The 72,089-nt window shown below is 44.9% G+C and overlaps 1 long non-coding RNA gene across 1 annotated transcript; it reads left to right on the top strand.

Annotated features, from left to right (window-relative positions):
* The first annotated feature begins 8,325 nt into the window (after positions 1-8,325).
* On the top strand, positions 8,326-44,500 carry LOC137430260 (uncharacterized). The gene is made up of 2 exons (XR_010985026.2): positions 8,326-9,128; positions 43,447-44,500. It is a non-coding gene; the product is annotated as an uncharacterized LOC137430260 (long non-coding RNA).
* The last annotated feature ends 27,589 nt before the right edge of the window (positions 44,501-72,089 follow it).

Consider the following 72,089-nt stretch of genomic DNA (forward strand, 5'->3'; position numbering starts at 1 on the left):
GAATAATGAAAATACGTGAAAATAGAACATGTGTCACCGTGAAAATAGAACATGTGTCACCGTGAAAAAAAACATCTTCAAAGATTCAACCGGTCGGGTGCTTTTCTCTCACGCATTGAGCGTCGCGGTGTACCAGTGGATACAGAGTCAGAGGTGATTCCTTTGGGTCGTGGTGTACTAGTGGATACAGAGTCTGAGGTGATTCCTTTGGTCTCCACGAAGGGTGTAGCGTTTGCAGAGGTTTTCGGGGCATCCGAGCCGGCTGGAGCGGCCACGACGATCTCCCGCAGTGGTGGGTCGAACTCTTGTCCTGACTGTGACGATGCTGCAGGCTCTATCGACTCACAGTGACGGTAGGTTATGTGGTCCTGATGTCGACGAATTTCGCGGCCGTCCTGCAGGCGAATCACGCAGGACAGTGGACCTGGCTCCTCGATGATGTCCCCCGGTAGCCACGTCGCACCTGCACCAAAATTTCGGGCAAACACTGGATCTCCAATGTTGATACATCGACTGTTGGACGTCTTATCATGCACCAACTTTTGATTAAGCTGGCTCTGATAAACATTTGATGATATGTCTGGTTTGAGATTGTCAAGTGTCGATCTCACGTGTCGTTTCATCAATAACTCAGACGGAGCTGCATCGGTTGTTGATTGTGGCGTGATGCGGTATTTGAACAGGAGACGAGACAGCTTTGTTTCCAGGGTTCTCTCCTGAAGTTTCTGCAATCCGGATTTGACGATTCCCACAGATCGTTCAGCCAAGCCATTTGAAGCCTGGTGACGTGGGCTGACAAACTTATGTTTGATGCCGTTCCGACGTGTGAACTCGGCAAACTCGGACGTGGAAATACACGAACCGTTATCATTCACGATCATCCTGGGCAGACCATGAGTGGTGAAACAGCGTCTGAGTCTTTCGATGACAATGGCTGACGTAGTACCACGCGTCACATAGGCATCAATCCATTTTGTGTGCGCGTCCGTAATTATTAGAATCATGCTGCCGTTAATAGGCCCGGCATAATCGAGATGTAGGCGATGCCACGGTTGGCTGGGCCATTCCCAGGGATGCAGTGGCGCTTTCGCAGGTGTATTCCGGGTGCTCTGGCAGGGGTAACAATGTCGAACATGATGTTCGATATCAGCATCAAGATTCGGCCACCACACATAGTTTCTGGCGAGTGACTTCATCTTCACAATCCCGGGGTGACAGTCATGGATTTCATCCATGACCCTGGAACGCAGATTTTTCGGGATCACGACACGACATCCCCAGAGTAGGCAACCATTTTCCAAGCTGAGTTTGTTTTTACGTGCTTTAAAAGCCGCAAAATCTGGGTCACCCTCAGGTAGCAAATGCCATCCAAGCTGTACAGCCTGGACAGTTCTGGACAGAACGGGGTCTCGTCGAGTATGACTGCAGATCTGGCCGGAATCGACAGCACAATCTTCCAGATGATCCATCAGTGCGATAATGGATCCTGGTGTAGGCGAATCATCAACGGATTCTGGAAGGGGTAACCGACTCATGGCATCTGCATTTGTGATAGACGAACCGGGCTTATAACATATGGTGTAGTCATAAGCAGCGAGAAACAGGGACCAGCGGATGATCCTGGGCGGTAGTGTGTCAGATGTCGCCTTAGTTGGACCAAACAGACTGATCAGCGGCTTGTGATCAGTGTGAATCGTGAAATGATGTCCAAGAAGGTACTGGCGAAATTTGCTGATGCCGAAAACGATTCCCAATCCTTCCTTGTCAAGTTGGGAATAGTTCTTCTCTGCCGGGGACAACGTTCTGGATGCAAATGCAACCGGTCTTTCCGTACCATCAGGCATCACGTGTGATAATACACTCCCCACTCCATACCGACAGGCATCGCATGTCAGCACAAGATCCTTCTCTGGATCAAAATGAACGAGAACATTGGACGATTTGAGCAGATCCTTCGAGGTCTGGAATGCTGATTGTTCAGTAGACCCCCAGCTCCAGGAGACTCCTTTCCTCAAAAGCCGATAAAGGGGGCCCAAAACGTCGGTCACATTCGGAATGTAACGACCATAGAACTGAAGCAAACCGAGGTATGACTTCAATTCGGTCACGTCTTGTGGAGCAGGAGCATCCTTGATAGCTCGGACTTTCTCATCTGTCGGGTGTAGACCCTCGGCATCAATCGTATGACCCAGGTACGTGACTGATGGCACCATAAACTTGCACTTGTCTCGACGCAAACGTAGGCCGGAGTCCGAAATCTTCTTCAGAACTCTATCCAGGTTTTGTAGATGTTCCGCGTCCGTACGACCAGTAACCAGAATATCATCCTGGTAACAAACGACGTTGCGTTCGGCGGCAAACAAACTGTCCATGACACGCTGATAAATTCCAGGTGCAGATTTCACTCCAAAACTGAGTCGGTGGTACCTGTACAACCCACGATGCGTGTTGATGGTAAGATACTGTTTCGAATTCTCGTCCAAGCAGAGCTGTAGATAGGCGGATTTGAGATCGAGTTTCGTAAACGTCTTGCCTCCCGTGAGACGAGCATAGAGGTCTTCGATCCTCGGGATTGGATATTTATCCAATGAAGAACACTTGTTCACGGTCATTTTATAATCTCCACATATGCGGATGGACTGGTCCGATTTTATGACCCGAACGATGGGCGCCGCCCATTCGGCATACTGGATTTGCTCGATGATCCCCAGATTTTCAAGATGATCCAGTTCCTTGTCAATCCACTCCCGCAGGGCGAAAGGGACTGGGCGAGCTCTGCAAAATATAGGATTGGCATCCCGGTCAACCCTGAGTTTAGCCGTATGTCCTTTCAAGGTTCCAAGCTCATCCTTGAAGACATCCGGGTACGTATCCAGCACATTTTTGAGTGTGTATGCTGCGGTAAGAGAAACGTTGGCTGCCCGGAGTTGATGAATGCTTTTCCACTTCAGTCGAATTATGCTCAACCAGTTCCCTGCCAAGTAAGGAAGGGCCCTTTCCAGGAATGACGATCAGGGGTAGGTGAAACTCACGGTTATCGTAGCCCACCGTGACGTCACATGTACCGCAGGGAACAATCTTCTCACCTGTATAGGTGGAGAGTCCATAGGTAGTAGGTTTCAGATGGGGTCGGTCAGCATCACTCCACAGGTTTGTGAAAACAGCATGGCTGATGAGCGAGACGGCCGCACCAGTGTCGACCTCCATTTGCAATGGTCGATTGTTGACGACAACAGTGGCAAGAAGAGGGTCCTGCCTATCGTGAGAATCAATATGAAACAGGTCATACGATTCTGAGTTGTCAGAAACAGAGCTCAGCTGGTCAAGCTCAGGTTCCTCCGAACCGATAAACTGATGAATCTTGTCAGCAGCTTTTCCTTTTCCCGATTTGCGAGTGATGCAAGCTGGAGCGATATGGCCAGTTTTCGAACAGAAATGGCAGGTGGCATCTTTGAACCGACACATCTCCGGAGGGTGCTTTCCGTTGCACCGAAAACATTTGTTGTGGGTTTGAGACTGCACTGGCTTCTGACGAGGAGCCTTGTTCCAACGTTTTGGCTGAACATGATCCAACCGATTCACAGCAGGACTGGTACCAGATGAGCGAGTGGCACCGATGCTTGAGCGTTGCGTTCAGCACTTTCCATGGAAATGGCGGTGTCTCTGGCATTTTGGAACGTCAGTCTTCTCTCAGCAAGCAGGCGTCTACAAGTGCGGTCATCGGACATGCCACCACCAGCAAATCACGGAGCATGTCATCCATCATGTCCCCAAACTCACACAGATGTGACAGTTTTTTGAGGTGTGCAATGAAGTCTGCGATCGACTGACCTTGCTGATGTCTGCACATGTAAAAATTAAACCGACACAGGATGACTGAAGGAGATGGATTACAATGTTCCTTCAAAGCGGCCTTGAACTCTGCATACGTGAGCTCCTGGATTGTCCGAGGCCGATCAGGTTTTTAATGAGTGTGAACGTCTCACCTCCGCAAACGGACAGGAAGACGGCCTTCATCCGGGCTTCGGTCGCGATGCCGTTCGCCTCGAAGTAAAAAGACAACCGCTCAGAATATGTGTCAAAATCCCCCTCATGAGGGTCGAATTCATCGATATGGCCGAAAGAAGTCATGGTCTAGATGTTTATCCTCGTCGCCATGTAAGGTATCTCGATCGTCGTACACGTTTATTCACTCTGCTGATACAGGCCCGATTCACCTCAGCGCCATCCGAGCTGGGGCGTAGGGATACAATGCGGTCACGGTGTAGGGATACAACGGTGAATATTTGCACTTCATACATGACACATATTGAGTTCTCAGTTTCTGTGAAGCCCCAGCTCAGGGACTTGGCAGTGTGTTTGTACTTCTTATCAGATACTAGCAGGAGTACCTGGCCTGGCGTTGCGGGGGGGGGGGGGGGGGGAGGGATGGGGGTAGGGGTAAGGAGGAGGCATGAGATGGAGGGGTGAGGAAGGGAGTGGGGAGAGTGGAATGTGGAGACAGAGTGAGGGGAGAGAGAGGGAAAAGATGTATTACATTTACATATTTGGGGGTGGGAGGGTGACTTTCACAATCCCCTCTGTTTTGGGGGAGGGGGAGGTGAGGGAAGGAAGAAAAAATTTCCCAGGCAAACAGTGCTTTAACCTCAGTGTTGCCCAGGTAAAAAAAAAAGGAAATTGTAATACCCTCTGCCACCACCAACAGGTGGCACTACACGGTACACATTTACATAGAGAATTTATGCCCCTCTCCCAGTCCCCTACACCCCCGAAGGAGGCCGCGACCACATAGCCTATGTTATCCCCAGACAAAGTTGTATTTGTATTTGTACCCCGAGTAAAGTATATGTGTTTATAGCTGGAGTACCCGGCGTTGCTCAAGCAAAAAAGAAACATTAACATATTTGAAATGAGGGCAAATATAATGTAAAAGCAGTTACATCAAAATCAGAATCCATCACAAATGCCAAAACATCATTTTACCTTTTTGTTGAATATATGCTGGTGAATGTGCCGTTGATCACGTTTCTGAGTTAAGTATGATGACTTTCAGGAAGAAGAAGTCTTACTAGTACTACCAACTTCGTACTCTTCCGGAATTGTTTTATTTATTTGTGTTCCAATGTTTGCAAATCGTTTTGTATTTATTTATGTGAATGTGTACTTGTATATAATTATAACTGTCATTAATCAAAAAGGTTTAGGCACTATAGAGCGAGTTTTTTGTTTAAAAATCCCCCAAAAAACAAACTTTTTTCAACATATTTATTTTGCCTAAAACACTCCCAGGTACTCACTGATGAACCTCTGAAGGTTTGACGAAGATCCGTTCAGCCATCTCTGAGAAAAATGGCGACAGACAGACCAACGGCTCTTATTATATACAGTAGATGTGAAAAGTTTGCTAGAATGTTTTTTTCCTGCAGTTCTGGGAGGATTCCATTGACACTTGCTACTCCTCCCTCAGTTTCCATTTTTTTAGGTCAGCATCCATAGAAAAGAAGTGATCTTTGTCCATGAAATCTCGTTCATAGTTCAGTCATTTCCTCTTTGCTGCCAGAAAATAGCTTGATCACAGTGAGTCTGTCCTTTTCCATTTGTCCTTTGTTGGTTCGTAGGTAATTGGTTCAGCTTTTCATGAATCATTTCACTTTGTACTGAAGAATCAAACAATCTCTTCTGACAATACCAGTATTTTTATTCCTATTAATTCAGCATGCAATGTGTCCATTGTGTGTTCTCTTATGATTCGTTTTCGTGCTGATACTAAATCTTGTAATCAAGCAATGTATAGAATCCATCATCATGAATCGTAATGCTATTTCTTTAGTGTTGTTCAGTCTATTACTGTGTCATTACTATACGTTCATATAACCCAGAATTAATGTCCCAACTAGTCTTGAATAATTGCTTCGGTGGCAAAATCTCTCAGAGTTGAAATATAAGTTATTGGTCAGAAATTGCCAAGAAACGTGCATTGGCCTCCAAAATATGCATCCCCAAAACACCACACCAGTCGCTTTGAGCCTTCGGCGCTTGCAGTGTCAGGCCAGGCCACTCATGTGTCCGCGGCCCATGAGTGGGTTGGTCCTGGGTGCTGGCCAGGGCTGGTTTATGTACCCAATCCACCCCTTCGAGGGTCTGAGGACAGAGAGAGAGAGAGAGCAAAAGGAGCAATATTGGAGAATAGAAGGTCGGAGTTTTACAGACCTGTCTGTGATGTGAGAGCAACAGACTTTACACTTTGGCCTCATCATAGGGAGAGTCCAATACTTTTGAGAACTTTAGATTCTACAGAATGCAGGAGGAACATTTGCGAGGCTGGAGTTCCAGTCCATAGCAGAGATCAGTACTCCATCGATCTACAGATAAAGGCCTTTCCCCAAAAAGAACTTGGATCGATAAAGGATGGCCAGTCTGCAGCAGGTTTTGGAGGCCAGCTTTGCAATGGGGTCAGCCCAGGAAAGGTCAAAGTTGATGGTGGTGCCTACAAATTCAAGAGACTGAGCCTCTCCAGTGAATAACCAAGGCAATAGATAGATGGGTTGGTTTAATAATCATTTCGGAGTGATTTTAGACTGTAAAACATTTCCAGGATTAAATGATGTGCTCCATTTATGTATCAGACTAGAGTCTAATGATTTCTAGATCAGCAGAGAGAAGCACTGCTGTTGTATGCCTAGCAGAAAGATGGGGGTACTGCACGACATAATATGGAGTCATCTGCAAAAAGTAAGAGAGGGTTTTCCAGAGCATCTGAGCTCATTAATATAGAAATCATCAGCACCTATCTTTACCAAAACCATCAAAAAATCATCAGGTAGAATTACCAGCAATTCAGTGAACATTTTCGAATTGGATATCAGGGTTAAACAATAATGTTCAAGTAATTTGCCCTAACATTCTCCATCCCCTTGACCAGTTCTATTGTAAATGGATAGTTTACCAGAAACAAAGCTCATCTCACGATTCTATCATTGAGAAACTTTGCTTAATCCAGGTACATTTACACCATTGGCTGATGATCAGTTTGCAAAACAAACTAGAACGAGCAATCAAAGATCGCATACCCTCACCCAGACTTGTTTTGTGTGGTTATATGGTACGTATTTTGTAGACATACTAAGACTAAGCCTAAGAAAAATATTCTAATTGAAAAAATAACAAAAACGAAGAAAAAAAAGACTAAGAAAAATATTCTACAGAATTTTTTTTTCTAATTGTACCGTACATACTTTATAGACATAGTCACATTCTAATTATAATTCTTGGGAAAAATTCAAGGGGCATAGAAAAGGCCCCTTTATATGGTATGTGCCATGTGGCTAAGTATAGAAAAGAAGGGACATTCCATAGCTTGGGGAAAATGCCAAACAATACAAAACAAGAGGGCGTCATGCAGAGCACGATACTTGCAAAATACGCCCCCCCCCCCCTCCCCAAGAAAAAAAATTCCATTGCTACAGCAAATTGTCCATTTCATCAAGATTAAAATTGACAATCTTGATCAAAGCTCGGGTCAATAGGAGGAAAATTGACGATTTTTCAGATGAAAATGATGATTTTGGAATGTTGACCTTGAGTTGGCCTTTGACCTTTTGACCTCAAAAATAGTTGGTTTCCCTATTTAGTGACTCAATGTGCAAATGCTGTTCAATTTTCAAGTCAATCGGATGAAAATTGACGGGTTTTTTTCAGATAAAAAGTGATGATTTTGGAAGTTTGACCTTGAATTGACCTTTGACTTTTTGAACTAAAAAAATAGTATGTTTCCCAATTTAGTGACTCGATATGCAAATGTTGTTCAATTTCAAGTCAATCGGTTGAGAATTGACGGCTTTTTAGATGAAAATTGATGATTTTAAAAATTTGACCTTAAGTTGAACTTTGACATTTTGACCTCAAAAATAGTTAATTTTCCAATTTAGTGACTTGATATACAAACGCTATTCAATTTTCAAGTCAATCGGATTTAAAATGGCGATTTTAGAAATTTGACCTCCAGATGACCTTTGACCTCAAAATCAATAGGCTTCTCAATTGGGACGACTTATACAACTTGGTGAAGTTTCGTGACGATCGGTTTGGAATTGTGACCTGTAGGCCGGTGACAAACAGACAAACAGACAGACAGACAGACAGAACCACAAACGCACCCGACCAATATACTTGAAAAAATTTCTATTTTGCAAGTAATAAGGGGCATTCAAAAAAATCTCGTGTTTTTAGGAGAAAATTAGGAGAAACCAAGTAATGCTCTGGAAATATTCATCTAAAGGGGCACCCTGCATATATGGGTTAAAACCCATCAGTACGTAAAGTTTTTTGAACTGTATGGATCAGATTGGTGCCACTTCTTCTCACAATTGTGTTTCTTCTCTCAATTCATCAGCCTCTTACTCGAGAAGCTTAAAAGGAAGAGTCTGCCCTGATGTTGCTGCAAAAGAAGAGCTCCAATACCACTATCAGAAGAATTGCTGCTGAGCACAAATGGCTTACTTGAGTCTGGGCGTTGCAAGATGGGTTTATGCAAGATGCAAGATGTTTATGCAAGTTTATGATGGTTGCAAGATGCAAGAATGGCTTACCCGATGTCCCTGCTCTCCATCTTGTTCTCCCGCTCCCTTTATCATATGTTTCATGTTTTATGTGTCAGTTTGTCTTTTTGTGATCAATGTTAGCTCTTACACGAGCCTCGATCTTGAATACAAAATTTTTTTTTTTGCTGAGGAGTAACTTCAGTGTTATGTAAGCCGACTCCCATGTGCTCTCTCCCCCAACCACCTCTCCATACCGTGCCATACCACCTTACTTGGGTTTACCTTTCCTGATCAAATCTGTGATTGGCACAGCGATGGCTGCACAATTGGAGATGTAATCCCGTGAATATTCAGCCATCTCCATAGACTGTCAACCTTTTCCTTCGGCATGAGTTGTGGTGCAACCCTGATGTTTTTGATGTTGTAGGTGTGAGGCCTAACAAGCTATCTGGTGACCCACAAAGCCCTTTCTGGTGACCCATGCTGTCTATCCTGATCACACACTTGGATGGTCTAGCCATGAGACAGGCTATGGACATCAAGCAGAGTAACTCCCTGAAGGTGGAACCATGCATGCTTATCCAAAGTGTGAGTATGGATCAAAATGTCCTCAACATAACTATCAACATTTTCCATCCCAACCAGCAACCTCATGTCCTACACAAGTGTGAGTTCACATTTACTAGCCTTTGCTTGCTAATTACAAGACATCATTTTGATCTGAATGAAATGCAAATCATCCAAACATTTGCCTTGATCATTGTTTTCAGTTTCATCTTGGATACACAATTCTTTCCCTTCAACATCCATCTCAAATCCCTCACTCCTACTCATTTCACCCATTTCCTTGTTTGATCCACCCATTTTTGCAAAGTAGTTGAAGAAGTTTAAGGAATAAGATACCATGGGTGGTTTGCTGATGCTTCCCGATGGTAAGGGCAGTTATTTATAATTTTGTGCAGACACACAATGGCATACAATTCCTAAAAGGCATTCATCGATATTTCAAAAGTTAGCAGATAGGACAACCACTTTAACAACTCTTTGAAGAAAGGCCTTAATCTATAATGCAATGCTCTGCCTGGAAAACACCAGGATGAAAGTGTAAATTTGCACCAACCTATTCCACCCTGAATCTAATTCAGATTTTACCAGGGAGAGAACATTATACATCTCTGAACTATGGACTGCATAGTGAATTATTGAAATCTATCGGAATTTTGAGAAGGGTACAAGAACAGCATACGTAAATATTATATAATACTAACTGTTTCCTCACTCTATGGGTTGGTATAGAATGCAAATTTCAGAGTGGATTAAAATCTTTGCTGAATCTAAATAACAGACTAAATTGATCCAATCATAATTTCGGGTTATAAGTGTTTTTCCATGTCTATGTGACACCATTGCTCTTCCACAGGGCTTGACTTTGGAAACAAAGTATACAAAAATATACAATATCTATATATACAAAGTCTACAAAAATAGATATACACAGGGTGTTTATAAAGTCCCGATCTTTTTAGTTACCCGTTATTTCTCTGAAATCGATAGAAACTTTATAAACACTGCGTATATATATATATATATATATATATATATATATATATATATATATATATATATATATATATATATATAAATCAAAAAGAGCACCTTCACAGTTATAACTGTTCTAATTGTACATACTTAATAGACATAATCAGATGGTAATAGTACTTAGTTTATAAACGTACTCACGTTCCCCATTAATACGTACTTTATAGATGGAGAGACGTTTTAATTATAGTACATATATTATAGACATAGTCGCGTTCAAATAATACGTATTTTATAGACATACTCACATTGTAATTGTATGTACCTTAGATATTTTATCGGGTTTTTTCCAATAATGAAATTGGAACAAAGTTGACCAATTTAAACGATGATTTTCTGCAGAATCCATGGCCAAAGCAAATTGTGTTTCAAGATAGCATCAGCAGCATTTATTTCAGGCCTTGAAATGCAGCTCAGATCAGTGGCTTGACTTGCAGGCCAGGGCGGCCTTCGTCAACTTTCAAGTCGGCTCGTCTTGCTTGTGGTCTGAGGTGTGCCACAAGGTCTCATAAGGGCTTTACGAGCATACCCAGGCAGCCTTAGGCACAATGCAACAAAGTTGTCTAAAGTAAAGACAGCAGTTTTATGTCTAGTTCAACGCTATATTTTGATACTTTTCATGTGAATTGTGTCCAAGTTATCTATGCATGTTCCTGAGCATGACTTGTACACAGTTCGATCTGCTGTAGTCTATAATCTATATCATTTAATAAGTTATTTTCCAAACACACAGTATATTGTACCAATACACAGTACACACTCCCAAAAAAATGCTCATTTCAGGTGAGACATCTATGAACCCACGTGACTGGTACCCTGCTGGTATAGGGTGTTCAAATGTCTTCACCCCTATTTGAAATGTCATCATCACCCCAGCGCAATGTAGGGGGGGCATTTGTTGACATCATTTTCAGAACATAATTCTGTGAAATTAATGAAAGAAATTCTTTTTTGCAATTACTATAGTTTGTGATTTTTTATTGGTTCAAAGGTTATAAGCAAAACAAATGGGGTGATGACATTTGGAACACCCTGCATATATATATATATATATATATATATATATATATATATATATATATAGTTACGTTTGTAGGGGGTAGGCAGTGATTACTTTAGTCCAGGTAGATTTGCATAGATTAGTGTGGTCTGACTGTCACGAAGAAGAATAACCACCTCGATGTACTATAAGTATGGACTTTGTATTAGACTGGACTGTCGGGTTACGTTTGTATCTTCGTCCCCATTAGGAGGAGTGGGGTATGTTAATTAGCTCAGGGAGTATGGGTAATTATCCCTTGTACGTCGTTACCTCTGTATTTTATTTCCTATGTCCCTTTTGGCACCACACCATAGACACGTAGCCACACAATCGCCCACATTTAAAGGCCCTAATAAAATAATAACATACCGGAAGCCATGACATTGAGCGCTTTTGGGTCTTCGGGGTCTTTTTGGTCTTCGGGGTCTTCTGGGTGTTTTGGGTTTTCCGGGTGTTTTGGGTCTTCGGGGTGTTTTCGGTTTTCTGGGTGTTTTGGGTTTTCTGGGGGTTTTGGGTCTTCTGGGAGTTTTGGGTCTTCGGGGTGTTTTGGGTCTTCAGAGTGTTTTGAGTCTTCGGGGTGTTTTGGGTGTTCTGGGTGTTTTGGGTCTTCGGGGTGTTTTGGGTCTTCGGGGTGTTTTGGGTTTTCTGGGTGTTTTGGTTCTTCAGGGAGTTTTGGGCCTTCGGAGTGTTTTGGGTCCATGGGGGGTTTTGGGTCTTCGGGGTGTTTTGGGTCACCGGGGTGTTTTGGGTCTTCGGGGTATTTTGGGTCTTTGGGGTGTTTTGGGTCTTTGGTGTGTTTTGGGTCCTCAGGGTGTTTTGGGTCTTTGGGGTGTTTTGGGTCTTCGGGGTGTTTTGGGTCTTCTGGGTGTTTTGGGTCTTCGGGGTGTTTTGGGTCTTCATGGTGTTACAAATTTATGTGAATTACTATTCAGGTCTTTGCTTATCAATGTGTAGTCGATTAAAGGTTGTTGTGATTAAAGGGTCAGGAGCCCTTCTGGGAAAAAGGAGACCGGAAACGGAAGAAGAAAAGACACGAGGTCCTGGAGAAGCGACGATTCTTCTTCTTCCTCGCCGAGCTCGGACGCGAGCGGTATCGATTGAGCAACATAAGAGAATCGGCGTTTAAAAGCCCGTCTGGCGAGAGGAGTTACCGGGACGTGTAACTACCCTTTGACACGTCAAGTCACTGTGGGTTCTTGCACGGAACCAAGCAGCTGGCACAGTTCGCCTCCCCGTCTACAAGGCCGCGTACGGGTCGCACCTTGGGCCGCGCGCACTGGGCAAGCCGCGTGTTGCTTTGCCTGCTTTGCTTTACCCGCTTGGCTTGGCCAGGAGGTGCGTGCTGCAGCCGTTGTTCCCGGTACGGGACGTGCCCGGTGAAAGCACGTCAGGAAGGGTCCGTTCAACCGCCCACGTGCGGAGATCGACCCACAGGCGTACGGAGACATTGAGAGAGACATTGACCATGGAGGGAGTCGGGAGTGGGGCTCACGTGAGGAAGGTATAAGATGGCCATCTTAGAGTTATTATCGATGAGTTTACATCTTTGTACTATTGATTGCTGATTGTGAATGGTTGTTGATTGCTCGGGGAATATATCATTGATTATTCCGGAGCCTTGGTGTGGGGTTTCTTATTGATTGGAATTCATATTGATTGCGTTACGAAAGCGCAGAAATAATAGATCTTTCTGGCGGAGTTCCTCTCACGGTCCGGGGGTCACCGAGACCAGGTAGTCACCGGGAGGACCACGTAACAGAATTGGGGGCTCGTCCAAATTACGATTTGCGGATTCGCAATTGGGTCTACGTCCGGGATCTAAAATTGTATAAAATAATAAAATAATATTTTTATTAATAAAAATTTATTAATTAAGTATTAATGGGTAAATTTTTGGGGAAATTGGGGTAAAGTCTTGGGTGAAGGTTAACAGGTGTTAACGATAGGCACCATGGCGTTTGTGGCACAGAACTTTGCGGTAACCCCGAGTGAGGCACAGTTCCGAGCGTTACTAAAGTCGGACCTCTTGAAATTGGCCAAACATTTTAACTTGGAGGTCCGAACTAATTTGAGGAAGGCAGAGTTGCAGACCACGGTGATACAGTCTATGGTGGGATTAGGAACATGGGACGAGTTAGCCTGGCAGTGGCTACCCGAAGAACCAGAAGACGTTGAGCTCCGGAAACTGGAGTTGCAATTACGGAGCCAGGAACGGATCAAAGAAGAAGAAAGGAAAGCAGAAGAGAGGAGAGAAGAGAAACAAGCAGAGGAAAGGAGAGTGGAACGAGAACTCCAGGAAAGGTTAAAAGAAGAGGAAAGGAAAGCAGAAGAGAGGAGAGAAAAGAAACAAGCAGAGGAAAGGAGAGTGGAACGAGAACTCCAGGAAAGGTTAGCAGAAGAAGAAAGGAAAGCAGAAAAGGAAAGAGCAGAAGAAGAAAGGAAAGCAGAAAAGGAAAGAGCAGAAGAAGAAAGGAAAGCAGAAAAGGAAAGAGCAGAAGAAGAAAGGAAAGCAGAAGAGAGGAGAGAAGAGAAACAAGCAGAGGAAAGGAGAGTGGCACGAGAACTCCAGGAAAGGTTAGAAGGAAGAAAAGCAGAGGAGAGGAGAGCTGCAAGGGACCTCGAAGCAGAGGAGAGAAAAGCGGAAAGGGAATTAAAGGAACGTGACATGGAGCTTCAGCAAGAAATTAAATTCAAGGAGCTGGAGTTAATGAGAGAACGGGGAGAGGGACCACCCTTGCTGACGGGGTCGACACCTAGCCAGAACACCTGGGATGTGGGCAGACATGTGAGGCTGGTTCCACCCTTCAGTGAAAAGGAAGTCGCTAAATTTTTTCCACACTTTGAGAAAGTGACTCGACAGTTAAACTGGCCGGAGGAGGCCTGGACCATACTCGTGCAAAGTGTGCTGGTGGGTAAAGCTCAAGAGATTTATTCGGCGCTACCAATGGACCAATGTGCAGATTATGAGGTATTGAAGAAGCACATCCTCAAAGCCTATGAGTTGGTTCCGGAAGCTTACCGGCAAAAATTCAGGAATGCCAGGAAGAGGGAGAGTGAGACCCATGTGGAGTTTGCTAGAGTGAAAGAAAATATGTTTGATCGGTGGTGTGAGTCAAAAGGAGTCGGGAACGACTTCGAAGCATTGCGTGACCTGATGCTGGTGGAGGAATTTCAACAGTGTGTCCACGAGGACATCAAAGTGTACCTGCAGGAAAAGAAAGTACCGAAGTTGTGGGACGCAGCCACCATGGCAGATGATTATGCCTTAACACACCGGATAGGGGTCCACGAACCTAACTCCTCGCCTAGATCTCCGCAGGGGAGGTGTGGAACAGCAGGTGCGGAGAACGACAATACATGGCGGCGGCCTCGAGATGAATATGGGGACAATGCTGATACCCGAACTGTTCGAAATCAGGGGGCTACGGGCCCAAGACAAACTTATTTTTCAGGGGGCCCGAGGCAGACTACGAGTTTTTCCTCCGGGCCTACTTGCGCTTTTTGCAAGAAACCTGGACACTTGATGTCCAGTTGTTACCTCATGAAAAGGGAAAACCCAGAGCGGAGTCTGACTATTACCACTCCGAATGCGATGGCAAGCGTAAGAAATCGCCCACAGAAGAGTTACCAACCATTTATTTATGAGGGCTTGGTCTCACTCAAGGGAGACTTGACTAACCCAAGACCGGTTAGGATTTTGAGGGACACAGGAGCCCATCAATCCTTAATGCTTGAAGGCATTTTGCCATTGTCAAAGAGTACCGCAACTGGTGATAGTGTTCGGTTACAAGGGATCGGTGGCTGTGTTAGTGCCCCACTTCATGTCATCCATTTGGAATCCGATTTGGTGTCAGGACCAGTCACCGTCGGTTTACAAGACCACGCTTCCTGTAGAGGGAGTATCTGTGATTATCGGGAATGATTTGGCCGGGGGGCAAATTTATGGTAACCCGAGGGTTGGTAAAGAGCACAGCAGGGAAAATAACACCACACCAGCTCGGGATGGCGACAAAAGTTCCAAGTTATTTGTAGGGGGACTGAACTTCAACACAGAGGAAGAAGTTCTGACCTCTGTCTTCAACAGATATGGGCCGCTGGTGGAAGTGCGGGTGGTAAAAGACAGGGAAACGCAACGGTCAAGAGGGTTCGGCTTTGTCACATTTGCAAGCACAAGAGACGCCAGGGAGGCAGAGAAGAATTGGAATGGTAAGGATTTGGAAGGTCGGACCATAACAGTAGGGAAGGCATTTCGTAGGCGTCGAGAGGTCTACAGAAGAGGACCACTTGGCGGTAGTTTTGGGGTGGGCAGCAGCCGATATTACTATGGAGGCTCCCAGAGTTACGGCACCTCCCGAAAGAATGAATGTCAGAGCACTGGCCGAGAAGGAGACCGCCAGTCAGGTAACGGCTGGGACAAGGGGTCCCACCGTAACTGTTAGGAGTCTGGAGAAGTTGAAGCCCTATATACGGTGGAGCCGCCGAGCCGGGGCTCCTACACGGACTCACCGTGAACGCCACGTTCTTAAAGGCGTCCAGGTAGTGAACTTTCCTGCACGGACTAACCGTGAACTCCACGTTCTTAAAGGCGTCCATGTAATGAACTTTCCTCCCCGGACTAACCATGAACTCCACATTCCTTAAGGCGTCCATGTAGGGAATACTCCGCTGGGCCTCCCGAAAAAGTGCTATAGAGAGGTTTAAATTTGGGGGCTTTGGTCACCACCTCTTAACCGTCATTCAAGAGAAACTAGAAGTGGTTGACGCTTGGTCCAGAGGGAATTAATCTAGGGGATTGTGCGAAATTTTGTTGCTTTATTTTTAAGTGATGACTGTGCCCGGGGGGAACTGATGATTTGGGGGGGGGTGAGTTATCTGGTTTGTTTATCCAAGTTGGCCGGCAAAGAAAGTTTTCGCTGGGTTCAAACTTTCTTTCTTGAAGGGGGGGAGTGTTACGAATTTATGTGAATTACTATTCAGGTCTTTGCTTATCAATGTGTAGTCGATTAAAGGTTGTTGTGATTAAAGGGTCAGGAGCCCTTCTGGGAAAAAGGAGACCGGAAACGGAAGAAGAAAAGACACGAGGTCCTGGAGAAGCGACGATTCTTCTTCTTCCTCGCCGAGCTCGGACGCGAGCGGTATCGATTGAGCAACGTAAGAGAATCGGCGTTTAAAAGCCCGTCTGGCGAGAGGAGTTACCGGGACGTGTAACTACCCTTTGACACGTCAAGTCACTGTGGGTTCGTGCACGGAACCAAGCAGCTGGCACAGTTCACCTCCCCTGTCTACAAGGCCGCGTACGGGTCGCACCTTGGGCCGCGCGTGCTGGGCAAGCCGCGTGTTGCTTTGCCTACTTTGCTTTACCCGCTTGGCTTGGCCAGGAGGTGCGCGCTGCAGCCGTTGTTCCCGGTACGGGACGTGCCCGGTGAAAGCACGTCAGGAAGGGTCTGTTCAACCGCCCATGTGCGGAGATCGACCCACAGGCGTACGGAGACATTGAGAGAGACATTGACCATGGAGGGAGTCGGGAGTGGGGCTCACGTGAGGAAGGTATAAGATGGCCATCTTAGAGTTATTATAGATGAGTTTACATCTTTGTACTATTGATTGCTGATTGTGAATGGTTGTTGATTGCTCGGGGAATATATCATTGATTATTCCGGATCCTTGGTGTGGGGTTTCTTATTGATTGGAATTCATATTGATTGCGTTACAAAAGCGCAGAAATAATAGATCTTTCTGGCGGAGTTCCTCTCACGGTCCGGGGGTCACCGAGACCAGGTAGTCACCGGGAGGACCACGTAACAATGGTGTTTAGGGTCTTCGGTGTGTTTTGGGTCTTCGGGGTGTTTTGGGTCTTCGGGGTGTTTTGGGTCTTCGGGGTGTTTTGGGTCTTTAGGGTGTTTTGGGTCTTCGGGGTGTTTTGGGTCTTCGGGGTGTTTTGAGTCTTTGGGGTATTTTTTGTCTTCAGGGGTCTTGGTGGTCTGAAGGGTCTTGGGGGAATTAAAGGGTGGCAAAGGTCTGAGGTGTCTCAGCAGTCTTAACGCAATTAAGAGGGTTAATTAAGAGGGTGGTAATTCTTTTTGAAGAAGAAGAAGACGTTTTAGTCGCATATAAACATAGCGACATACATAACCATATAAATGTTTGCTCTATTATCATAAGATATGGAGAAGGCAAATTAATAATTTGGTCAAAAGGTCATAGGTCAGCATCACATAAAATTATCAATTTTCATCTGATCGACTTGAAATTTAAAGAATTTGCATATTGGTTCACTGATTTGGTTTACCAATCAAATGTTGCAAGCCAATTTTTTTTTTTCGATCAAAAGTTCAAAGGTCAATGTTGTATAAAATCATCAATTTTCATTTTGTATTCTTATTTTTAATGTTTTCGTTATTTTGAGGGACAGAAGAAGAGGACATCTGAATACAAATGGACGTGGACGGGCTTTGCATTTTTCAGATGCTTTCTAGTTTATTCCTGTATTTTCCCTGCTTTATGTGGTCTGAGCAGCTCAACTTAATGTCCACTACCCACACTCTACACTACATTCATTTACTCCAGCAGGGATTTTTGTCCTTATTCAGATGGTAATGTGATCTTGAACAAGTATTAAGGGACTCCTTGTAAAGCTACTGGATCTCCCCTCCTTGTTTAGCATCCAACACGTTACACGATTCTCCACCCAGTGCTCGTGTCAGGACGTTCGGCTGACATTTCTCACCATTATTATGCTAATAGGCACAGAGGACGATTGTAAAACGTATAATAAATCGACTAATGGGAAATTTTCTCCTCCATCTTGATGAATAGTACATGCCAATATTATGTGAAAATTGTGTTTATTTCATTTGAAATTACATTTCTCTTCTAAAACTCGTAACAGAATCATGAAGCAGGTCCAATCACATAACATTGCTGCTTCAAACAGAATGCAAAATGCCAGAAGCAATAACTTGTTTAGGGACATCTTACGTACTACACAGAAAGTTCAACATAATATCCACAGCTCCACGAGCAACCACAAAGACCTGACATTTTTATAGCCACGCTTTTTGAAAAAAAATCTGTCCATCTGTCACACTATCTCCTCCTAAACAGTGATGCAGAAATTCACCAAACTTGCTAGTTTGGATCACCACATGTAAAGAGTGAGAGCAGTTGCCATGTTTGGCTCCGCCTCCAGGGGCTCTGGAGTGAGGTCAAAATGTCAAATCTTTAAAAATGCAACTACAGGCACATTTTCCAACATTTTAAATGAAACGTTGCATATGCAATCAACATTGGGGGTCAACAATCATCAACAACCATCAACAATCATCAACAATCAACAGGGTGTCGCATAAGTCAATAACCCCCTTTTGCCGAGCTGTAGATTGTGGAATATTTGATGAATTTGCACGTTTCTGGCATCAAACTGTAGCTTAAGTAGCAGAATAGATGTGGTGCTGCTGAGTCCGTGCATTTGGCCCTTTAAAAAAAAAAAAAACCTTTTTTTTTTTTTTCGTATACAAGATCGATGCTCGTGTAAGAGCGAGCACATGAAACACACATTAGCACATTAAACACACATTAGCACATTAAACACACATTAGCACATTAAACACAAAAAACAAGGACACAAAACAATAAAGGGAGGGGCGAGACAAGATGGAGAGAGAGGGAGGGTAGCACACAAGCACAACAGTAGAGAACAGCGACATCGGGAGATCTGTGGGAGGGAGAGGGCTTGGAGGGGATGGGGAGGGAAGGGGTACACGGTATAAAACAAATTGACACTACTCGGAATTTCAGGAATGAAGTCGGAGATTGAAAGAGGTGGATTTGGGGTGTATTAACGGGGGTAGAAAAGATCAAGGTATTGGATGGGGGAAGATAAGAGATGGTGGAGAACAGCTGTTTTAAAGACCTGGAGGGACGAGTGGGATTGAAGAGAGTGTGGGAGTTTGTTCCAGAGGCGGGAGAAAAGAGGAATGAAAGAGTGAAGGTGAGCAGAGAGTCCTCATTTTGGCAGTTTCACCACAAAAGGGTTTCTGGCAGGTCTTGTGCGACCTGTAGGAATATTTGGGGGACACAGCACAGACAGAGCTGGGAGAACTAGGCCAGAGAGGAGTCGGTATAAGACAGAAAGACCACCAACCTGCCTGTGGTGAGTGAGAGAAAGGCCCTCAGAATGAGTTTCATCGCGGGAGATTCCAATGATTCTGAAAGCTTTGGTTTCGACTGCGTGAAGCCGAGCTAGGTGTGAGGCAGGAGCACCAGCCCAGAGGGGGAGAGCAGTGCTTGTATGTATGTAACGTATGTAACATATGTATGTATGTAACGATGTTTTTTATTTGATCCCCTTTCATGCCCCAGAGAGTGGGGATTTAGGGTCACAGGGATCAAAATAGAAAATTTTTAAACTCCAAATTAAAAATTGGGTCATTCCTGGAGCAACTTTTTGCCATCTTTCACCTTTGCTTTAGGTGGGAAGTGTGGGGTCTTTCGATGGCGCGCCATTGACTTCGCTCTAGTTGTGCTTTGAGAAGCCAAACAATTTTTAAAAGGATAAATCATTACCCTCGCCATAGGAGAGGGTATTGCATTTGAGTCCGTTTGTTATCTGGCAAAAAAAAAAAATTTGACAAGTATGTTGATCACTCCGGTTTGTGTGTGTGTGTGTGTGTGTTTGTGTGTGTATTTGTGTGTTTGTCTGTCCGCTCACTTATACTTGCCTACAGGTCACAATTTTAAGCCAATCTTCACGAAACTTCAACAAATGGTAGTGTTGGTGGTCCAACTGAATCATATTTATTTTGAAGTCAAAAGGTCAACATAGTCCAAAGGTCAACCACTTTTCTTCGAATTTCTAAAATCCTCAATTTTCATCCGATTGACTTGAAATTTGAATAAGATTTTCATATCAGCTTACTGAATTCAACCACCAATTATATTTGAGGTCAACATAGGTCATAAGGTCAACATGGGCCAATTTTCTAAAATTGTCAGTTTTCATCCGATTAACATAAAATTTGAAGACGATTTGCGTATCAGGTAATGAATTCAACCACCAATTATATTATTTTTGAGGTCAAAAGGTTGCTCTACTGAGTGCCATTCTACTTTGTTCTCTTTTGTCAAGTGTCACTCTGTGAGTGATTTTTCATGTTTGTTTGTTTGTGACCAGGATATCTCAAAAAGTTATGGGCGGATGCCCAGAAATTTGGTGGACAGGTTGGATGTGTGACAAGGATAAAATGATTAGATTTTGGGGAAGATATGGATTTAGATACTATAATTTTTAAAGTGATTCTTCACCATTGAGAGATGGGGCAATAATGAAATATGTCATGATATCTCAAAAAGTTGTGGACGACATATGACCAAACTTGGTGGACGAGTTGGTTTGGTCACAAGAACAAGCCGTTAGATTTTGGTTCAGGCCCGAAGCCAAATCTGGCCTATCAGTGGGATACAAAACGTAAACTGTACAGCTGGTGGCGGTATGCTCACTACCGAGCGCTGTTGTAGTTGATATAATGAAACCAAGGATTAACACAAAAGAAGAGGAAGTCTCTGAGAGCTGTCTCTCGCTCTCTCACTCCCTCTCGCTCTCTCTCGCTCTCGCTGTCTCTCTCGCTCTCTCACTCCCTCTCGCTCTCTCTCGCTCTCGCTCTCTCTCGCTCTCGCTCTCTCTCTCGCTCTCTCTCGCTCTCACTCTCTCTCGCTCTCACTCTCTCTCGCTCTCTCGCTCTCGCTCTATCACTCTCTCTCGCTTTCGCTCCCTCTCGCTCTCTCGCTTTCGCTCCCTCTCGCTCTCGCTCTCTCTCACTCTCGCTCTCGCTCTCTCTCGCTCTCTCGCTCTCTCTCGCTCTCTCACTCTCTCTCTCTCTCACTCTCACTCTCGCTCTCTCACTCTCTCTCTCACTCCCTCTCGCTCTCTCTCGCTCTCGCTCTCTCTCGCTCTCTCTCGCTCTCGCTCTCTCTCGCTCTCTCTCGCTCTCACTCTCTCTCGCTCTCACTCTCTCTCGCTCTCGCTCTCGCTCTATCGCTCTCTCTCGCTCTCACTCCCTCTCGCTCTCTCTCGCTTTCGCTCCCTCTCGCTCTCGCTCTCTCTCACTCTCGCTCTCGCTCTCTCTCGCTCTCTCACTCTCTCTCTCTCACTCTCGCTCTCTCACTCTCTCCCTCTCACTCTCGCTCTCTCTCTCTCGCTCTCTCTCGCTCTCACTCTCTCTCGCTCTCACTCTCTCTCGCTTTCGCTCTCGCTCTATCGCTCTCTCTCGCTTTCGCTCCCTCTCGCTCTCTCTCGCTTTCGCTCCCTCTCGCTCTCGCTCTCTCTCACTCTCGCTCTCGCTCTCTCTCGCTCTCTCACTCTCTCTCGCTCTCTCACTCTCTCTCTCTCACTCTCACTCTCGCTCTCTCACTCTCTCTCTCACTCCCTCTCGCTCTCTCTCGCTCTCGCTGTCTCTCTCGCTCTCTCTCGCTCTCGCTCTCTCTCTCGCTCTCTCTCGCTCTCACTCTCTCTCGCTCTCACTCTCTCTCGCTCTCTCGCTCTCGCTCTATCGCTCTCTCTCGCTTTCGCTCCCTCTCGCTCTCTCTCGCTTTCGCTCCCTCTCGCTCTCGCTCTCTCTCACTCTCGCTCTCGCTCTCTCTCGCTCTCTCACTCTCTCTCTCTCACTCTCGCTCTCTCACTCTCTCCCTCTCACTCTCGCTCTCTCTCTCTCGCTCTCACTCTCTCTCTCACTCTCTCTCGCTCTCACTCTCTCTCGCTCTCTCGCTCTATCGCTCTCTCTCGCTTTCGCTCCCTCTCGCTCTCGCTCTCTCTCACTCTCGTTCTCGCTCTCTCTCGCTCTCTCACTCTCTCTCTCTCACTCTCGCTCTCGTTCTCACTCCCTCTCGCTCTCTCTCGTTCTCGCTCTCTCTTTCGCTCTCTCTCTCGCTCTCTCTCTCTCACCCTCTCGCTCTCTCTCACCCTCTCGCTCTCTCTCACCCTCTCGCTCTCCCTCTCACCCTCTCGCTCTAGCTCTCTCTCACTCTCGCTCTCTCTCACACTCCCACTCTCTCGCTCTCTCTCTCTCTCACTCACTCACTCCATCTCTCCCCCTTCTGCTTCTTGTTTGCAGTTATTGAATAACCTTGTTTGTGCCTTTGGTGAAGACCAATTTGCCGCTGTTGATGAAATGTACATACTTCATCAATGATTATGACTACACATCTGTTTCTAGCCCATATGAAGGCAAAAGGTTTGACAAAAAACCAATCTGTTGATGTCTGTGGGCTGGTATAATAAGTGAGTGACGTGCTGTGACTTATGAAAAGAGAAATATCCACAAAACAGTACAAGACAGACACATGGAATGACAGTCTGACAGGATGGGGCAAAGAGTTACCTTTGGGATGTCTCGTTTTGATTCCTGGCATGACAATAGCCTGTCGGATTGGTGATTTGCTACCAGAGAGTTGCATCATAAAGTGCGCCGTCCCTCAAATGGATATTAAAATGGGAGACATGTTTGCTAGTAATAGTTAATGGAAGTTAAGGATCCCATGGTGTCTTTTAATTGAGATTGCCAGGCATTGCCGGAAACCCTGACCAAATTCCATATTTCTCTCCTAAAGCTAAGAGCACAACCATAGGACTTGAGGAACGTTGTAAACGTGCCGGCTGAATTAGCAGCAGAGTTCTGGTCCAATACGTGTACAGACATCGGTTGGCAGCTGTAGAACCTAAACGACAAAGCTGTCGAATACATTTCCACAAATAAAATCAATAGTTGCACAAAAAATAATGAAACATTACGAGAACAGTCAATTAGCGTTTTCCTGTCAAGTGCACCGCTTAGATGAAGCACAGGAAATGAGGTGCAAGCTGATGTCTCGGCCATTGCCTTCAACTTGAAACCTAGGCCATGGGTTTCGGTGTGAGCCTGTCAACCCGTGCACATGTTTAAAGCTCCTCGGCCGTCAAGGGACTGAATTAGAACCTGCAACCAACAGGTCCGATCAAAAGTATCATGTCTGAACACCAGTGTGGCCACACTACAAAATGTTCCCCGACTTAAGAAGCTAAATTGCAAACTGAAACATGTTGCGCAGAGTGAACCTGGTGTTGGGTTAGCAGTTAGGGTGCCAGCTTGGGATCCTAGGATCCTGCGTTTGAATCCCGGTGCATAGCGGTTAGGGTGCCAGCTTGGGATCCTATGATCCTGGGTTTGAATACCGGTGCTTAGCGGTTAGGGTGCCAGCTTGGGATCCGATGATCCTGGGTTTGAATCCCGATGCTTAGCGGTTAGGGTGCCAGCTTGGGATCCTATGATCCTGGGTTTGAATACCGGTGCTTAGCGATTAGGGTGCCAGCTTGGGATCCTATGATCCTGGGTTTGAATACCGGTGCTTAGCGGTTAGGGTGCCAGCTTGGGATCCTATGATCCTGGGTTTGAATACCGGTGCTTAGCAGTTAGTGTGCCAGCTTGGGATCCCCGGATCCTGGGTTCGAATCCCGATGCTTAGCGGTTAGGGTACCAGCTTGGGATCCTAGGATCCTGGGTTCGAATCCCGGTGCTTACCTGTTAGTGTGCCAGCTTGGGATCCTATGATCTTGGGTTTGAATCCCGGTGCTTAGCGGTTAGTCTGCCAGCTTGGGATCCTATGATCCTGGGTTTGAATCCTGGTGCTTAGCGGTTAGTGTGCCAGCTTGGGATCCTATGATCCTGGGTTCGAATCCCGGTGCTTAGCGGTTAGTGTGCCAGCTTGGGATCCAAGGATCCTGGGTTCAAATCCCGTTGCTTAGCGGTTAGGGTGCCAACATGGGATCCTATAATCCTGGGTTTGAATCCCGAGGCTTAGCGGTTAGGGTGCCAGCTTGGGATCCGATGATCCTGGGTTTGAATCCCGGGGCTTAGCGGGTAGGGTGCCAGCTTGGGATCCTATGATCCTGGGTTTGAATCCCAGTGCTTAGCTGTTAGGGTGCCAGCTTGGGATCCTATGATCCTGTGTTTGAATCCCGGTGAATAGCGGTTAGGGTGCCAGCTTGGGATCCTATGATCCTGGGTTTGAATCCCGGTGCTTAGCGGTTAGGGTGCCAGCTTGGGATCCTATGATCCTGGGTTCGAATCCCGGTGCTTAGCGGTTAGGGTGCCACTTGGGATCCTATGATCCTGGGTTTGAATCCCAGTGCTTAGCGGTTAGGGTGCAAGCTTGGGATCCTGTGATCCTGGGTTTGAATCCCGGTGCTTAGCGGTTAGGGTGCCCGCTTGGGATCCTATGATCCTGGGTTTGAATCCCAGTGATTAGCGGTTAGGGTGCCCGCTTGGGATCCTATGATCCTGGGTTTGAATCCCAGTGCTTCGCGGTTAGGGTGCCAGCTTGGGATCCTGTGATCCTGGGTTTGATTCCCGGAGCTTAGCAGTTAGGGTGCCAGCTTGGGATCCTAGGATCCTGGGTTTGAATCCCGGTGCTTAGCAGTTAGGTTGCCAGCTTGGGATCCTATGATCCTGGGTGTGAATCCCGGTGCTTAGCGGTTAGGGTGCCAGCTTGGGATCCTATGATCCTGGGTTTGAATCCCGGTGCTCAGCAGTTAGGGTGCCAGCTTGGGATCCTATGATCCTGGGTTTGAATCCCAGTGCTTAGCGGTTATGGTGCCCGCTTGGGATCCTATGATCCTGGGTTTGAATCCCAGTGCTTAGCGGTTAGGGTGCCAGCTTGGGATCCTAGGATCCTGGGTTCGAATCCCGGTGCTTACCTGTTAGTGTGCCAGCTTGGGATCCTATGATCTTGGGTTTGAATCCCGGTGCTTAGCGGTTAGTCTGCCAGCTTGGGATCCTATGATCCTGGGTTTGAATCCTGGTGCTTAGCGGTTAGTGTGCCAGCTTGGGATCCTATGATCCTGGGTTCGAATCCCGGTGCTTAGCGGTTAGTGTGCCAGCTTGGGATCCAAGGATCCTGGGTTCAAATCCCGTTGCTTAGCGGTTAGGGTGCCAACATGGGATCCTATGATCCTGGGTTTGAATCCCGAGGCTTAGCGGTTAGGGTGCCAGCTTGGGATCCGATGATCCTGGGTTTGAATCCCGGGGCTTAGCGGTTAGGGTGCCAGCTTGGGATCCTATGATCCTGGGTTTGAATCCCAGTGCTTAGCGGTTAGGGTGCCAGCTTGGGATCCTATGATCCTGTGTTTGAATCCCGGTGAATAGCGGTTAGGGTGCCAGCTTGGGATCCTATGATCCTGGGTTTGAATCCCGGTGCTTAGCGGTTAGGGTGCCAGCTTGGGATCCTATGATCCTGGGTTCGAATCCCGGTGCTTAGCGGTTAGGGTGCCACTTGGGATCCTATGATCCTGGGTTTGAATCCCAGTGCTTAGCGGTTAGGGTGCAAGCTTGGGATCCTGTGATCCTGGGTTTGAATCCCGGTGCTTAGCGGTTAGGGTGCCCGCTTGGGATCCTATGATCCTGGGTTTGAATCCCAGTGCTTAGCGGTTAGGGTGCCCGCTTGGGATCCTATGATCCTGGGTTTGAATCCCAGTGCTTCGCGGTTAGGGTGCCAGCTTGGGATCCTGTGATCCTGGGTTTGATTCCCGGTGCTTAGCAGTTAGGGTGCCAGCTTCGGATCCTAGGATCCTGGGTTTGAATCCCGGTGCTTAGCGGTTAGGTTGCCAGCTTGGGATCCTATGATCCTGGGTTTGAATCCCGGTGCTTAGCGGTTAGGGTGCCAGCTTGGGATCCTATGATCCTGGGTTTGAATCCCGGTGCTCAGCGGTTAGGGTGCCAGCTTGGGATCCTATGATCCTGGGTTCGAATCCCAGTGCTTAGCGGTTATGGTGCCCGCTTGGGATCCTATGATCCTGGGTTTGAATCCCAGTGCTTAGCGGTTAGGGTGCCAGCTTGGGATCCTAGGATCCTGGGTTTGAATCCCGGTGCTTAGCGGTTAGGGTGCCAGATTGGGATCCTATGATCCTGGGTTTGAATACCGGTGCTCAGCAGTTAGGGTGCCAGGTTGGGATCCTAGGATCCTGGGTTCGAATCCCAGTGCTTAGCGGTTAGGGTGCCAGCTTGGGCTCCTATGGTCCTGGGTTCGAATCCCGGATCTTAGCGATTAGAGTGCCAGCTTGGGATCCTGGGATCCTGGGTTTGAATCCCGGTTGATCGCTGAATTAACACCAGGGGGGTTGTGTTATGTGTTCCTCCCCGAACCCCTGGTCGCGATGTACCTCTGAGTCCCGAGAGGAGCCACGGCAGAAAAATGTGTTATTCTGTGTCAGAAATCAATAGTGAAACCACACCAATGATTATCAACAAACAAATATTGTATTAAAAATTACACAAGAATAACGGTACAACAAATAGCAATCAAAAGTACACTCAATACATCTTATAATGGTACCATCAACTAGCATAGGATAACTCACGGTGTTCCAAGTGAGTGGAAAAACCTTCCCCAATGTCTCTATATTCCCGTCCTCAAGACGAGGTTGACTCACTCCAGCGATCACTAGAACAATGTCCAATCGAGACCAGAATCCCGTGCGGATGGCAAGGGCAGTCGCACCGCCGAAGCAGCTCTCAGGCGTAGGCGGTCGAAGCGACGCAAAAAGTCATGTGGTCCAAAACCAAAAGCAAACTCGTGGCGGAATGGGAAATCCCAAAGGCCCCCTCCAGAAAGGAACGTTCCCGGTTCAGTCGGCGAACCGCCACTTAAACTTCAAACTCAACGTTGCGCACACACATCCCCGACAGGTGGCAGGATGGTGAAAAAGCTGACGCGTAGCCAAGACCTTTTACTGAACAAAGCGCGAGTGTGAAAATGGCCGACGGCTCTTCCTTGAGTCGACACGACCCGGCGATGATTCTTCAGAATCGCAACGCCCAAACCTGACCACGCAGGTTTTTCAATCCCACAGCGATAACTCCGATCGCAGGAACTCCTTTCAAGGAAACTCAAAGTTCACTCGCGACTTTCATTCGACAACGCTCTCTACGGAGCTGGAAGCTACTCGTTTCTTGTCCGACTTCACTCGCCACGCCCTCGCCTTCTTCTTCTTCCTCGTCTACCGGTTCCCGATCCGGTTTCCTGTTTCATTTAAAGTTAACCCTTTTACATTTTGATAATACTAATGGCCATTTCCCTTAAACAATGATAATAATAATACATAGAACTAGAAGTGTTTCAAGTGGATGAAAACCACAACAGCGGAAGTGACGAATCCGTAACACTTCCCCCCCCCCCCCCCCCCCCCTCAAGAAAGAAAGTTTGAACACAGCGAGAACTTTCTTTGCAGGCAAACTCTCTAAACAAACAAAAGTACACTCACAACCCAAATCATCTATTTCCTTGAGAAACAATACTCAATATTCCCCAAACATAAAGCAACAAAACTTCGAACAACCCACAGAGATTTCCAAAGTTAATTCACTCTGGACAAAGCGTCAGCAACGACTTGTCCCTGCCCTTACATGTTCAATTTCCCCGTTGAACTCTTGCAAAGCCAAACTCCATCTCATCAACCTCTGATTTTTTTTGATTCGGTTGAATGAAGGTTAAGGGGTTGATCAAAAATCCAAAATCAAGCAAATCGATAGCACTTTTTCCGGGACGCCGAGCTGAGAACCAGGTTTCATGGTGGTTGGGTGGTGAGGCCTGGAAGTATTAACTACATGGACGCCTTGAGGAACGTGGCGTTCACGGTTAGTCCGTGTAGGAATCTTGGCTCGGCTGCTCCGCAGCATTCAGTGCTTCAACTCTTCCTAACTTTCATAATAATCACGGTTGGACCGCTTGTCGCTGTAGTCTCGTGAATAGCGGTCTCCTTATCGGCCACTACCCTGATAAATCATTCCTTCAGGAGCTGCCGTAACTCTGGGAGCCTCCATAGTAATATCGATTGCGGCCACCACAAAAACTACCTCCACGTTGTCCTCCTCTGTAGCCCCCTCGACACCTATGAAATGCCTTCTCTACTGTTATGGTCTGACCCTCAAACCCCTTGCTATTCAGATCCTTTTCTGCATCTCTGGTGTCCTTTGTGTTTTCAAACGTGACAAAGCCAAACCCTCTTGACTTTTGTGTCTCCCTGTCTTTTATCAGCAGCACTTACAAAAGCGGGGCAAATATTTGCCGAAGACAGAGGCCAGAACATCTTTCCTTTCTTTGAAGTTCAGTCCACCTCCAAAGAGCTTGCCAACATTGCCTCCATCCCTGACTTGTGTAGTGTTACTTTCCATACTAGGCTTTTTAACAAACATCGGGTTACCAGAAACTTGACCACCGGCCAAATCATTCCCGATAACAAAAGATACTCCCTCTACAGAAAGAGTGGCTTGTAAACCTACGGTGACCAGTCCCGACACCAAATCAGACTCTAAATGGATGGCATGAAGTGGAGCTTTAACACAGCCACCAACCCCCTGTAAACTAACACTAACACCAGTTGCCGTCTTCTCTGACAATGGCAAAAACGCCTTCAAGCATCAAAGATTGATGTGCTCCTGTGTCCCTCAATACCCTAACCGGTTTCTGGTTAGTCGAGTCTCCATCCAGTGACACAAACCCCTCTGAAATAAATGGTTGGTAACTGTAGGGGAATTTGTAGCTGAGAGACTCACAGGACTCCAATGACCGGACACAGGTTTACAAAAGGTCTGGTTTATTAACTGGTTATTCACTTCATTCCATTTACCAAATAATACCGCATAATATAATGGATCAGGTTAACTCTTTTCCAATGTCCTTCTCGTTCGGCTGATGTTCCTCTGCCACTCCCGTTGGTCAGAGCTTCTGGTAGCAAGTCCTGTCGACTCCACGTTTGCTCTCGTTTATATGGACAAACTGGACTTAATCCCCTCTCCGCTAATGCCCCGAGGTCATGCATGTACCAAGTCCTGGTATCAGCTCGCTCCCCTCCTGTTGTGAGTTCCGTTTACCAAACGATAGGGGGGTGCTTCAGCCAGGGGCTGTGACCAGGTGGACAAGAGATTATCATGTTCGGGCGCATTCCTGACACTCATTTACAAACTCGTCTTTCACAGAGTTTGCATGTAAAATGTATCTGCTTCGTTACCAGGTTAATTAATAAGTTACCAGTGCCAATTAATAAGTTACACTGAGTTACACTTCCACAATTCCCTCATCTTTTTGTTTTTGTTTATATTAACCATTAATCTAAACATCAATATAAGTAAACAATCAATCACTACAAGTAAACATCATTACAAGTATAAGTAAATAATCAGTCACTTTGGTAATCAAATTCCCTTGGGCATACACCGTCATCCTGCAAGAATCACAAAACATTTCGTTGGTCATTTACTCCTTCCATATCGTTCAATCTATTGCATTTGCATCACAAATATATTTTCAAAACAACACTTCACCATCACCAAGATACAACAATTTCACTTCATTTTCAAGTTTTGTAAAGCATCTGCACCATCCGGCAAAAAACGTTTGCCTCCACACAAATGTTGACTTTGTTTGAAAGGAAGGGCTGATCACTTGTGTTTGAATCCTGGTATGAAACATTTTCTCCTAATGTCTTCATAGCTCCTGCACTACTTCGTGTAGGATTTCGCTGTTGTGGTAACATTGCGGAGTCATAGACTGACCCTGCTCTCCTTGTAGCATTCTTGCCACTTTTTGCTGTAAACCATAGTAATTCCTGAACAAGGCCTTCACCCAGTTGTAGTCGACTTGCCTCCTCCCTCATTGTGAGTGGGCAGCAAGTATTGGTGTGACGTTGATTGGCCAGCAAGATGTGGAACAGGGGTGCCGGATGCATCCACAATGATGTTGGGACCATGGTGTTCAGGTCATTCATGGTCCTTACCAGGAGCAACCAGCAGAATCGTGCACAGCTGTTGTGACAAGGGCACAGCCGTTTTTTGCAGCTCCATGCTGGTTCCCCGGATGTTGGTGAAGTAATAACATATGTCCCCGCATTTCACAGAGGTTGCAGGTAAAATGTCGTTGTCCTGCAACTTCTGATGTGGTGAATGTTCGAAGCCTTCGAACAAGAGTAAGTGATCGCCTTTCTTTCATATGTTGCAGTGTGATCCAGGCAAATGGTCACATAAATTTCCTTGGTGAAGGTAAGCATTCATCTCCAAGTTACACGGGAGAATGTCTTCATCATTCTTTGAGAAAGAGGGTGTATGCCACGATTAACTTCATTTTTTTAGCCACAAATTTTCTTTCTCTAACTTCTTCCCAATTCCGTTAGCAATCCCTCCAAAATGTGATCTCGTCTTATCCTTATGCTCAGTCACATCTGAATCTGCTTTCCGCACACACTGAATCAGATAGGGTACATCTTACCATGAAATCAGCATAATCATGTATATCTTCCGACAGTTTCACATTCAACAATTTGTTGTTTTTCCTTAACACAAAAAGTTATATTCATTTATATGCGTCACACAAATAATATTCAATCAGGTATGTATTTTATTACTAAACTAAGAATAGCATTGTATATGATTACAATCACAAACGGGAATACCTAATTCACAAACGGGAATACCTAATTCACAAACGGGAATACCTAATTCCCAACAACAATTTTTCCAAACCAACAAATTAAACATAATGTATTATTACCATAATTCCTCTCCACTTTTTTTCTTTTCCCTCTTTTTCCTAACAGTGTGTCACTCGTGGTGATATGAGTTCACTGATATTGTAATTGACACAACTCATAACATTGTCGTTATGCCATTATCTTAATTCTACTGTTTCATTTGCAACATCACTTGATTTAATCTTTTAATCTCAGTATTTTTTCATATCATCATAACAATCTTTCTATTTTAGGTCCATATTTGTTTATATTCTTATCAACCTCCTACGGTTTATCAATTTGTTCCAAAACACTGCAACCAAAGGTTTTAACCAAAGCTCTACCAAACTATTTCCAATTTGAACTCAAAATGCTAATTAAACAACAATTCAAAGAATTAACTTCAATGGGTCAACAAACTCATTTTATAAACAGATCTAATTTTCCCATCCAATAATTTTCCTTGCCAAATGTCATATTGCAACACTTTAATAAACCTTCGAAAAATGTCTCCCAAATCAATAAATTCCCTTTTTACTTCCCAAATACTCATCTGTAAATTACATATTCAATTACAGTTTTTTCCTATTTGTTCGGCCTAAATGGCCACTGAAGTGGCTGCCAACATGCAGTACCGTTTTATCTACCAAGCAAGTATTCGTCCACATAAGATCTCTACCAAAATGTTGTTTGTAAAAACAAATCTGGGATTTCTGATTACATGGATGCACACTCTCAGGACATTTCAGGCTGCTTGTTAACAATCCACTACGATTAATTAATTCCTTTACCCACAATCAAATAATTAGTACAAATTGAGGATATTATCCCTATCACATTCATTTATAGATTCATTATGTTGGATCTAAATTTTCTCCCACTGCTGCAAGGAAGAACAATAGCTCTAATAAGTCTTTGTAATATCTCACTTCATTTACCCAGCATCGAAGAATTTATTTACTATCCATTCCCATCTGTTAACCAGTGACTTTGTTTGAACTCCAAAACTTAATTTGATGAATCCCATGTGTATGGTACCACTTATTGAAACCCCTACTTTTGTAGAAAATATCCAAGTAAGTGTTTTTTTTTTTTTTACACCCCCTTAACTGTTGCTCATCCATTTCTATGCACCCAGTGAGTACTACTGACACCAGTATGCCAATATAGGTGTGCGAGATTAACAAATATGTTGCAGGTACACGTAACAGCGCGTTCTGAGTATAAATAACGTAACAGCGCGTTCATGGCTGCCCCTTGGTTTAAGATGCACAATGCATTCCGTTTTAAAACTCACAATAGTTCAAATCAGCAAGATTTTCTTTACTATTTTCCCATATCATCTATGCCTAATACACATCCATACATGCAGCACAATTTATATGCTGATAAAATTCAAGTTCATATATATATATATAAATCCATGCGCAGAGTATTCTGGGAAGTCAGTGTAAGACCTCTCCCAAATTTGGATAATTTTGTACTCCCTCATTTCCTTTTATGAAGCTCATATCCATAAATAGCTGTTATTCTCATATAAATTCTATCAAAAATGGAATCCCCAAATTACTCACAATTTTACTATTTAATTAATGGCTGCTCATAACCCAGCACATCAAATCTTTATATTCCATCTCCCTTGACAAAAGAGATAATGTTCATAATCAAATTTTATTTCTATTTTATTTTACGGATTCTCTGCATATTCAATCCCATCCACATAAAACTATCCATTTCCAGACAGGCACACTGTCGGTGTCAACAATCTTGTAAGATTGATACACAAAACAATAAAAAAACACTAACATTGACACACAAAAAATACACACACACATGCATTATGCGTATTTGTTTGCGTTGGAACTATTATTTACAGATCAAGATGGGTGTCAATTTTATTTCAATTTCATAAAATTTGTCCATCAATTTTTTATAAATGCTAATACACAAATGGACCAAAAAGTTTATTCTTAGAAAACCCCTATGATGTCACATTGAAATTACCCTTTCAGTTCCCACAATAATTTATCCAAATTTGACTACACACCCATTTACATGTCAGTCGACCACTGACTTATCAATCGTGTGGAACAATAGTCCGAAATTCCCACCTGATCATCATGTGACCCTTGTCCCTTGGTTTAAAATTTGCAAAGCAATTGTTCCAACTTTGTAAATTTAAAATTGTGTGCCCAACATAAAAGATCCAATTTCGGCATTTGATCAATTAATTATCAATTTGCTTACAAGCAAAAGAAAAAAATGAATAATTCTTGCTCCGAAAATTTTTCAGACCCAAGAATCATCGACAGTTATTCTTGTTTGTCCAGTAATCGAATCTGTTGAGGCCAATCATCATTTGGGATTTGCAGCAATGAAGGCCTAATCATTGTCTGAGGTACCGGTACGCACTGGTACCCTTGATCTTGGTTTCTTTGTCCTTGGTTTCTTTGTCCTTGGTTTCCCTGTCGAAATTGTCTTCTGCTCAGATATGGGCATCTCCTTATCCAGTGTCCCATCTCTCCACAGTTGAAGCACCGGCTTCTGTCGTTACCTGCTCTGTCCACCTGTGCATTTGTATTGCTGGGCTGCATCTCTACATCCCTGAGTTGCCACTGCAATCTCTCGTTGTCTCCTGAAACACGAAAAAATTCTCTGTACCGTCCTTTTTGGGGAGACAACTGGAAATCAGATGGGACAACCGTCACTTTCATTCCTAATTTCGAGGGCAGTTGTGCATTTGTCTCCTCCACTGTATCCTGTATCCTTTTTATTTTAAGTTCTAGATCCGTTATCCGTTCTTGCTGTTCCCGTTGTCTGGATTCACCATCCCAAAGATGGAATGCAAGCCAGTCTACCGTTAGATTCTGTCTCTTCCTGGCTTTCAATCTTTGTTCCAATCTTTCCAATCGACTTCGCTCAAATGTACCATCTCTTGGAAACTCCTCATCATGTCCCTTTGTCCACAAATACCAATTCTCGACCTGCCTTATAGCTTCTGCACCATAACGGTCGTACATATGATGTGTACAAGTACCTTTTTGTGGAATCTCTGGTTGTCCTTGTGTATTCTTGCAGGCTCCATTTCCCATTCTGCCTTTTATCAAAGTAGCATTGGATGTGTTGTAGTTTGTTCCTCTAAAGCTTCACTCGTACCTCCAGGAAGGGTCTCTCCACCTGTTCACCCGGTGATTTTCAGAGAATCTCCCTCAGCCGTGGCTTTTGCACAATCCAATCTCACAGATCAGTATTTGCAGATGAGCCGGAGGGTCAGTATGAAATGGGTGAATCCTCAGGTGTCCGCTCTGTTGACGGGGAAATCACACAATGGTAACCGCACATATATATCTGCATATAAACTCACCACCTTGCTCAATTTTCCCAGGTTGTCTCCACATTGTTAATATCTCGCAAAGATATCAAAGCTTCTTTCTTGAGACCGCATTTTCATCAATCAAACAATCAATATATTCAATTCAATTTATTCAGTTCAATTTATTCAGTTAAATTTATTCAATTAAATTCAATCAATTAGATTCAATCAATTAATAATTCAATCAATTATTCAATTTCAATTAATTCATCACTATTCATCAATAAATCAAATTAATCATTTTGGATGACTCCTTGCATAAGCCCTTTCCCCAATGATGTCAGGACAGGTCCATCCATTGACCGTCACCTCTGGTTCGTACCTCATGTTAATTGATGAATCACCGTCCTGTCCTCGGGTCATATCTGACATATTTCCCCATTTTGCCTGGTCTCCACAAATTTTCTTTGCAACCACTAAAGGCAACTCATCCTTCATTCGTGAGACAGCCAAAATGGATGGCAGATATTAAAGTTCTTTGGGAAAAATATCTCATCATTTTCCTTTTAATAGTACCCAAATCTCTTGGCAATATAAATTTCGTAAAACTCCTGAAATGGGACTGTCAAATTCCTTCAATCATGCTAAATTTTGAAACTCCATCGCTTGTAATACCCAATTTATCCCATAGGGCTTGAAAGTTCTTTCCCAAGTTCATGCAGCATTCTGCATTTGAACCCTATGATATCATTCATAATAATCATCATGATTTTATAGTCATGGTCCTATCATAATCATCTATTTAAACGAACATTTCCTTTATCACCACAGCTATGTGGTATAAATCAACCATAGAATAAAACTGTACATAGCAACAGGCTACCTCATGGCCACTTAGTATACCTATTGACAATAAGTCATAACAATATCGAATAATCATTGAATCAATTCAAAAATCGCTTCCACTGCTCTAGCCGCAGCATTCGTTATTTTGTTTGCTCATTCACTATTCCTGATTCGTCATCAAGGATCTCCATCATCACACAGGGTACTTAATTCCGCATTTTAATGAGAATTCAACAGGAATTTACGACTCAAAGGAAAAAGAACGAGCAGACCTTTTGCAGGATGATCGTTACAAAATCGTTACATATATTAAAGTATTTATAATGTCGACAAATCATATCTTAATTCTTAAAAGATTTGGTTCTTTGAATAAATCACAGCACCGGGAGAACCAGCTCCAAAAATGGATCTTTGTGTTTATTCAGCACCCTAGTAATTGGCTCTTTGTGTACTAATTACACAGCACCCAGGCCCCGTTCATATGGATCTTTGTGCAGCGCTACACAGCACCTGAGCAAAAGGGGTTTCATCTACATTTTCCCTATTCGGTGTACCATCCGTGATATTTGTTTGCTCATTCACTATTCCTGATTCGTCATCAAGGATCTCCATCATCCCACAGCGTACTTAATTCCGCATTTTAATGAGAGTTCAACAGGAATTTACGACTCAAAGGAAAAAGAACGAGCAGACATTTTGCAGGACGATAACTGGAATTAGTCGTGAAAATATATCCAAAATACACAAAAATACACACCCACACAAATAAACAACATTTATTCCGTTTAACAGAACAAACATTTCCTCTATCATGACATGCATGTCTTCAAAATTATATGACCAAGAGAAAAAGTAAAACTAATTAAAACTGCGGGCAGTGATAATCCGGGGACCATACTGCTCCATCCTGATTGGACGAGTGCGTGCTAGAGTCGTTAACAACGACAGTCCAGATCCGAGTGTTCAAAATTTCAACTCAATCGATCGAAAAATGAACGCAGGGATGCATTTTAAAGGTGCAGTGGCACTAACTGGGTTGCCACGAATATGGCCACGAAATTGCCAATATGGCCATCACAAAATATTTTCCTTAATCAATTGGCTCTTAGCATAACCAATCTGTAAGTATTTCATCCGAAGATGTATTTCTGAGGACTTTTAATTAAATAAGTCATTTATAAATCAACGAGTTAATTTATTAAATGATTAATCAGTAAATCAATATTTTCCTTGACAGCCACATCACTTGGTCAGTGTCATGTCCAAATATCAGCTTCCTTACTCAAAAGGTGCCTGAGTTAATGTAATGTAATTACTGTAATAAGATTACTGCAATTACTGTAATGATTACTGTAATTACTGTAATTACCGGAACTGTAATTACTGTAATTACCTCAGGTAATTACTGTAATGTAATTACTGTAATTTAATAAGAAATGTAAATAATTAAATGAGTACTTCATTAATCACTCATAATTAAATAACTCGTGAATTCTTATCCGGTTTATTTAACATTTGAGTGTCCCCAAAACGTTGGAGCAAAACGTTGCAACAACGAAAGTGAAACGTTGTAGCGACGTTGTGGAAACGTTAGCACAACCCAACATTTAAATGTTCACAAAACGTTGGAGCAAAACGTTGCAACAACGAAAGTGAAACGTTGTGGCGACGTTGTGGAAACGTCAGCAAAACCCAACATTTAAATGTTCACAAAACGTTGGAGCAAAACGTTGCAACAACGAAAGTGAAACGTTGTGGCGACGTTGTGGAAACGTCAGCAAAACCCAACATTTAAATGTTCACAAAACGTTGGAGCAAAACGTTGCAACAACGAAAGTGAAACGTTGTACTCATTAAATCCCATATCTTGTCACCCTTTGCATTGTTGAAAGCAATTAATTCCATACTCAATATTACCTCAATTTATATATACTAGGGCGTGCCCGCACGTACGTGCTTGCAAAAAAAAACATGCGTGCAAACAACAACAAAAACTTTGAAACCACGTGGCAGTAACGACCACAGAACCCCCCTTCTATTTACATGCAATGGTTTGGTCCATTCGCAAAGCCAAAGCGAACGACCACAGAACCCCCCCTTCTATTTACATGAAATGGTTTGGTCCATTCGCAAAGCCAAAACGAACGACCACAGAACCCCCCCTCTATTTACATGAAATGGTTTGGTCCATTCGCAGAGCCAAAGCGAACGGCTTGCGAGTACGGTGACCATACCTTGGGACCCACTTGTCCGATTAATTTCAAACCTTGACAAATTTTCCATTCCTTCCCTTCCTGATCTTTCGATGTAGGGCTGGGTTCTTTTTTTAGGATCATGTTGCATCGAGCATTATTTTCCAAAACAGTGTGAACATTAAACCACACCAAAACCTCTGACATCCCACCATTAACACCTATTGTAAGCGTGCCGAATCAGTAAGCATCACCCCTTCTATGAGCCTCGACCAGAGGGTGGTTGTTACTCACAAACACTCGTCGCTAGCTGTTCCATTGTCTGCCGATTCCCACTCTGCTGTTTTTGTCTCATAATCACCAAACAAGAACAGTACACATTTCCTGTAATTATCTCTCATAATCAGGATAAATTTGGAACAGCCCTTAAACTAACACCAAGCAGATCAATTTTTATATTTAGGTTGAGGTTTCACACAAACTGGTTAACTAAATAATACAGAATTATTATTATTATTATATCTCCGCCTTGGTGAACAGTTTATGTTTTGTATCCCACTGATAGGCCGGATCTGGATTCGGACCTGAACCAAAAATGGAATCGGCGTGTTTTTGTCACTTTTTTTTTTTTTTTTTGAATAATATTAAAATAATAACATTAATAAGTATATTATGTTAAATATCATGTATATCGCTTTTCACCCGATCTCTTTATGGTGAAGAATCACTTTAAACAATTCTCGTAGCCGGATTCGCACCTGGGTCTTCACCAAAATCCAATCATTTCGTCGTGTCACCCATGCTATTTATCTGGCAAATTTCGTTAAAAAAAAAAACAGCACTGGTTCCGTGTCACCCATGCTATTTATCTGGAAAATTTCGTCAAAAAAAAAACAACAGCACTGGTTCCGTGTCACCCATGCTATTTATCTGGCAAATTTCGTCAAAAAAAACACAACAGCACTGGTTTTGTTTCCTGGAAGCGTCCTGCAAAACGCTTTGCTTCTCGCAAAACGTCCGCCAATGGGAAGTAAAGGGAGGGAAAAGGAGCGGGAGGAAGAGACAGGGTGCCGGAATGGACATGAGGGACAATGAGGGACAGTGAGGGAGTGTTGGTATGCAATTTTTATCCAATCGCCATCTTTCACAGTAATTCTGGACCGGCATGAGGTGGGATTGTCTGTCATGAATTTATTTGTTGATCGAACGAGTTTTAATTTGTCTAAATCCGACCAGTCGTTTCCAAAGATATAAGCCTTTTTGTCGCAATACCATAAATTGGAATGAGGTAAAAATATATATATATAAATATAATTCCCTTTCCCGGTTCCCTGTCGCTCGCCGAGCGCCGAGCAAGTCGCTCGCTCGCCGAGCAAGTCGAGTGCTTTGAACAAGTGCAAAAAAAAGAAGTACTTAATACGTGTAATGCGGCATTTGTGAACGAGTGTACCGGCCTTACACGTCCTGGAAGCAAATGGTCGCAAGGTGCACGCTTGCTCCGTTTGCTCCCAGGTCACAGTAAGACCCTTAATGACCAGCGCAAAAATACGTATTTACAGAAATCATTTAGGAAAACACGAATAAATAGAATCATTTAACACGTTTCATCCTTGTATCACCTATGGACAATCGCAAGTCCCACACAAATCCTCCATGTATATACAACATAACTATTCCCAAGTTCGTAAATCATACTGGACCAAAAACAAGACACACTCACCTTTTAAAGACTTGTTTGTGTCCAGTTGATGTCAGCGGTGCCTCCAAATTGTAGGGGAATTTGTAGCTGAGAGACTCACAGGACTCCAATGACCGGACACAGGTTTACAAAAGGTCTGGTTTATTAACTGGTTATTCACTTCATTCCATTTACCAAATAATACCGCATAATATAATGGATCAGGTTAACTCTTTTCCAATGTCCTTCTCGTTCGGCTGATGTTCCTCTGCCACTCCCGTTGGTCAGAGCTTCTGGTAGCAAGTCCTGTCGACTCCACGTTTGCTCTCGTTTATATGGACAAACTGGACTTAATCCCCTCTCCGCTAATGCCCCGAGGTCATGCATGTACCAAGTCCTGGTATCAGCTCGCTCCCCTCCTGTTGTGAGTTCCGTTTACCAAACGATAGGGGGGTGCTTCAGCCAGGGGCTGTGACCAGGTGGACAAGAGATTATCATGTTCGGGCGCATTCCTGACACTCATTTACAAACTCGTCTTTCACAGAGTTTGCATGTAAAATGTATCTGCTTCGTTACCAGGTTAATTAATAAGTTACCAGTGCCAATTAATAAGTTACACTGAGTTACACTTCCACATAACCCTTTTGAGGGCGATTTCTCACATTTGCCATTGTATTCGGAGTTGTACTAGTCTGACACCGCTCCTGATTTTCCCTTTCCATAGCATAACATTGGGACATCACGTGTCCAGGTTTCTTGCAAAAAGCGCATGTAGGCCCGCAGGAGAACCTCGTGGTCTGCCTCGAGCCCCCCGGAAGATAGGTCTGTCTTGGAACTGTAGTCTTCTGATTTCTAAAAGTCGTGGTATCAGAGTGGTCCTCATAGTCATCTCGAGGCCGCCCCCATGAATTTTTGTTCTCCGCACCGGAGGTACCATAACTCCCCTGGCTAACTCGAGGCGAGAAGTTAGGTTTGCTGAACCCCATCCTGCATGTCAAGGCATAGTCATCTGCCACGGTTGCTGCCTCATACAACTTTGGTACTTTCCTTTCCTCCAGATGTACTTTAATGTCCTCGTGAACACACTGTTGGAATTCCTCCACCAGGATCAATTGTCGCAATAATTCGAAGTCTTTCCCAACCCCTTTTGAATCACACCACCGATCAAACATGGTTTCTTTCATTCTGGCAAACTCCACATGGGTCTCACTCTCCCTCTTCCTGGCATTCTGGAATTTTTGCCAGTAAGCTTCAGGGACCAATTCATAGGCTTTGAGAATGGTTTTCTTCACTGTCTCATAATCTGGACATTGGTCAATCGGTAAAGCCGAAAATATATCTTGAGCTTTACCCACCAGAACACTTTGCACTAACATGGTCCAGGACTCCTCAGACCATTTTAGCATTCGAGCCACTTTCTCAAAGTGTAAAAAGAAATTGGCTACCTCCTTTTCATTGAAGGGTGGAACCAGACTCACATGCCTACCAACATCCCAGGTGTTCTGACTAGTTGTCGAACTAGCCAGCATGGATGGTACCTCTCCCCGTTCTCTCATTAACTCCAGCTCTTTGCATTTACTTTCCTTCTGAAGCTCCATGTCACGTTCCCTTAACTCCCTTTCGGCTTTTCTCTCCTCTGCTTTTCCCTTTTCTCTTCCCTCTTCGAGTTCCCTTGCAGCTCTCCTTTCCTCTGCTCTTTCCTTTTCTCTTCTCTCTTCGAGTTCTCGTTCCTGTTCTGCTCTTTTTTCCTCGAGTTCTCTTTCAACTCTCCTTTCCTCTGCTCTTTTTTCTTCTAACCTTTCCTCGAGTTCTCGTTCCTGTGCTTTTAACCTTTCCTCGAGTTCTCGTTCCTGTGCTTTTAACCTTTCCTCGAGTTCTCGTTCCTGTGCTTTTAACCTTTCCTGGCTCTGCAATTGCATCTCCATTTTCCGGAGCTCCACATTTTCTTGTTCTTCGGGTAACCAATCCAAGGCTACCTCTTTCCATGTTCCTAGTCCCACCAGAGATTCTATCACCAATGTCTGCATCTCTGCTTTCTTCATATTAGCTCGGACCTCCAAGTTAAAATGTCTGGCCAATATGAAGAGTTCCAATTTTTTTAATGCTTGGAACTGTGCCTCACTAGGGGACACCGCAAACTTTCCTGCATCAAACACCATGGTGACTATCCGTTAACACCTGTTAACCTTCACACAAAATTTTTCCAATTTTTTGAAAAATTTGGGAATGTTGAAAAAATTCCAAATTTGGGAATTCTGGGAATGTTAGGGAATTCTTTCCCAGACGAAATTTAGGGAATTTAATCCACAGTACGAGATTTATGGAATTTAATCAGCAAAGACGAGCCCCCAATTTATCCACAGTACGAGCCCCCAATTTCAATCTGGGTCAATCCCGAACGGATGTTATTAGGGAATTTGGATCCCGGACGAAGACCCAATTGCGAGCCCACGAGTCAATTGGACGAGCCCCCAATTTCTGTTACGTGCTCCTCCCCGACCCCCTGGTCGCGATGTACCTCTGAGTCCCGAGAGGAGCCACGGCAAAAAAATGTTATTCTGTGTCAGAAATCAATAGTGAAACAACACCAATGATTATATCAACAAACAAATATTGTATTAAAAATCACACAAGAATAACAGTACAACAAATAGCAATCAAAAGTACACTCAATATATCTTATGATGGTACCATCAACTAGCATAGGATAACACACGGTGTTCCAAGTGAGTGGAAAAACCTTCCCCAATGTCTCTATATTCCCGTCCTCAAGATGAGGTTGACTCGCTCCAGCGATCGCTAGAACAACGTCCAATCGAGACCAGAATCCCGTGCGGATGGCAAGGGCAGTCGCACCGCCGAAGCAGCTCTCAGGCGTAGGCGGTCGAAGCGATGCAAAAAGTCACGTGGTCCAAAACCAAAAGCAAACTCGCGGCGGAATGGGAAATCCCAAAGGCCCCCTCCAGATAGGAATGTTCCCGGTTCAGTCGGCGAACCGCCACTTAAACTTCAAACTCAGCGTTACGCACACACATCCCCGACAGACGACAGGATGGTGAAAAAGCTGACGCATAGCCAAGACCTTTTACTGAACAAAGCGCGAGTGTGAAAATGGCCGACGGCTCTTCCTTGAGTCGACACGACCAGGCGATGATTCTTCAGAATCGCAACGCCCAAACCTGACCACGCAGGTTTTTCAATCCCCCAGCGATAACACCTATCGCAGGAACTCCTTTCAAGGAAACTCAAAGTTCACTCGCGACTTTTGTTCGACAACGCTCGCTACGGAGCTGGAAACTACTCGCTTCTTGTCCGACTTCACTCGCCACGCCCTCGCCTTCTTCTTCTTCCTCGTCTTCCGGTTCCCGATCCGGTTTCCTGTTTCATTTAAAGTTAACCCTTTTACATTTTGATAATACTAATGGCCATTTCACTTAAACAATGATAATAACAATACATAGAACTAGAAGTGTTTCAAGTGGATGAAAACCACAACAGCGGAAGTGACGAATCCGTAACAGTTGACTCAGTCTGTCATCCTTTTGAGGTCGGCAAATTGAGCACCAGTTCACTGGTAATTCCCTGTGTGTCGCAAGAGGCGACCAACAGGGTTGGTGGCAGGAAGGGCATCCGGCCATAAAACATTTCTTCAAAAAGGGGACCACGGTGCCCGAAAAAGGCCAACCCCCACTCTGCGGGGAAAAATGGCCTCGAAAGGTGGTTCAAACATGTTGCGCAGTGTTGCTAGGTTTTCTTGCTAGGCTTTCTTGCTGTGTGACATTGCTGCTTTGACAAGCTTGCCTTTATCAGCGCACTGTGGCTGATGCGTCGCTCATCATTGTCGATGCGCTATACTATTTATAGGGCGTCGGAGTTGCCAAAGCGGTCTCTTGGCAAGGGCTATGCTGGATGGTTTGCTATTACCTTGCCAGCACACAATGAGGGCAAGAATTTGGAATTTGGCCAGGGTGCTGACAATAACTATAGTCTACCCATTACGAAATACACTTTGGGATTTTTAAGTTCCACCAACATAACGTCCATCTGATTGACATAGCCCTGCACGTGAAACACCAGGGTGAAAGTTTATACCTGCATCGAGATTTGACCTCAGGGTAGTTGGTGCACACACCTCTAAGTTACCCTCCCAGCCCTGATGAAGTGCTCAGCATTTAAAATACTTTTGTAGTTTCATCCAAAACAATCCTCCATGCCTCATCATGTGTGCCAGTTTTGTACTTGCTTAGTAATCACCTTCTTTGGTTTCGGCTTGATTGCTTTTTAGCAAAACATTTTCATACCCACTGGATAATTTATAAACACGAAAAATGTAAAGTGGAACCACCATGATTCCACAAACAAATTGAACCAGAGCACCTTGAAAGCCCTTGCCTTGGATCGAGGTGTGTGCGCTTTTCTGAACTTGCGGTGAGCCTTGCTGTGATGATACGCAAAAGCATCTTTGCTTTTTGGACGTCATTATCATGTGCATCTCACGATGCAATGAAAGGGTGATGTTGTCCTGGTTTCTCTTTCGTTGCTGCAGTTTATGCGATTACAGTTTGCCCATATTGTTCAGTTTGGTGTATTCCATGTTATGTTGTTGACATGTTTGAATTGATTTTGAAGTTGTTGGTGTTCCCTGAAAGTGCTGCTCATCTATCATGATGGTTTGGCTTATCCAGCTTTGTTGTTGTTTCGTATACAGCATGTGGCTGCTAGTGGCATCATTTTCTGGAGGTGTGGCTGTACCGCTGATGCAGTGCCCTCTGTTACCAGTAAGCTGGTACTCATTTTGCCGACCACGGAAGGATGACAGGCTGAGTCAACCCACCTGGTGCTATCTCATTGGCCCGCCAGGGGCTCAAACTCAAGACCCGAAGATCTCAAGCCGGCCTCCCTAAGCATTAAGCCAACACCAGGCTTCTGCTTATTCAGCCGTAAAGTGTTGTTGAATCAGAGTTGGTAAGTTGTTACAATGCAATCTGTAGATGTACACACTGAAGCCTGTGAAGGCTGATGGGAAAAGGTATGGACATTGATCTCAGATGCTGGTAAGGTAATCAAGGAGGCAAATTTGTGGAGAATAGAGTCCATATTCATGCCATTTTATGTCAGCTTCATTAATCTAGGTGACTTGTGATGTTCCATCACATTCATGACCTAAGTAAGCCTTGGATAGGGTAGTGCTCAGGATCTGGGGCACTCATTGTGCATCGCCTGACCTCCGTCATGTTCCTGTATCCACAATGTTGATGTGACGGGCTTGTTAAAAACAACCATTGGATGTTGATGCTGAAGGACTCAAGTGAGTGATACTGCTGAAGCTCAGGATCATCTGGTTGCAACCTTTATTAGGCAAGACAGACATTGTCTGACATGAATGCTGCACAAACACAACTTATCATTTAGAAGTGAATATTTGTCTCAACTCTCTAATCACCTGTGGAGGCTAGTGTTACTCTTAATCTCCATTGGCAGACAAGTTGAGCAATAGATTTTATCAACTGCAGATCAATAAGAGTGTATGTCAATAGCCATGAGAAGTAAGGTGTAGCTGACGTTTCGAGTGTTGCAGTACCTTACCTTTGGCAGACTGAACCATTAATCTGACTCTTACTTCCAATATCTTGTAGTAACGAATCCACCGTTTATTTTGGAGGTGTCATGCTTGATGTTGACATTGAAAATTGTTAACAGTAATTATTGTGTTCCTTGCTGCAAATAAGATTCATTAAAGTATCGGAAATATGAGAAATATCCATGGATGAGAGATGAACGAGTTCGTATGATTTACTGTTAATGGAAGCGATTGGTGGCAGACACACGGACACGAACACGCGCACACACACACACACACACACACACACACACACACACACACACACACACACATGATTCGCCTTTTAGCAATGGATGCCAAAAAATTCACAAGCTGATCAAACACTTTGAATATGTCCTTCAATCTTTACAAATCTCAAACTATCACAATCTCTCTCCAAAAGGACCATCTGGCTAACTCTCCGATCTACTTTCTTTGCAATCCTCTTGAAGTTCAGTCATTCAAACTTCTGGCTCTCACTATCAGCCATGATTTTACTTGGACAAACCACATTTCAAAGTTGGCCTCCAAAGCCAGCCACCAACTCGGCATCCTCCATCATACAAGGTCCTTCCTTGGCACACCTGAACTCCTATCCATCGACAAAGCTTTCATCCACAGCTTCATGGAGTACTGCTCTCCCCTCTGGGCCAGCTGTCCTACCTCACATTTGGTTCACCTTGACAACGTGGAAACCGAGGCCTTCAAGATCATTGGAATCTCCCACGAAGAGGCTGAGTTTATTGGCCTATCACTTCACCATAGGTAGGTATAGTCTGTGTTCTACCACATCCTTTCTGGGCTTGAACGCTCTGCTCTTTCCATACTTTGCCCACCCCAGATATCATTGTCCACAATCAACCCCTTCTGGTGAATCTACCCACATCCAGGATCACTGCTCACCTTTAATCGTTTCTTCCTCTTTCCGCACCTGTAGAATCAACTCCCACACTCTCTTCAATCTCATTCCTCCCTCCAGGTCTTCAAGACAGTTGTTCCGCACCATCTCAGATCGTCCCCAAACCAAAACCTTGATATTTTCTACCCTCATTTAACCCCACCCTTCCAAATTTCTGGTTTCCCTTCTGAGGTTGGCAAAATGAGTACCAGTTTACTGAGAAGAATGAGCCATTTGAGTGTTGTGCTTCAGAGTTGCGACCCATCCAGGATTGTGCCCCCCGAGCCAAGGTAAAACTGCCTCGGCAGCAATACGCAAATTAGGACATGTTCCTCTTTTTCTTAAAAATGGACCAAAGTTTTCACCTAATATTAAGCACTCTTTGCATTGTCGCTTAAATCTGAGTTTGCAGAAAAACAAGTGCATTTATGGATGTATATTTGTAGTGCAAAGTAAAAAAATGACCCCACCGGTAATTTATTCCGTCGAGTTCAGGTAGCTGTAATGTTATTGAATGCGAGATGGCGCAATTATTGTCCGGGGTTCTAGGACCTCGTGAGCTTTAAATTCAATTTTATGTCTCAAATAATGTTGGTAAATTGGGGCTGTGGATGCATTACGGATGTTATGCTAACTGACTCTCCAAGACTCTCAACTCACCTTCACTCTTTCATTCCTCTTTTCTCCCACCTCTGGAACAAACTCCCTCACTCTCTTGAATCCCACTCCTCCCTCCTGGTCTTTAAAACAGCTGTTCACCACCATCTCTTATCTTCCCCCATCCAAAACCTTGATCTTTTCTACCCCCGTTAATTCACCCCAGATACACTTTTTTGAAATACCGACTTCTTTCCTGGAAGTCCTGGCTGTGTCCATGTGTTTTTTTTTTTTGTGTTTTTTTTACCTCTCCCACCCCCTACTCCCCTTCCCACGCCTCCTCCCCCAAGCCCTCTCCCTCCCACAGATCTCCCGATGTCCCTGCTCTCAAATGTTGTTTGTGTACCTCCCTCTTCCCCCATCTTGTCTCCCGCTCCCTGTATTTCGTCTTATGTGGCCGTTTGTTTTTTTTCTCATTAATGTTAGCTCTTACACGAGCCTCGATCTTGTATACAAAAAACAAACAAAAGAAAAAAAACTGTGCAATGCAAACATTAACTTGTATTGATTGACAAAGGGACAAACAGCAAGCAGCGAAATGGCTAAACAAAGACCAAAAGTGCGAAGTGAGCATTGTTTGCGAGATACCGTGCTTGTGCAGTGCAGAATTATTTAGGATTGGCCAGGTACATTTTCAGAGGTGATTAGATCTCAGCACGAGGCAAACAAAATGCACCCAAAACACATGTGTATATGGTGGTTTCCATTGGAAAAGATGAAATTGCACTGAAGGTTAAATGGAACATTTAAGAAAATGAAATGAGTCTATTAACTGGCATGAAGTAAATGGTTCCATATTTTTCTTTACTGAAATATACGTTCATAGAGGAGGTAAAGGAAAGAGGTGGGTTCACATCTTATTATAATAGAGCAAACGTATATGGTTATGTCGTTGTGTTTATATTAATCTTACACAAGCCTCGATCTTGTATACATATATATATATATATATATATATATATATATATATATATGTATATATATATTGTTACAGAGACGGAGTACGGCGCTCTGCCTTAGCGGGGGGGGGGGGGTGTTAATCCCCCTCCTATTTTTACTGGCCGTCTCCGCTCCTGAAGCTGCCCAGCTCCCTCCACGAGGCAGGTGAGCAACCCCGTTCAAGACCGTAGACAAGATGTTATTTTCCGAGCGGATTAGCAGCCCACGGCTCGAACCATTAACAAAGACTCAACCCGATCCTGAACGTTGGCCAAATCGTGTCACAGGTGTTCAATGTGGAAACCTCTAAAGCGACCGAATGTGAAGAAAAGAAGGCAGAGTAAGGAGGAACAGGAATTTATTACTAATATTTACACAATCAAAGGAACCAAGGAGAAGGAAAGAAACGAAAATAATTTACAGAAGAGGAAGACACAGTGCAATTCTACTTACCGATACAGTCTTACTTATTCCCAGGGACAACACGGACAAACAGACGACAGTCAGACTTACACGGGGATGATGACAGGAATGGCAGGAGGTGGATGGCTGGACGGATGAGGAGGTGGGACCACAGGGCTGGAAGGGTGCGGGTCTGGTTCGTTGTCAACGGCAAGGCTCGAGGTGAGCAGCCGCCGCCCCTCCTCAATCTCGTTCATACGGCGGCGTTGCTTCGCGGCCGCGGGTCGAACTGCCGTTAAAGCTCAACTCCTTCTCAACTCAACTCAGCTATGGTGGACTCAGCTGCGGTGGATTCAGCTGCGGTGGATTCAGCTACGGTGGACTCCTCACTCATCTGCTGGTGGCTCTCTCGGTCATCTGCTTGTGGCTCTTTCGGCCATCTGCTTTGGGGGCTTCCTCGGTCATCTGCTCAAGCAGTCCCTCCCAACTTCCTTTTTATAAGGCGCGTGGCGATCAAGCCGCCGGCCTTTTAGAAACGCCCATCGGTGAGCTCGCCTCGGCCTGGATTGGTCGCGAGGGCTCACCGATCCCGCCCCCTTGATGAGGCGTTGGCAAAGCCACGCCTTGTTCCTGGCGCTTGGTTGACTCCTCCCACCTTCTTCTCCAAGATGACCTCGCCGTAATGGCGGAAAATGTAGTTGGCAATGCGAATGGCAATACAATCGGCAATGGAGGTTTTGGGCAATTGAAAGGGGATCTATCTTATTTCATCTGGTGCAATGCAGTGTCAATTAATGGGAAACAGAGCCTTAAACTAACATAGAATAAAAATAACTATAGAGAGGTTCTATGGTGGCCTACGTGCTTGTATATGGACTAACTACGGCGCACTCATTTCACTTAACAGCCAATTAAAAGGGGAAATGTACACAGGAAATTTAATACTAAATTTACAAAGTGAAGGTTCTAAAAACCATAACACAGCACCCTCATTCCTCACGGCACGTCTCGGGCTGACAAAACTTTAACTTAGTGTGGCACGTAGGTGTAATTCCCTCTACAATTAATCTGACCCTGAGTGTGACAGTTTTAAAACACAAATAAGTATGTCCCTCTGCTGCATTGCACCCTACCTAACAGATTCACGCCCACAGGATAACCGAATTGCGGAATTGTTCTCAAACTACACATGTACGGTGGGGAGCATTATTTACAAGTGACGCTATTTCATTATTTACACAACGCAACACAGGACCGGTGATTTTGGGAAACAAAAAGAATCCTGTGGGAGGGGAGAAGACAGCATGCACTGCATCGATGCACCAGCACCAATAAAATCATCAAAGCACCACTCACCAAAACGCACCGGAGTGCACAGTCACCATAGTTCCATTTTTTTTAAAAACACACTGTTGGTGGTCTTGCTCTTCGGCTCCCTCTGCTGGCCGATGTTCTTCCACATGTTGTCTTTCTTCATGTTCTTCTTGCTGGCGGCCTATTTGCAATAATAATAAAAAGCACAGAACGTGTCCACTTTTTTTATTTATGGCCCACAGGGGCCGACTATGGGTGGTTCACCTGTGGGCTTGGTGCCACCTCACCGAGGTCCGCAAGCAAGATCTTCCTCTGGCCAACCTGGCCGGTCCCAGCAGAGGGGCCAAGCCACAAAACTGGTGGTCCATAAGTGGTGCTTGGCCACAGACTGTGGTCCATAAGTGGTGCGTGGATGCAGGCAGCTGGTTGCGGAAATTCCGGGCACACCGACGCGGCCTCCCCACACGCTCCCCTCAGTGCCCAGAGAGCACGATCCTCGGGTTGGGGAAGGAAGACAGAGAAGACAGGTGAGTGAGGGGTAAGGGCGCAAGGGTACACATCAAACAAGGCAATGCAGAATGAGGGGCGCATGGGAGCGAGCTGAGAAAGGTTCGTCCCTACATACACCCCCCACATGTGACCTACACTGCCCCCCTTGCCCCTCCCCGTATTTACAAAAGCCTACACATTAACAAATCCATCACTACGTCTCGTCCTCCCCATATCTCCCCTATACCAAATTCGTCACAATCCCATTGTCTAAATTTGCCATCACAAATTCATCATCAATCCTCATAAGGAGGGAGAGATGGAACATCAGCACAATGTCACACCCACGTCATGATGCGTCTCACATTCCAAACATTTGCACAAAAAAATAATAAAAACATGGCATGGTGTGGAGTTAGGTCACCTCAGGTGAGTGGATGTAGATGATGCGAGGAGATTCTTAATCCTAACTATCCTCTAAATGACTTTAATACACTTTACACTACCCGGGGTCTTTCCCTGCCAATCCATTGGCCATCTTACTCTATGCGGTTTTAAGAACCAAATTCCCATTGACCAAACTGTGGTGCTTCATCAATTTGGGGTCTCACTCCCCCGGTTCAACTCCCTGTGCCTTTGCACAATTTCCGGGCTGAGTCGTGTGGCTCTCCCAGCAGGTCTACCCATCTGCACACCTCCACCACTGCAGTTGCCTCCGAGCTTACCTGCTTCTCACCCTAACCTATCTAACTGGGGAAGGCCCTCTGGCGCTCTCCCCACTCGGTGCCCCCTCTGGCACTGGGCTACCCGGGTCCGTCCTCCGGATCCTCGGGCCCCATCCACAACTCTACCGGATCCCAGAGCCCACCTGCGGCCTCACCTGGCCGACATCCTAACAGTGGCGGAGTGCCCATTTAACTACACACACTAACAGGCCACACGCCCAGCCATTTCCACAACACTAATGCACCCATCCAAACACCATTCTTCCACACGCACCACAGATGCCAATATCCAATCACAATTTACCTACTCCCACTACCTAACTCTTAAACTACCCTCCCCGGGTATTCGTGATAGGGGTCCACTTTTCCCCATTCACACCTTCGCACCATCCACTCCACTCCACAGTTTCCACCATACTCACTCCACACCATCCATTCCATACTCCATATATTCCATACCATTCATTTCATTCAACCATGCTCACCTGTATTTGCACACCTGTGCAATCACACCTGGTGCTTCCTGCACCCTCCTTCCTCCCAGGCTTCTTCAATCATTCAATACAATGCACAACCACAATTGTTCCTCATACACTGCTCCATACACTTTCGATTCTCAATACAATTCACAATCACCTCACACTTTCCACAATACACTTCTAAATCTCCAAACCATTGCCTCAGGCACCCAAATTCTCCCACGCTCACACACACATCCTTCCCGAGCATTGTCTAGCAATTCCTCATTTCACCAAGCCCGAGGCACCCATCGGCTGCACCACGGACGCACCCACGGGCTGCACCACGGACACACCCACCTGGCTGCACCACGGACACACGCACCGGCTGCACCACGGACACACCCACCGGCTGCACCACGGACACACCCACCGGCGGCACCACGGACACACCCACCGGCTGCACCACGGACACACCCACTGGCTGCACCACGGACACACCCACCGGCTGCACCACGGACACACCCACCGGCTGCACCACGGACACACCCACCGGCTGCACCACAGACACACCCACCGGCTGCACCACGGACACACCCCCTGGCTGCACCTCAGACATACCCACCAAGCGTTCCACACACCTGTTCTTCACTTGCACCCCATGCAAGCTCATTCACTCAACACAATGTCACTCATCTCACACTTCTCACAATACGCTGCTGAGTACACTTTCAACACACACACGGCACCATTCACGAGCATTGCTTCATTTGCTCAATACTAAGACTCTCACACACACACGGCATCATCTGATCTAACTACTCCCCTCTGAAACTCACGCTTCCCAGTCGCCCCTTATACTATTGCGCTCCCTCGTCGTTATAATCCAACTACCCTACTCTCTACGTCCCCACTACAGGTATAATGTCGCTACTTAAATCTCCAGTTACCTATGGTCAATCTTCTCTAAATCCCTATCATTTTATCCAAACCCTCCCTCAGCGAGTTTACACTGCCAAAACCCCATAGCTAGTGCTCATGTGCCCCGTTATGTGAGGGATGATGGATTTACAATCCTTGCACATCGGGCATCTCCCACTATAAATTTTGCAGTGTCAATTAATGGGAAACAGAGCCTTAAACGAACATAGAATAAGAAATAACTATAGAGAGGTTCTATGGTGGCCTACGTGCTTGTATATGGACTAACTATGGCGCACTCATTTCACTTAACAGCCAATTAAAAGGGGAAATGTACACAGGAAATTTTATACTAAATTTACAAAGTGAAGGTTCTAAAAACCATAACAATATATATATATATATATACACACAGGTGTGTGTGTGTATATATATATATATATATATATATATACATACACACACACACACGACGAAAACGTCTTCTTCTTCTTCAAATAAAATTAACACCCTCTTAATTAACCCTCTTAATTACGTTTAGACTGATGAGACTCCTCAGACCTTTGACGACCCTTTAATTCCCCTAAGACCACCAAGACCCCTGAAGACCCAAAATACCCTTAAAGACCCCAAAGACCCAAAACACCCCAAAGACCCAAAATACCCTTGAAGACCCTGAGGCTCAAAAAGACCCTGAAGACCCAAATGGTCCCAAAGACCCAAAAGACAACGAAGACTCAAAATACCCCAGAGCCCCAAAAGACCCCGGAGACCCAAAAGACCCAAATGACCACACCCAAAGACCCCAAACACCCCGAAGACCCAAAACACCCGGAAGACCCAAAAGACCCTTAAAGACCCTTTGACCCAAAATACCCTTAAATACCCCAAAGAACCAAATTACCCCAAAGACTTAAAGACTCAGAGGAAACAAAAGACCCTTAAGACCCAAAAGTTCCTGAAGACCCCAAAGACCCCGAAGATCCAAAACACCCCAAAGACCCAAATACCCCAAAGACCCCGAAGATCCAAAACACCCCAAAGACCCAAATACCCTTAAAGGCCCAGAGGATCCAAAATACACTGAAGACCCAAATGGTCCTGAAGACCCAAAACACCATGAAGACCCAAAAGACACCGAAATTGTCAAAGATGCCTATCCCTCCGAAACAACGCATGGTGAGGCATGCGGAGCGCCACGCTAGTACTCACAATGTATCAAAGGGTGAACAGGGACACTGAGACGTCACGTAAGTGCATGAGTGGCAGAAAGGAAAGGGGTGCATAGTGGGACAACGGGAGTAGAAGAGAGCAGGGGAGAAGCACAAAATAACAGGTAAAGTTAATCGGTTCAACAGACAAGAGAAGAGGGGGATTAATGAATGGAAGTGCACTTTCAGCTTAGAATTGTGGAGGGTATCCAGATGTGGCATTCTGGTAGAATGCGTGCGACCTATAGAGAGCTGGGGAGGATGGATGGATCAGAGAATAGGAGCATTGATGCCAGAAATCCAAGGGAACACGGGAACACGTCCATGCTTCATGATACGCGACATGACCAAAAGTATGCAGATAACCCTTCTAATTAGTGGATTCGGCTATTTCAGCCACACCTATTGCTCACAGGTATACAGTATATAATCAAGCACACAGCCATGCAATCTCCAAAGACAAACATTGTCAGTCGAATGGGCCGTACTGAAGAGCTCAGTGACTTTCAACGTGGCACCGTCATAGGATGCCACCTTTTCAACAAGTCAGTTCGTCAAATTTCTGCCCTGCTAGAGCTGCTCCGGTCAACTATAAGTGCTGTTATTGTGAAGTGGAAACGTCTAGGAGCAACAACAGCTCAGCCGCAAAGTGGTAGGCCACACAAGCTCACAGAACGGGACCGCCGAGTACTGAGGCATGTAGTGTGCACAAATCGTCTGTCCTTGGTTGCAACACTCACTACCGAGTTCCAAACGGTCTCTGGAAGCAACATCAGCACAACAACTGTTCGTCGGGAGCTTCATGAAATGGTTTTCCACAGCCGAGCAGCCACACACAAGCCTAAGATCACCATGCGCAATACCAAGCGTCGCCTGGCGTGGTGTAAAGCTCGCCACCATTGGTCTCTGGTGCAGTGGAAATGCGTTATCTGGTGTGATGAATCACACTTCACCATCTGGCAGTCCGACGGACGAATCTGGGTTTGGCGGATGCCAGGTGAACGCTACCTGCCCAAATGCATAGTGCCAACTGTAAAGTTTGGTGGAGGAGGAATAATGGTCTGGGGCTGTTTTTCATGGTTCGGGCTAGTAGTGGGGCAGATATGTGAAAAAGATGTTCATTTCCGGCAGAAAGTGTGAAATTTCGCATACAGGGGTATTTTGGGGCGCTGATTTCAAAAATTGGCGGATCCAAGAGATCTAACCAATGGACCGGCCGCCATCTTGAATTCCAATATGGCCGCCAAGATGAAATGTTGAAATTCCCTATCTTGGGTTCTAAATGACCTGTGGCGCTGAAATTTGGTACACAAGGGTATGTTGACATGCTGAGTTCAATAATGCAATAATTTGAAATGTCTGACAAACGGTATGGCCGCCATTTTAAATTCCAATATGGCCGCCAAGACAAACATCGATGTTTTCATTGCTTTAATAGCACAGTGTACGGTAATGTCATAATGTTAAATCATTTGAGCATTATTATGATAACTGGAAAATTGTTGCATCTCAAATCTACTGATGGGTTTGTAATTTTGTCGAAGGCAGTAGAAATTTGGGAAATTCAGCGCCCCAAAATACCCCTGTATGTGAAATTTCACACTTTCTGCCGGAACTGAACATTCACATGACATTCCAATAATTAATTTTTTTAATGTTTTTTCTCTTTCAGATCCAATGTCGAAATCAAAGAAAACATCGTCAACAATTCCAATGCCAACAGACTGGAACATTTGCGCTCTTTGCCAGAAACGTTCTGAAAATGAACCACTAAGAGATGCACGTAAGGGCAGCAATCAGTCGTGTCTAGACGTCTACGAGAATCTTGCTCAAAATCTCAAGGCATTGAATGATTTAGGTGCCTTGCCTTGCGGGATAAACATTTCCCGACTAGATGATGGTTGCGGTATTGCAGAAACCCTAGCTGCGCATGCTGCCAAATGGCACAAAAACTGTTATGTGCAGTGCAGCAGCTCTCGTGTGGCCAGGGCTGAATCAAGGGAAAGAAAGCAAAGTTCAGACCTTAAACTTGGTGAAGAAACTTACTCGCCTGTTAAGAAAAGACTCAGAACAAGTTTCAAATCTCCATCCGTTGAACAGAGTACTGCTAGCACATGTTTCTTTTGTGATAGCATTATCAGTAATGAAGAAATAGTCCACAGAGCGGCAACAAAAAATGTAGATTCCAATGTTCGATTGATGGCAACAGAATTGAGGGATACAAAACTCCTGGCTAGATTGTCTGTAGGTGATATGACGGCATCAGATGCTGTTTATCACAAGAAGTGCATGACTGTTCTCCACACTCGATACAGATCATTTGTAAGAAAGAATGAGGAAGCCAGTTCAAGTGAAAATATGCCACCAGAATCAGTAGCTTTGGCCGAATTGATAGCCTATTTGGAAGAAATGAAGTGTACAGATGACAGTTACACTTTCAAGTTAGCCGATCTCACAAAGCTTTATACAGAACGTCTGGCACAACTGGGAGGTGATATCTCAAAGAGGATTAATTCAACTCACCTTAAGGACAAGCTTCTCAGACACCTTCCGCAACTTGAGGCACATAAGAGCAACCATGAAGTGGCACTGTCATTCAAAGAGGACATTGGTGAAGCTTTATTGCATGCTTGTAGACAAAGCTCTGACAACGACGCGGTCATTCTCATGAGAGCTGCCCAGATTGTGCGCAAAGATATTTTGCAAAAGCAATACCAATTCAATGGATCCCTAGTTAACGAATCATATAACAACTCACCACCATCATTGGCAGCGTTGATGGAAATGATTCTTGCTGGTACAAACATACAAAAACAAAACGCAAACAACAAGGGAGGCGCCTCTGTGCAATCCTTAACTCAACTTGTAACATTCAACACTATGAAACGAGGAAGGTTGGAAACTACAGCAGTACGTCACAATTTGAAAGGTGAAACATCACTGCCACTTTACCTGGGTCTTCTCATTCATAGCAAAACAAGGAAACGGGATCTCGTTGACGTTCTTTTTCAACATGGTTTGTGTGTTTCCTATGATCGCATACTGGAGGTATCCACAGATGAGGCCAACAGAGTCATAGAAATATACAAACATGACGGCGTTGTGTGTCCAACAAAATTGCGAAGTGGAATATTCACAACAGGCAACCTAGACAACATAGATCACAACCCATCATCAGCATCAGCACAAAGTTCATTTCATGGAACCACGTTATCACTGACACAACATGTTTCACATGACAAAAGTGGCAGCATTCGAAATCATGAGAATGTCACTGAGAATGAGAACAAACAGCGCTCCAAAACCATAGCCGCCCTTCCTGCATCTTACAGTGATGTGCCTCCTGAAACATTTCCAACTAATAATCCCATTCCAAGAAAACCAAAAGGTCCATCCACTCCAAGTGTGTCCTCCGGAATACAGGACAAAGAAAGTCAGTGGCTTTCGTTTGTACAAAGTCTGCAGGAGAAGGAAGGTCTTGAGAGTGAAGATAATATCTCCTGGTCAGCATACATGGCAAATCTGCAGGTTGAAGTTCCTCGGCCTCCTGCAATTACAGGACTGCTACCTCTGTTCCGCAAGAGTGCTCACACATTGGCAATGGTGAAGCATGGAATGAATTTAATCAAGCAGGCGACAGAACTAGTAAACCCCGGACAAGTTCCAGTTCTGACCGTTGATCAACCACTCTATGCAATTGCAAAGAAGATTCAATGGACTTGGCCAGGTATATATGGTGAAGACAAGTTTGTTGTGATGATGGGAGGGCTTCATGTAGAGATGGCCTTGTTGAAAGCGATCGGCAGCTTCCTGGAGGGGAGTGGCTGGGCAAGTGTAATGACCAGTGCTGGTGTAACAACAGAGGGAAGAGCAGATAGTCTTCACAAAGGTTCGCAAATATCGAGGTCACAATGGGCACACCAAGTCACAGTAGCGGCGTTGTACGCTCTGCAGCGAAAGGCATACGATGACTACCAGAAAACATGTGAAACTGAAGATTTACAATCATTTGATCTTTGGAGCAAGAAGATGGCTACAAAGTACCCCCAGTTTTGCTACTGGAATAAAGTCCTGCAGTTGGAGTGTCTTCTCTTGGCATTCATAAGATCACAACGGGAAGCCAACTACACGCTCTATGTGGAGACTCTCACGGCGATCATTCCGTGGATGTTTGCCATGGACCATTACCATTACGCCAGATGGTTGACAGTGCATGTAACAGACCTTCAGGAACTTTCAAACGATTCCATGGATATCCATCGTGAATTTGTCAAGGGGAACTTTGTCACTCAGAAGTCATCACACAAGTTCTCTGCTATGGCACACGATCAGATACACGAACAGCAGAACGCTTATGTGAAAGGTGATGGTGGAGTCATTGGAATTACTGAGAATGAAGGGGCTCTTCGCCGGTGGATGGTAGCTGGTGCAGAAATAGCCAGAATCCTGAATGAGTTTGAGGACCAGTTTCAAAGACAGAGGCAAACTGATGTCCGCCACCACGAACAATTGCCTAGTGTCCAGAAATCCTTTGCATCAGATCTCAATAATGCAATCAGTTCCTTTGAAAAACTTGGAAACCCGTTTGCGGAAGACAGTAATGACTTGTATGTGCTTGGCACAAAGGTCATCATGCCTGATGAAGTGATAGCCGCAGTGCGATCCATGGAGGACACTGGCAAAACACAATTTGACGGATTTGTGGGGCAGCGAATCAAGGATCCTTCTGACAATTTCTATGATAGCATTTCAAAGAACAATCTGCCACTGTTGAAATCGAAGCCCAAGAAAACACCTGGAAAGTCTGAGGCGAAGATTACACGTATGAAAAGTAATGTGGAGCTCTTCTCACGAATGTACATTTCTTGCCAAACTAGAGATGGTGATCTTAACACATTTTATGAATATGAGTGTCATGGGTGGCCACCTGCATTGGCTGAAGGTATCAATACAATGCGGCCACCAACCGGCAAGGCTGATCTTTTGCCCTGTTTGGAAGCTTTAGCACAACGTCCTCGTGATGCGCCCAAAGGCGAAGTTCGTATTTTCGATGGGGCTGCCTTAGTCCATCATTTGGAGCCTAAGAAGTGCAACAGTGTGATCAGGACATTTGGTGACTATGCACAGAAACAGGTCCTTCCGTACATTGCCCGAAAGTTAAATGAGGGGACTGTGATGCGTGTTGATGTGGTGTGGGACACCTACAGAACGGACAGTCTCAAAGAAGGCACCAGGCTTGGTCGTGGCACTGGCATACCACTCCATGTGACTGAACAGACATCCGTGCCACGAAACTGGAGCAGCTTCCTTCGTGTAGATTCCAACAAAAAGACATTATTCAGTTTCCTTGCTGATTCCCTGCAAACGATGCCTATTCCAGAGGGAAAAACACTTCTTACAACCTTAGAAGAAGAGGTTAAATCAAAGCCCCCTTCTGATGTTTCTCAAATTCAACCATGTACGCATGAAGAGGCTGATTCACGAATGATGCTACATGCTTGGCATGCATATCAGCAGGGGTACAGAAGTATCGTCATTCATGCAACAGACACGGATGTGGTTGTGTTGGCTATCGCAATGGCAAGCATTATGGACGGTTGTGCAATGTGGTTGGCATTTGGACATGGAAACTATTTCAGGCACATTGCTGCTCACACTATTGCGACTCACATTGGCCCTGAACGCTCATGGGGGCTTCTATTCCTGCATACTGTTTCCGGATGCGATACTGTTTCTGCCATATGTGGGATTGGCAAAAAGACTGTGTGGAGCATATGGAATTCCATGCCAAACTTGGGGGAGGTCTTCAATCATCTCTCACATGCACCAGCGGAAGTAACAGATGATGACATGGACAACATAGAGAGGTTCTTCGTTGTTCTGTACAGTAGAACTTCCCCTCTGAAGAAAGTGAACGAAGCACACAAGCAGCTGTTTGCTCAGGGAAATCGGCAATCGGAAAATATTCCACCGACAAAAGAGGCACTGCATCAACATGTGAAGAGGGCAGTCTTTCAGGCCGGTCACATCTGGGGACAGTCCCAAATTGCTAACCCAGAGCTGCCTTCACCTGCAGATTGGGGATGGGCTAAAAATGCAGATGATGTCTGGCATCCATTTTGGACAGCAATGCCAGAGGCGTCAAAAGGGTGCCGAGAGCTGATCAAGTGCAAGTGTAAAAAACGGTGTGCTGGAAATTGCAAATGTTCTGCTGCTAATCTACCATGCACAGAACTATGTTTCTGCTCTGGACAATGCTTCCGAGATGAGCAGTAGGAGAAGTAAAACGGATGGAAAAAAGCTTGCAGCATGTTACGGCTGCCAACTGGTACGAAATATACTTTGAAATGAGCTCTTTGACTTGTTATATGATTTGTCAACTAGGGATCCATTGAATTGGTATTGCTTTTGCAAAGAACCCGGGATTTTCAACATTTCGTCTTGGCGGCCATATTGGAATTCAAAATGGCGGCCATACCATTTGTCAGGCATTTCAAATTATTGCCTTATTGAACTCAGCATGTCAACATACCCTTGTGTACAAAATTTGAGCACCACAGGTCATTTAGAACCCAAGATAGGGATTATCAACATTTCGTCTTGGCAGCCATATTGGAATTCAAGATGGCGGCCTGTCCATTGGTCAGACCTCTTGGATCCGCCAATATTTGAACTCAGCATGTCAAAATACCCCTGTATGCAAAATTTCAAACTTTCTGCCGGATGTGAACATCTCGTGCAATTTTTGTTACATATCTGCCCCACTATAGGCCCCTTAGTTCCAGTGAATGGAAATCTTAATGCTACAGCAAACAAGGAGATTCTAGACGATTGTGTGCTTCCAACTTTGTGGCAACAGTTTGGGGAAGGCCCTTTCCTGATTCATCATGAAAATGCCCCCATGCACAAAGCGAATTCCATACAGAATTTGTTTGTTGAGTTCGGTGTGGAAGAACTTGACTGGCCTGCACTGAGCCCTGACCTCAACCCCATCAAACACCTTTGGGATGAATTAGAACGCCGACTGTGAGCCAGGCCTAATCGCCCAACATCAGTGCCCGACCTCACTAATGCTCTTGTGGCTGAATGGAAGCAAATCCCCGCAGCAATGTTCCAACATCTCTGTGTTGCAGCAAAGGAAGGGGGGGCGCAACCCCATATTAATGCCCATTATTTTGAAATGAGATGTTCGATGTTCATGTGTCCACATACGTACTTTTGTTCATGTAGTGTACTTCGGATGAAGGCTTTGTGACATTACTCTACGGGGCAGACAGAAACCTTTTATTTCCAAAATAATATGAGTAAGCTATTTATTACAAGCAGAAGGAGAAATGGGCTGGGCCAAAACTAAAAATTTAAATTTGGAAAAGGAAGAGGAGAGTGGAAGGTGCTTTAGGCGAGCATGAGTTGGCATGGAGGATGATGGGAATGTCGAGAGGAGATGGGAACAACTTCTGTTTCTCGTGAATGACCTTTTTCAGATACGAAGGACAACCTAAACTCCTTAAAGTTCAGGGAAGTTGCTTGATCACCATTTGACCTCAGTGTAAATATAATCTGGACTTTACACAGACCAAGCCATATGTTCCTGCTGCCTTTTTACTGTCAACATATTGGTACGCAAATGGCAGAATTCCATTAATAATCTTCGATTAGGTTTCGATATTTGCTTGCTGTGATTGTAGAGAATGGTTTTTATTACCTCTCATTGTTTGCAGTGTTCTGTATAAATTAGAGCTTTAATGCACTATTGATTTAAAGATTTGGTAATTTATCATTCTATGATAAAGATGACACAGTATATGAATTTAGAATTGAGGAAGAGTTCAGAAAAGAAGATCCTGGATGTAGCAGGCAGGCAATTTTCATCAAAATTCAGAAGCTGGACAAGGAATTATCACATCTTGTTCATATGGATACACTACAAGGAAGTGTCCACAAGAGATAGCAGCTAATATGTCTTCCTCATTAGCCAGCGTACGCAAAGTGAAAAACAGGGTTCAGCAATTGGTTCACTTCTGTCTGTCCGGCCAACTGTCCATAAATGTCCATACGATCGATGAACAACTTAATTTAAATTGAATGTTAAATTTTGAACATGAATCGGAAAACAAACCTGTAGTTTAAGAGTACTTTGGCTCTGAAGTCAACCCGATCGCACATGCACAGAGAAGAGTGAGATAATTTTTCTACTCTTTTGGCCTGCATGCCAGTCAAACGGAATTGAAAATCATTCCAAACAGGAAACCTTTATACTGTTTTTAAGGACTTCACAAAGTACACAAATAACAGGCACGAAGAATGAATTTAACGCATTTAAAGTGGTGTTATCGCCACTGCGTCAACAGCGGTAAACCTCCTGAATTTTATTTTACGGCCCTTACAATCTCTATTGTATTTCAATTGAATTATACACTTCAACACTGCATGGCGTAAGGTGTTCTATGAACCCTCTAGTTTAGAAATGCGACGAGTACCTAAATTTATCACAGTAATTACTTTTTCTGTGTGTGTCTGTAAGACACACACAGCTGTGCATGAAGAGCTCATATTGTTCAAGCAAGGTACGTGTAATCAGAAACCTGGATATAAATCACTGATAGTCTCACAAGGGCTTCAGATAACTGTGAAACTCACCCCTTGGTGGAGCGATGCAACTGACCATTGGGTTTAAGCATATAGGCGTGAGGTTGAGTCGCCATTGGGGTTGCAGCAACAGAGGTGGCTGTGCTGGTGTCAGATAGATGTGAGTGCAATGCTTGGCAGAATTGGTTGACATAAGGAGTTGCAGTGCTTGATAGGGAGGGACCACATAACCCAAGACTGCATAATAGTCACGAACAGTTAAGACTGCTGAGGTTTCTATACTTTGATGATCATTTTAACAGTCGCCTTGGTTGTTTTACACTGAATGGGAAAACTTGTAGAGATGGCATGGTAATCTCCACTTTGAAAATGACGTAAGCCACCCCAGAATGCTCGACATGCACTCACAGACACCCCTAGCAACAATGGTCATCAAGGCAGGAAATGTATATCGTGCATGTCAAGGAGGATTGTTACCTAAAATGACTCACAAAGCTTCTAAAAGATGCCGAAAATACTTTGAAAGTACATCTTCGAAAGGGGTGTGCCTCTGCAAAAAAATATTTGAAGAACTTTCTGATCAACTCGCCCAAAAAGTTGATATCTTGAAGCCCGTACTGCACAAACCCATACTCTAATGTGGGCCCCTTGGAAGGCCTGTGGATGCACTGTCGACAGCACTTTCTACCTGACGTCCCCAAGATCATCCCAGTCAGTGAGTGGACTTTGAACCTTGCAGGTTTACTTTGTGTGAATATGGCAGGCTTGGTGATTTATTTAATGGAGTCTGCAATCAGAAAGACAATGCCATCATTCCCAAATTGCAAGCATTCTTCCTAAGGGGAAATACCATACCTTGATTTGGGTGCTTCCTACCACTGATGAGGAAAATGTCATATCTGGGTCTTGACAATGCACAGGGTAGGTTATTAATGATAGTATTTACAATTAATCATGTGTTACGGTTTCGTCACTTCCGCTGTTGTGGTTTTCACCCACTTGACATATTTCTGATATTATGTACTATTATTATTCTCAAAAGGTTTATTATTCAGGAACAGCTATCTAAAGTTAAAAAGGTTAACTTAAACTGATACAGGAAACCGAACCGGAAGACGAGGAGGTGAAGAGGAAGAGGCGGCGCGAGCAAAGTTGGAGAAGACGTGTGACGTCAAGGCTCCATAGCGAGCCTGGTCTACCGAAAGTCGCGAGGGAATTTTGAGTTCCTTGAAGTGACATCCGGCGATAGGAATTATCGCTGGAGTGGAAATCTGCATAGTCAGATTTGGGCGCTGAGATTTCGACGAATCCTCGCCTAGTTGCATCGGCTCAAGTAAGAGCCGTCGGCCATTTTGAACCCCGCGCTTCAGACACCTACAAAGGTTTTGCCTCGCGTCATCTTCACCCCAACATCCTACCGTTTGTCGGGGATGTGTGTGTGCGACCGCTTCGTCTCCAATTATGTTGCGGTTCGCTGAGTGAGCGGTGAAGGTGCCCCTCTGAAGGGCGCCGGCGCCGTTGTACAGTTTTGGCAGGGCGATCACCATTGTCAACTCTACGCGATTCGAATATCGACTGGAGAGCGAGATTCGGGCTTCGACTGGATATCATTCTAGCGACTGCTGGAGCGAATCACATTCGCCTTGGAAAAGGTTATAGAGACATTGAGGAGTGTCCTTTTCACTCGCTGGGAGCGCAGTGAGTTATCTGACTTTATTGGTGGTATATAGAGTGCACTCTTAATTGCCATTTGTTGTGCCGTTAATCCTGTGTGATTTTCAATATATTATTTGTTTATTTATAATCATTGGTGTGGTTTCACTATTGAATTTCTAACACAGAGTAACATATTTTTCTGCCGTGGCTCCTCTCGGGGTTCGGAGGTGTACCTAGACCAGGAGATCGTAGAGGAACACGTAACAGAAATTGGGGGCTCGTCCAATTGACTCGTGGGCTCGAAATTGGGTCTGCGTCCGGGATATAAAATTCCCTAAATTTAGTCTGGGAAAGAATTCCCTAACATTCCCAGAATTCCCAAATTTGGAACTTTTTCCAACATTCCCAAATTTTTCCAAAAACTTTTTTTCTTCTTTTCTTGTGTGAAGGTTAACAGGTGCTAACAATAGTCACCATGGAGTTTTATGCAGAGAGGTTTGCAGTGACGCCTAGTGAGGCACAGTTCAGAGCGTTATTAAAATCGGACCTCTTGGTATTGGCCAGACATTTTAGCTTGGAGGTTCGAACGAATATGAGGAAAGCAGAGATGCAGAGATTGGTGATAGAATCTCTGGTGGGACAAGGAACATGGGAAGAGGGAGCCTTGGATTGGTTACCCGAGGAACAAGAAAATGTGGAGCTCCGGATATTGGAGAGGCAATTGCAGAGCGAGGAAAGGTTAAAAGCAGAAGAAAGAGAACTCCAGGAAATGTTAGAAGAGAAAAAAGCACAAGAAAGAGGAGAGGAAAGGAAAGCAGAAAAGGAAAGAGCAGCACAGGAACGAGAACTCGAGGAAAGAAGAGCAGCACAGGAAAGGGAACTCGAAGAAAGAGGGGAAGAGAAAAAAGCAGAGGAAAGGAGAGTTGGAAGGAAACTCCAGGAAAGGTTAGAGGAGAAAAACGCAGAGGACAGAAAAGCCGAAAGGGAGTTAAGGGAACGTGAAATGGCGCTTCAGCAGGAACTTAAACTCAAGGAGCTGGATTTAAGGAAAGAACGGGGAGAGGTACCATCCATGCCGACTGGTTCGACACCTACTCAGAACACCTGGGATGTTGGCAGACATGTGAGGCTGGTTCCACCCTTCAATGAAAAGGAGGTAGCCAATTTTTTTTCACACTTTGAGAACGTGGCTCCACTGCTAAAATGGCCTGAGGAGTCCTGGACCATGTTAGTGCAAAGTGTTCTGGTGGGTAAAGCTCAAGATATTTATTCGGCTTTAGCGATTGACCAATGTGCAGATTATGAGATAGTGAAAAAAATCATTCTCAAAGCCTAAGAATTGGTTCCGGAAGCTTACCGGCAAAAATTCCGGAATGCCAGGAAGAGGGAGAGTGAGACCCATGTGGAGTTTGCCAGAATGAAAGAAACCATGTTTCATAGGTGGTGTGATTCAAAAGGGGTTGGGAAAGACTTCGAACTATTGCGACATTTGATCCTGGTGGAGGAATTCCAACAGTGTGTCCACGAAGACATTAAAGTACATCTGGAGGAAAGCAAAGTACCGACGTTGTATGAGGCAGCCACCATGGCAGATGACTATACCTTAACACACAGGATGGGGTTCCACAAACCTAACTTCTCGCCTAGACTTAAACAGGGCAGGTATGGTACATCTGGTGCAGAGAACGAAAAGGCATGGGGGCGGCCTCGAGATGATTATGGGGACCACTCTGATACCACAACTTTTAGAAATCAGAAGACTACAGTCCCAAGACAGACGTATCCTCCGGGGGGCTCGAGGCAGACCACAAGGTTCTCCTCCGGGCCTACTTGCGCTTTTTGCCATAAACCGGGACACTTGATGTCCCACTGTTATGCTCTGGGAAAGGAAAATCAGGAGCGGAGTTCGACTAGTACAACTCCGAATGCAATGGCAAATGTGAGAAATCGCCCTCAAAAGGGTTACCAACCATTTATGTCAGAGGGGTTTGTGTCCTTGGATGGAGACTCGACTAACCAGAAACCGGTTAGGGTATTGAGGGACACAGGAGCACATCAATCTTTAATGCTTGAAGGCATTTTGCCATTGTCAGAGGAGACGGCAACTGGTGATAGTGTTCGTTTACAGGGGATTGGTGGCTGTGTTAAAGCTCCATTTCATTTCATCCATTTAGAGTCTGATTTGGTGCCAGGACCGGTCACTGTAGGTCTACAAGCCACTCTTCCTGTAGAGGGAGTATCTTTTGTTATCGGGAATGATTTGGCCGGTGGTCAAGTTTCTGGTAACCCGATGTTTGTTGAAAAGCCTAGGAGGAAGTATCCTGAAACTAAGTGTCAGCACACGCAAGTCAGGGATGGAGGCAATAGTGGCAAGTTATTTGTAGGGGGACTGAACTTCAAAACCAAGGAAGATGTTCTGGAGTCTGCCTTCAGCAAATTTGGACCGCTTTTAGAAGTGCTGCTGATAAAAGACAGGGACACACAAAAGTCAAGAGGGTCTGGCTTTGTCACGTTTGAAAACTCAAAGGACGCCAGAGATGCAGAAAAGGATCTGAATAGCAAGGAGTTGGAGGGTCAGACCATAACAGTAGGGAAGGCATTTCATAGGTGTCGTGGGGGCTACAGAAGAGGACAACGGAGTAGTAGTTTTGGTGGTGGCCACAATCTATATTATTATGGAGGCTCCCAGAGTTACGGCAGCTCCCGAAGGAAGGATTATCAGAGTAGTGGCCGAGAAGGAGACCGCTATTCATGTGGCTACAGTGACAAGCGGTCCGACCGGAATTATTATGAAAGTTCGGAAAAGTTGAAGCACTGAATGCTGCGGAGCCGCCGAGCCAAGATTCCCACCCGGATTAACCGTGAACGTAGATTCCTACGAAGATTCCTACCCAGATTAACCGCCACATTCCTAAAGGCGACCATGTAGTGAACTTTCCTGCATGGACTAACCGTGAACTCCACGTTCCTAAAGGCGTCCATGTAGTGAATACTTCCAGGCCTCACCACCCTACCACCATGGAACCTGGCTTTCAGCTCGGCCTCCCGGGGAAAAGTGCTGTAGACTTGCTTGACTTTGGAGTTTGATCACAGCCCTTTAACCTTCATTCAAAAGAAACTAAGGGAAAAAAATCAGAGGGTGCTGAGATGGAGTTTGGCTTTGCAGGAGTTCAACTTGGAAATTGAACATGTAAAGGGCAGGGACAATGTCGTTGCTGATGCTTTGTCCAGAGTGAATTAACTTTGGAAATCTCTGTGGGTTGTGTGAAATTTTGTTGCTTTATTTTTGAGATGTTGATAATTGTTGCTCACGGGAATTGGTGATTTGGGTTGTTAGTTTATTTTTGTTTGTTTAAAGAGTTTGCATGCAAAGAAAGTTTTCGCTGTGTTCAAACTTTCTTTCTTGAGGGGGGGAAGTGTTACGAATTCGTCACTTCCGCTGTTGTGGTTTTCACCCACTTGACATATTTCTGATATTATGTACTATTATTATTCTCAAAAGGTTTATTATTCAGGAACAGCTATCTAAAGTTAAAAAGGTTAACTTAAACTGATACAGGAAACCGAACCAGAAGACGAGGAGGTGAAGAGGAAGAGGCGGTGCGAGCAAAGTTGGAGAAGACGCGTGACGTCAAGGCTCCATAGTGAGCCTGGTCTACCGAAAGTCGCGAGGGAATTTTGAGTTCCTTGAAGGGACATCCGGCGATAGGAATTATCGCTGTAGTGGAAAATCTGCATTGTCAGATTTGGGCGCTGAGATTTTGACGAATCCTCTCCTAGTCGCATCGGCTCAAGTAAGAGCCGTCGGCCATTTTGAACCCCGCGCTTCGGACACCTACAAAGGTTTTGCCTTGCGTCGTCTTCACCCCAACATCCTACCATTTGTCGGGCGTGTGTGTGTGCGACCGCTTCGTCTCCAATTACGTTGCGGTTCGCTGTGTGAGCGGTGAAGGTGCCCCTCTGAAGGGCGCCGTTGTACAGTTTTGGTGGGGCGATCACCATTGTCAACTGTACGCGATTCGAATATCGACTGGAGAGCGAGATTCGGGCTTCGACTGGATATCGTTCTAGCGACTGCTGGAGCGAATCACATTCGCCTTGGAAAAGGTTATAGAGACATTGAGGAGTGTCCTTTTCACTCGCTGGGAGCACAGTGAGTTATCTGACTTTATTGATGGTATATAGAGTGCACTCTTAATTGCCATTTGTTGTACCGTTATTTCTGTGTGATTTTCAATGTATTATTTGTTCATTTATAATCATTGGTGTGGTTTCACTATTGATTTCTAACACAGAGTAACATGTTTTTCTGCCGTGGCTCCTCTCGGGGTTCGGAGGTGTACCCAGCCCAGGAGATCGTAGAGGAACACGTAACACATGTTTGGGAGGAGAGGGTGGTGTAAGAGTGGGACCTGCATGGGCTATGCAGGCCATTATATAAATATATATATTTAGCCTGTCCCCCACGCAGCAGGAGACAGGGATTTGCAATCACTTCTGTGTATCTGTCTGTCTGTGCGTCTGTCCAGGCCGTAACTTTGTTACCATTTGAGATTTTGTCATCAAATTTTCAACAATGTTTTATGATGAGAATATGCAGAAGCCAAATTTACCTATAATAATATTAATGAAAATTAATAATTTGGTCAAAAGGTCAAAGTTCAGCATCACCTATAATAATCAGGTTTCGTACGATTGACCTGAAATTTAAATTTACAATTTGCGCTTTGTCATAAAAAATTTAACACAGATTTATTATGAGAATATGGAGAAGACAAATAATTTTATGAAAAGGTCAAAAGGTATATATATTTATTCTAAATTTCCATGGAAATCTCCACGCATGGCTGGCGGACTTCCTCTCTGGTCGTAGTCAACGTGTGGCCCTGAATGGGTTTCTCTCATCTCCTCTTCCTGTTCAGGCTGGAGTTCCCCAAGGTAGTGTTCTGGGCCCTGTGCTTTTTCTGGTCTTCATCAATGATCTCTCTGACTCTCTTGAAAATCCTCTCTATCTCTTTGCTGACGACTCTACTCTCTGTCGCTCCATTCCTCATCCCTCAGATCGGCAGTCTGCAGCCTCCTCACTCTCTGCAGACCTGGACAAAATCACAGACTGGGCAAACAAATGGAACATGTCTTTCAATCCTGATAAATCTCACACTCTTACGATGTCTCTCCGAAACGACCGACTGGAAAACCCTCCCAGCCACTTTCTGAATAATCCTCTCCAAGAAGTTCTGTCACTCAAGCTTTTGGGTCTCACTATTTGCCATGATCTTTCCTGGGAAAACCACATTTCAAATCTGGCCTCCAAAGCCAGTCGCCGACTGGGCATCCTCCGTCGTGCGAAGTCCTTCCTTGGCACACCTGAGCTCCTCACCACATACAAGGCTTTCATCTGCAGCTCTATGGAATACTGCTCTCCCCTCTGGTCTGGTGCTCCTGCCTCACACCTAGTTCGTCTTCACGCTGTTGAAACCAAAGCGTTCAGAATCATTGGAATCTCCTGCGATGAAGCTAACCCCAAGGGCCTTTCACTCACTTGCCGCAGGCAGGTTGGTGGTCTTTCTGTCTTCTACCGACTCCTCTCTGGCCTTGCCCCCCCAGCTCTCTCTGGGCTCTGTCCCCCAAATATTCCTACAGGTCGCACAAGATCTGCCTGCAACCCTCTTATGGTTAAACTGCCAAAATCAAGACTTTCTGCTCACCTTCACTCCTTCATTCCTCTTTTCTCCCGCCTCTGGAACAAACTCCCTCACTCTCTTCAATCTCACTCCACCCTCCAGGTCTTTAAAACAGCTGTTCACCACCATCTCTTATCCTCCCCCATCCAAAACCTTGATCTTTTCTACCCCCGCTAATTTCGGTCCCCTTGTGTTTTATACCTCTCCCCCCCCCCCCCCTTCCCACGCCTCCTGCCCCCAATCCCTCTCCCTCCCACACTTCTCCCTGTTCTCAAATGTTGTGGTTTGTGTGCTTCCCCTTCTCTCCCCATCTTGTCTTCCGCTCCCTCTTTTTGTGTGTTTTGTTTGTCTGGTTGATTTGTTTGTGAAATAAATGTTAGCTCTTTCACGAGCCTCGATTCAGTATACAAAAAAAAAAAAAAAAAAAAAAAAGGTCAAAGGACATGGTTGCATAAATCGTCAATTTCCATCCGATTTGCCTGAAATTTTAAGAAATTGAATATTTACCTCCGCCACCGAAAGTGGATTGAGGTTATGTTTTCACCCTGTCTGTTTGTCTGTCTGTTTGTCTGTCTGTTTGTCTGTCTGTTTATTTGTCTGTCTGTGAACAAGATATCTCAAAAAGTTACGGACAGATTTGGACAAAACTTGGTGGACAGGTTGTGTGTGTGACAATGACTAATGGATTCGATTTTGGTGAAGATATGAATGTGGATTCGGATACGAGAATTATTTAATTTTTAAGTGATTCTTTACCATTGAGTGATGGGGCTAAAACCGATACATAGCACGATATCTCAAAAAGTTATGGATGGATTTGGATGAAACTTGGTGGATGAGGTGGTTAGGTGACAAGAACAAGCCGATTAGATTTTGGTTCAGGTCCGAATCCATATCCGGCCTATAAGTGGGATACACACCATAAACTGTTAAGCCTGGCGGAGGTATGTGCTCTACCGAGTGCCGTTCTAGTGGGTCACTGAATTGGTTTACCAATCAAAAGCTAGAAGCCGATGATTATTTTTTCGATCAAAATGTCAAGGTTGTATAAAATCGTCAATTTTCATCTGATTGACCTGAAATTTTAAGAATTTGCACATTGGGTCATTGAATTGGTTCAACAATAAAAATATAGAAGCCGAATGTTTTTTTTTGTCTTATTATTAAAAGGCCAAAGGTCAAGGTTGCATTAAATCACATTTAAAAGGCTCTTTTCAATTTCCTCTCCAACTCATTCGACTTCAAAAAAATATTCAATCTCTTATAAATCGAAATCACCACATGCTCTAAATTCATATTCATTCCACCCCTCCTCCATCGTTCTTAAACAGATCGCTAACTTGAAAATCACAATAAACCCAAATTGTTAGAAATGTTCGTCTTTCATTAATCATCCACTTTCTAAACTCCCCCCTTGCCCCTCCCCTCCAAATCTCCCCCCTTGCCCCTCCCCTCCTAAACTCCCCGCTTGCCCCTCCCCTTCTAAACTCCCCCCTAAGCCCTCCCCTTCAAAACTTCCCCCAACCCCTCCCCTTCAAATCTCCCCCCCCCCCTACAATCCCTCTCCAATTCTCCCCCCTCCCACCCCCTTCTCAAAGCTGCCTCCTCCCGACTTCATCTCCCTTCGATCTCATACCTCCACCTCCCCCAACCTTCTACTTTCCTCTGCCACCCCTCAAAGAACCCCTCATTGTGCCTCATCCCATCACCATCAAACCTTTCATCCTCATCCTTCCCTTTCTTGTAACTCTTCTGTATTCTCTGACACACAATGAACTGCTCTTCCTACCTCCCCCGCCCATCCTTCATCTGCCCCTACCCCACCCCCCCCCCCCTCTCCTGCACCTGATGCTCCCCCTCTATCCTTATTAACGATATGGACCTCAAACATCCGAGGCCTTCGCTCAAACCTGATTGATCTCTCCATTCAGGTTGCTTCTGACAATCCAGACTTGATCTGCTGAACAGAAACTTTCCTCCTTCAAGATGTCTCTGATTCCTTAATATCTCTTCCTGGTTACTCCCTCCTCCGGTATGATAGACCTGAGCCTCGTCCCGGTGGTGGGGTTGCTATCTTTATCAAAAACGCTCTTCCTCACTCTCCTTGCACTGCCCTCTCTCCACCCCACCCCCAGGAGTACCTCTGGCTACGGCTTCCTTTCCGCTCCCACCTTTTGTTCATATGTGTTCTGTATCGTCCTCCAAACAGTGATGACTCCATTTACATGTCGCTATCTGACAACATGGACCAACTTCTATCAACTCATCCCAACTCTCTCTTCCTCATATGTGGCGACTTCAACTGTAATCATGCCAGCTGGCTGGGTGTGGGTTCCTCTCTCACCAGCCATGGCACCTCAGCAAAGGACTTCTGTGACTCATTGGGACTGACACAATCTGTCAACTTCCCGACCCGGATCTCACTCAATGGAGTATCTTCTCTTCTAGACTTGGTTATGCCAAACTTCCCTGCAAATGTCTGCTGCTCTTCTTCTGCTCCAATCGGTTCTTCTGATCATGTGCTTGTTAAAGTGGACATCTCTCTGGCCATTCTCAGAGAGCCTCCTCAGCGTCGACGAGTCTGGCATTCCACTCAGGCCGACTGGCATGGGCTGCAAGCAGCCATCAATCATCTGGACTGGTCTCCCATCTCTACTGCCTCTGACATCAATTCTTCCTGGGAATTCTTCCAAAGCAAACTGATCTCTCTCATGCGCAGATTTATCCCATCTCATCTTCAGTTGTCTTACCCTTCCTCCCGTCCATGGTACACTGAATCTTGTGGTGAGGCAGTTGCCCTGAAACAACTTGCCTTTGCCTTTTGGAAGGCAAATCCAACTGAAGGTAATCTCAGTTCCTTCCACCAAGTTCGGAACAAGAGTGTGTCTTCCCTCTGGAGTGCCAGAAAGCACTATCTCTCCACACTCAAGAATGAACTCTCAAATCTTTCTCCTTCCTCCAAATCCTGGTGGCGTCTGGTCAAATCAGTTTCTGGTGTTTGTTCCCCCTCCATCCCCTCCCTCACCTCAAATGGCTACACAGTTGACACCACACATGACAAAGCCGAATGCCTCAACTCTGTGTTTGCCTCAAAATCTTGTGTCCCAAACCCATCTCTCTTTGTTCCCACCTTACCCAGTCGAACCCAACTGCTCCTGGACTCTGTTTCCCTCTCTCCTGACAAGGTGGAGAAGTTTTTTGTCAAACCTCGACTCTGATTCTGCAACTGGACCAAACGGCATCAGCCCACGGGTCCTAAAATCCTGCGCTGCACCTCTATCTCACCCTCTCTCTGTTCCTTTCACCCTCTCTATTGCTCAAGGTCATCTGCCAGCATCTTGGAAATCAGCAAACATTACCGCTTTACACAAAAAGGTGCAAAAACAGATCCTTGCAACTACAGACCAATCAGCCTGCTCCAATTATCAGAAAAGTCATGGAATCCATCATCGCTTTGGATATCAAATCGTTCCCCTTCTCCAATGGCTTGATCTCTGATCATCAATTTGGATTCAGACCAGGTCGTTCTACTCTGGACATGTTGCTTCTGCTGTCTCAACAATGGATCGAGGTCCTCAATGCCAAACAGGAAATCAGAGCTGTCTCCCTCGACATATCACGTGTCTTCGATACGGTCTGGCACCCAGCTCTGCTCACCAAACTCTCCTCCTATGGTATCCATGGAAATCTCCTCGCTTGGCTTGCGGACTTCCTCTCTGGTCGTAGTCAACGTGTGGCCCTGAATGGATTTCTCTCATCGCCCCTTCCTGATCTGGCTGGAGTTCCCCAAGGTAGTGTTCTGGGCC

Source organism: Myxine glutinosa, chromosome 1, assembly GCF_964187855.1.
Source record: "Myxine glutinosa chromosome 1, kmMyxGlut1.1, whole genome shotgun sequence".
Taxonomy (NCBI): Eukaryota; Metazoa; Chordata; class Myxini; order Myxiniformes; family Myxinidae; genus Myxine; species Myxine glutinosa.